Source organism: Cryptomeria japonica, chromosome 5 (genome assembly GCF_030272615.1).
Source record: "Cryptomeria japonica chromosome 5, Sugi_1.0, whole genome shotgun sequence".
NCBI classification, from domain to species: Eukaryota; Viridiplantae; Streptophyta; class Pinopsida; order Cupressales; family Cupressaceae; genus Cryptomeria; species Cryptomeria japonica.
This window is the reverse complement of record NC_081409.1, coordinates 223748185-223820273: the sequence shown is the minus strand read 5'-3', so window position 1 is coordinate 223820273 and position 72089 is coordinate 223748185. Positions and strand designations below refer to the sequence as shown.

Below are 72089 nucleotides of genomic sequence, written 5' to 3'. Positions count from 1 at the left end.
CCAAAAAGAGAGTGACAACTGCAAATGCCACCTAAGATTCAAAGCTACCACCATAAGAAGATGCAAAGAGAATCAACGATAACCCAAACATGACTTATAATTGCTAAAGATAGTATTAGGGTACCACCGCCAATCTTTCTACTAAGGCTCAACAAAGTGAATGCCAATTTTGTGCAACACATTCAGAGGTAGAGCAAATAGCATCATGTCAAAAGTCCCATGATCCAATTGAGAAATTAAAAATTGAGCTTTCATATCTTCCTGAGAATGGAGGTTCATTTTGGATCTGCAAAAGAAATCTTGGGGTGTGCAAATGTCGCATTTATGAAAACGTAGAGCACAAACCCATGGTATCTAGGTAAGGGGAATCCCCTGGATTTGAATAAGCAAAGACAACTAAATGTTGCTCTGATTAAAAGAAAGACCATCTCAAAAGCCAAATTCGGCCCATCTGAGCTAATGATTAACAATTTCCCAAGCACGCCAAATAATTTTGGCCATAAAAGTGCCCTCGATATGAACAACTTCTTTCATAACCAGAAGGGATTGAAAACTAATCCCCTTCCAAATGGGTCGATTAACCGGACAACCAAAAGAGATGCAATTCTCGAGAAGAATTTTCCAGGCCTCATTGTTAGAGGTTGCATAAACAACCCACTTGGCACAAAGGGCCATACATTACTGTTGAGTGGAGAGGAGCCCAAGCCCTCCAAAATCACGGGGGAGACAATAGAACTCCCATACCACTCTATGAAAACCCCTATGGGATTCAACAAAATCCCAAAAAGAGTCTCGCAAGAGATTTTCCAATTTTAAGTATGAGGCTTTAGAAGGAGCCCAACAAGAATAATAGTAAACATGAGTTGCCACAAAAATCTTACAACACAATTGGAATTTACTAGCCAGAGAAAGAGGTCTGATGATCCAGTAAGACAATTTTTTCTTGATTCTTGTAAGGACTACATTCCAAAGATCCATCGAGGAATCTTGGAAGGCAAAAGGTATGCCCAAAAAGTGAAAGATTTCCCGTGCCCAATCCACTTCCACCCATACTAAAAATCCAAGATGGAACTGAGAGAAAGGATTGCCTATAACATTGTGTTTTGTGTCATTGAATGGTTGACCCACAAGACAAACAAAAGGTATCAAGGAACTGAAGGGCCTCTTTGACATTCTACTCATCCTCAAGTAGTGTGAAGGAGCCATTTCTAAAATGGCTATTGATGAGCTGATGAGATTGTTAGGATAACAAATGAATAACTGAGAGATGGGGGGGGGGGGGGGGTGAATCAGTTGTTAACATATTATAACTTTTAATCCACAATATAACCTTAAACAAATCAAGTACCAGTAAAGCACATACAGATGCCGGTAGGAACGGATACCGGTAAACAATACAACTTAATAATTAACCAGATAATCAATGCAAAGCAACCATACCACATAAAACCATGATTTGCACATGGAAAACCCAGAAAGGGAAAAACCACGGTGGGAAGCCTACCCACGGTCAGATGATACTTCTGCAAAAAGTATGTGATATAATGAGGGGCCTGCACTTGCATGAAGGCACACTACCTAAGCGTACTGCTCATTACAAAAGAGTCTCACTGACTACAGAGAGGCTACAAACATCTCAAGATAAATGGACAACAATCCAATAGAGTGAACTACTCGAAATAGCATCTACTATGCCTGATTACAGTCCCGGTTAAGCTCAATGTCAGAGGACTGAAGCCTCTTCTGATTCCAATTCGATCACCAATGATCGACCAACTCCTTTGCCTGAATGATATTACAATATTCACACATTACATTCCTTGACCATCACCTTTCCAATAACCATGATACTTTTGAAAGAGTTTTTACCTCTTATTTATACAAACCCTAAGGCCTAAACCAATTAGGTCAGCCACCTAAAGATATTACAATAATATCATTACATAATTCCATTTACAATTAAATGCCATGTTGGCTTAAGACCAAAACAATAATAACAAATCCATAAAACATCTCGAATCATCTAGGTAACGTGTAGAGTACACGCTAGCATGATATCGGTCCATAACCTAGATAGGTACCGAACCTATTCTGGGTCCACTGCGCCAAAGCAACATCTTCAAGCATTTGAAGCATGATCAACGAACATCTTCAGCATCCCGAAATCCATGAAGAAGCTGCACCAACACCAATTGTGTAGCCTGTTATGATTCCTCAATGAAAGCTCTACCGGTAAAGCCTTAAACTAGTGTCGGTAAGGGTTTACCAAAGTGTATGATAACATCCAATTACCAATCCAATACCAACTGACCAAAACATGCTCATGGAGCATATAGCACATGAAATCCAATATACTTCACTGATCCAAACATGCCGGAAGTGTCAACAGACAATCTCTCCTTCCGGTAATACTAGAGCTTCTACCGGTAATCTGTATGTCGATAACCATCCATAATAGCTAGTGTTGACATCAATGACAAAACATCAATGCAACACATAATCAATTCATCCATAATGCCAACAATCTCCCCCTTTGGCATTGATGGCAACACTAGATATGAAAAACATCTAAGTACCAAGAAATGCCAAATAATTCTCCCCCTGTGGAAGACAACCAATCAATCAATAGCTATCCCTGTGTGAATGATATCTTTGTAAGGTTCTGAATTATTTTTCACATTACTATCACTCCCCCTTTGACATCAATGCTAGAAATTTGATAAAAATATCAAAGCAATGATATAAACCTCTGAATCTCAAAGCTAACTACTCCCCCTGAGTAGTAGCACCACTTATCAATGTCAGAATGAATAATGTCTCTGATAATACATGTCAAACTGATAACAAAATTCATCAATCAAGTCTCTGTCGGAGGGGCAGAAACCCCTAACTTTTCTCTTAAATATTCAAATGATTCCTTAGACAGCGGTTTAGTGAATATGTCTGCAAACTGTTCTTTAGTGTTCACATAAACCAATTTGACTTCCTTTTGCTTCTACCTTGTCCTTCAGAAAGTTATACTTTATTGAAATATACTTATTCTTAGAGTGAAATACCATATTCTTAGATATGCCAATAGCCACAGAGTTATCATAGTAGATAACTACCGATTCACTATAATTTATCCTGAAATCCTTCAACATTTGCTTCATCCACAAAACTTGAGTGCAATTAGTTGCTGCTGCAACATACTCAGCTTCTACAGTAGATAAAGAAATGCATGACTATTTTTTGCTTATCCATGAAACTAGTTTCTTTCTAAGAAAGAAAGATCCACCAGAAGTGCTCTTCCCATCATCAGTATCACCTGCCCAATCTGAGTCAGTATATGCACATAAAGTGAAATCATCATTTCTAGAATACCATAAACCATATTCTATTGTTCCTTGCAAATACCATAATATCCTCTTTACTGCATATTCATGATTTTCTTTAGGATTACTTTGATATCTTGAAATAATACTTATTGCATTCATAATATCAGGTCTAGTCTGAGTTAGATATAACGGACCACCACTCATAGATTTATATCTTGTCAGATTTACCGGTGTAGAAGTATCCTTGATAGCTAATTTTTCACTTGTAGCCATAGGAGTACTTACCGGTTTGGAATTTTCCATACCAAAATTTTTCAACAATTCCCTCAGATACTTAGTTTGACAGATAAAAATGTCTTTATCAGTTTGAGTAATATACAAACCTAAGAAAATTTTCATCTCACCAATCATGGACATTTCAAATTCATTCTTCATGTTGTTAGCAAATTCCATGCACAGTTTATCTTCTCCTCCAAAAATGATATCATCAACAAAAACTTCAATATTTAGAATATCATTATCAGTGATCTTATAATATAGATTACTATCAGCACTACCTTTAGTAAAACCAAGCTTCAAAAGATATTTATCCAACATTGCATACCAAGCTCTAGGAGCCTGTTTTAAGCCATATAAAGCTTTCTTCAATCTGCAAACCATGTCTTTGTCATCTGTCAATGAAAATACATCAGGTTTCTCAATGTAAAATTCTTCCTCAAGCTCACCATTCGAAAATGCACATTTGACATCCATTTGATAAACCTTATAGTTCTTATAAGCTACATAGGCAAGAAATAGTCTAACAACTTCAATTCTAGCTACATGTGCAAATGTCTCACCATAATCAATTCCTTCCATTTGAGAATATCCTTTACAAACCAATCTATCCTTGTTTCTTATAACTTAACCATCCTCATTCAGTTTATTCCTAAAAACCCATTTAGTTCCAATAAAATTCTTATTTTTAAGTTGGGGAACTAAAGACCAAGTTTCATTCTTCTCTATTTGATCTAATTCATCTTCCATAGCCTTTAACCAATGTTTATCTTTACGAGCTTCAATAACAGTTGCCGATTCAACTTGAGAAATAAGACATACCTCTTCATTTTCCAGTTTTATTCTTGTCATAACTCCCTTGTTTCTATCTCCAATAATTTGATCTTCAGAATGATTTAATCTTACATACCTTGGTGTCTTTTGAACTTCAGGTTCACTGCTCTGATCATTAGTCACAGTTGAATTTTCTGATTGTGCTGGTGTAACTGTCTCAGCTTCTTGTACCGGTTGAGGCATTGTCGGTTCAGTTATGATCATTTCCACTGTCGATTCCCTATCATATGATATAGAATGATTTTTGTACTGTTCATCCACTTTCACATTAGCACTCTCCACAATTTTTTGCAATCTTTTGTTATAACATCTATATGTTTTGCTCTGAATTGAATAACCAATAAATATCCCTTCATCACATCTAGGATCAAAATTTCCAATTGAATCATTTCTTTTGATATAGCATTTACTTCCAAAAATTCTGAAATACTTAACAGTAGGTGTATGTCCAAACCATAGTTCATAAGGGGTATTACCGGTTTCACCTTTGATGCAAACTCTATTGAATGTGTAGACTATTGTACTCACTGCTTCTCTCTAGTAGATATGAGGTAATTTGGCTTCCATCATCATAGATCTAGCTGCACCCAAAATGGTTCCGTTCTTCCTTTCAACTACTCCATTTTGCTGAGGAGTCCTAGGTGTAGATAGTTGTTTCCTGATTCCATTTGTCTCACAATAACTGTTAAAAGTGAACTCACCGCCATGATCTGATCCTAGACATTTAATTTTCAATCCAGTTTCTGTTTCAACCTTCACTTTAAAGATCTTGAATTTCTCAAAAGCTTCAGACTTCTCCTTTAGAAAAGTCACCCACATCAATCTAGAATAGTCATCAATAATCAACATGAAATACCTATTACCTTGAAAGCTTCTAGTCCTTGTTGGACCACATAAGTTAGTGTGAATCAAATCAAGTACATCATTAGATTTATCATGTATGCTCTTAAAAGAACTTCTAACTTGCTTACCCAATTGACATTCCTTACATATCAGATTATGAGGCTTCATAATCTTAGGTATATCTCTAACTGCCTTAGTTGAACTGATCTTAACAATACAATCAAAATTAACATGACACAACCTCTTATGCCATAGCCAACTCTCATCAATATGAGCAATCAAACATGTCTTATTACCAATGTTCAAGTGAAAGATATTACTTCTAGCCTAAATACCAGTTGCAATTTCCAAACCAGTCTTGTTAATGATTTTGCATTTTCTATCTTTAAACTGAATTTGAAAACCCTTATCAACTAATTGACCAACACTCAAAATATTATGCCTTAAACCTTCTACATAATAGACATTATCAGTGTTATGCTTTCCATTCAAAGAAATAATACCTCTACCTTTGATCATACATGCCTTGTCATCTCCAAATTTGACTTGATCGCCATTGTATTCTTGCAGGGACATAAATTTCTCTTTATCTCCAATCATATGGTGTGAGCATCCACTATCAATTACCCATTCATCCTTATCTTCAACTTTTGCTGCCAGGGCCTTTTCTTCATTTATGATAGTTGGTTCCGGTTCATCTTCCTTCAAAGCATAGAACACCCATTCCCTACCATTTCCAGATCCACTAGCAGAGTCTTCTGTCGGTTCATCTCCAGAGTCATCAGTTACTCCTTCCTCATCTGCTATGTAGCATTGCTTGTTTTTCTTGAATCTATATCTATTCGAATTAGGTTTAATTTTTTTCTTAACTCTTTCCTCAAACCTTGCATTCCTTTTAGGACATCTAGATGCAAAATGACCAATCTGATTACATGCAAAACATTTAAAAGGTGCTTTTCCTTCATACTTACTTCTAGTTGGACCTTTAGGTACTCTTCTAGTAAATAAGGCTTCAAGTTTCTCAAGCTCTTCATCTTATTTCCTCATGTCTTCCAGTTCTTTTTATATGGGGCTCTCCAATCACTCTTGCCGGTAGATGTTGATGATGATGCATGAAAAGCAAGTTCAGACTTTACAACTCCAGAAGATCCAAATTCTTCAAGCTCAAAAGCAGATAATTTTCCAATCAGAATGTCTCTGTTGAATGAGGTGTTTGCCATTGTTCTTAACTCATTAATAGTGGTTTCCTTCATCTTGTAAGCCAGTGGAAGGGCTCTCAAGACTTTGGAAACTATTTCATCTTCACTTATAAATCCTCCACAACATTGAATTCCCATAACAATCTCATTTACTCTTTCCATAAACACAACAATTCTTTCATTATCTTCCATCTTCAAGTTTTCATATCTTACCCGGTAACCATCAAGTTTAGCAATTTTGACAGTAGGGTCACCTTCATTCAGAGTTTGCAATTTGTCCCATATAACCTTAGCCGATGATTTGTTAGTCAATCCCATAATTTTCTGATTAGTAAGTGCACACAAGAGGGCTTCTCTAGCTCTGCAATCATTTTCAATATTCTTATCCAAGTCTCCAGGAGCGGGATTGCTAGATGTCGGGTCATAAGGTGTATATCCTTTCTCAGTGATCTCCCAAATATCTTTGCCAAGACATCTAAGATGAGTCTCCATTCGAATTTTCCATATCCCATAATTTGCTCCATCAAGCTTAGGGATTTCTCTTCTGAAAATAGTTGTTGGTGGATTAGAAGTGTTAGTTGCCATAAGATCTATCTCAAGCGGTTAAGCTTCCGCAAAAGAGGACCAAAGCTCTGATACCAATTGTAAGGATAATTGGTTAACAACTGAGAGGGGGGGGGGGGGGGGTGAATCAGTTGTTAATAGATTATAACTTTTAATCCACAATATAACCTCAAACAAATCAAGTACCGATAAAGCACATACAAATGCTGGTAGGAACATATACCGGTAAACAATACAATTTAATATTTAACCAAATAATCAATGCAAAGCAACCATACCACATAACACCATGATTTGCACGTGGAAAACCCAAAAAGGGAAAAACCACAGTGGGAAGCCTACCCACAGTCAGATGATACTTCTGCAGAAAGTATGTGATACAATGAGGAGCCTGCACTTGCAGGAAGGCACACTACAACGTACTGCTCATTACAAAAGAGTCTCACTGACTACAGAGAGGCTAAAACCTTCTCAAGATAAATGGACAACAATCCAATAGAGTGAACTGTTGGAAATAACATCTACTATGCCTGATTACAGTCCCGATTAAGCTCAATGTCAGAGGACTAAATCCTCTTTTGAAACCAATTCAATCACCAATGATCGACCAACTCCCCTGCCTGAATGATATTACAATATTCGCATATTACATTCCTTGACCATCACCTTTCCAATAACCATGATACTTTACAAAGAGTTTCTACCTCTTGTTTATACAAACCCTAAGGCCTAAACCAATTAGGTCGGCCACCTAAAGATATTACAATAATATCATTACATAATTCCATTTACAATGATATGCCATGTCAGCTTGAGACCAAAACAATAATAAAAAATCCATAAAACATCTCGAATCATCCAGGTAATGTGTAGAGTACACACTAGCATGATACCGGTCCATAACCTAGATAGGTACCGAACCTATTCTGGGTCCACCACACCAAAGCAACGTCTTCAAGCATTTGAAGCACGATCAACGAACATCTTCAGCATCCTGAAATCCACAAAGAAGTTGCACCAATACCAATTGTGTATCCTGTCATGATTATCCAATGAAAGCTCTGCCGGTAAAGCCTTAAACCAGTGCTGGTAAGGGTTTACCAGAGTGTATGATAACATCCAATTACCAAGCGAATACCAATTGACCAAAACATGCTCATGGAGAATATAGCACATGAAATCCAATATACTTCACTGATCCAAACATGTCGGAAGTGTCAACAGACAATCTCTCTTGTCGGTAACACTAGAGCTTCTACCGGTAACCTGTCTGCCGGCAACCATCCATAGCAGCTAGTGTTGACATTAATGACAAAACATCAATGCAAAACATAATCAATTTATCCATAATGCCAATAGAGATAACTCAGGTATCACAATCCCTCAAACATGCCTTGAAGGAATAAATTAGCCAATAAGTAGCCAAAGACTTTCACAACAAGAACATATAAGGAAGGAGCCAAAGGACACCTCTGGCGAATAGGTTGATGAAGCCCGAATTTGACGGTAGTTGATGGTAATGCAAGAAAAATCATCACCAAATAACTTCCTGACAGACTAAATGATGCAGAACCCAAAACCAAGGGCAACCAACATCGCTAAAATAAAAGGCCATTCAATATGGTCATATGCTTTGGAAAATCCAATTTTAAGGAGCAAAAGTTGTTGTTGAGAATGACGAGCCCATTCCATGCCTTCCTAGACAATAATAATATTGTCCAAGATGTACCAAGATTTGATAACGCCAATTTGCTCAAGATGAATAATTTGAAGAAGTATGCGGTGAATTTTTAGAGCCAATGCTTTTGCAATGATCTTATAGGAGACATTAAGCAAAGTTATCAGTCTCTAGTTGCAGATACCCTCATGGTCGCCAGGCTTAGGTATGAATTTGATATTCCCTTTATAAATTAATTATCCTAGAGATTGATTAATAGACTGTAAATCAGGCCCAACACATGACCATGATTCTTGATAAATAAAATTCAGAGGGGAAATCATCACAACCGAGAGCTTTCTCATCTGCCATGGAGCTAACAACTTCTTTAAGATCTTCAAGAGTAAGCAATTTCTCACATAAGGCATGTTGGGCCTCAAAAAGCCTAGTGGGGGCAACTCACAAACTTTCCTGGAGAGAATTATCATGCTCAAGGGAGGCACCCTGAGTAGTGAATACCTTCTCATAATGGCGAACAAATGCCTGAAGAATTTTCAGGAGCTCATAGAGCACAAATTGGCCTTCTTTAATCTTTTTAATGCCTAGAGAAGAGTGACAAGCTTTCAAAGTAAGGAAAAGTTCCTAGGAAGCTCGATCCCCCACTTTTAGCTAGTGAAGTTTAACTTTGATCTGAGATCCTCTGGCAACATAGCTATCCACAACCTCTTTCTAGAGTTGAAGTTGTGCCGCCCTAGGTTGCAATCTATGAGAGAAGAGATTAGCAGTAATATCCTCCATGACACAATAGAGATTCAAGGTGGTGGCCTCATAGGATCGTTGGTGGGAGAAAGCAAGCTTGTGGCCATAAATACGAAGAAATCGAGAAGTACATTGAATGACACGATTCTGCCAAGCAATCCAATCAGATTGTTGAGTAGGTGTTGGAAGTATGTGTTGTTGTGGTTGTCATTGATGTCAAACTTGTTGTTTTGGATTAGTGTTGGTTCAGAATGTCTATGGTGCAGAGATATCTTGTTGTGTTGGTGATGCAATTGTTCTATTGGTTGTTCCGGAAGTGTTCTGGTCTGGAAAGTGTTGCTAATGTCATTTGTTATTGTTATCTTCTTTGGATATAGTTTATGTATCATAGATATGATAGTTATGTAGTCTAGAAATATCGTCGTATTCTCCAGGTGTTGTGGCATTATTCATAGCCGGTTGTGATATTCTATGTTAGACCTATCCTTAGGTCCATATATGATTTGTGGAAGATTGCTTGATGTGTTACAGGGTCTCACCGTAGCGTGCAGAGATCCAGATTAGAGTTATTTGCATTGAGGATATGTTTTGATCATTAATTGCTTATATGGATGCATAACATGTTGATATGTTATTTGTCATGTTCCAGTGATTGTAGATCTATGAATTGATCTTTAGAAGATGTGTTTTGGTCCCTTCTTTCTCCTAGAGTGGATCATCGTGTGTGTTTTTGGTCTGGAAGGTTTATTTTGGTTCAGGTTGACTTGGTTCAAGCTTTGATGATCTATCTTGTATATAAGGATGAATGTGATTGAGTTGAGTATGAGAAGAGGTGTGTAGTGTAGATGTGTGATGTTAAGATAGTTAGTGAGGTTTGATGATGAGAAAAGAAGAAGAGTTGTGTTCGAATGATATGCAAATTGTGCAGAGACTATGACAAAGATATGAGATAGAGTGTTGACAATTGAGGTTTGAGTTGTGTGTGCTGATGTTGGTCACTTGATGCAAAGTTCAAGGAGAGCTTCATGATCAGGAGATCCTTCTTTTCATATCATTTTTTGTATCTTGTCCTGTTGCAGTTAGCTTAAGGTTTGCAAGCCCTCTTTTTTATCTTGCCCCAAGAATAGTTAGCCTTGGGTTGCAAGTTTGGAGCTGTGAGCTCTTTTTCATTGTAGTCCGATATACATAGTGGATATATTTTGTGGGCAGGTGCTCACCATGGATTTTTCCTTTTTGGGTTTTCCACTTAGAAAATCTTGGTGTTCATGTGTTTGATGTGTGTGATTGTTTAATTGTTTAAGTGTTGCATTAATTTCTGTTTTGGACTGATTCACCCCCCCTCTCAGTCTTGCCTTGGGTTCAATAGTAGGACGACATTCTAGGTTCCAAATCCATAGGATGTGGGCCACCGTGGGTTATGACTCAACAAAGAAGTATTAAAAAAAAAAGAGTTTTGGAGGACTGAGCCAAACCCACTAGACAATTAATACTAAACTTGATGGGGAAGTGGTTTGACAAGGTGACCTTGAGGAGAGGCATCACTAGCAACACTTGAAAAGATGAGAAGGAAAAAAAAGATTGAGTTTTTATCATGGCATGATCCAACCGTTTGAGAACCTTGTTAGTGATGAATAAATGATGAACAATTAGTACCAAACCGGTACTGAGAGGGGGGGTGAATCAGTACAAGAAAAAATCACTTTTCCTAAACCGGTTTGACTACAAACAATGCACTTGACTGACAATCACTAACACTGGTCTAAACCAAATTACTACCGGTTAAACACAGTGAGACGGTGAAGGACCTAAACCGGTAACACTTAGCTTTCCACACAATCTAACATCTTATTTCCACTTCACTCATACGCATACACTGGTACTCTACAATCAAAAATATAATAACCTGCTAGTTCAACATGATTTACCACTTGACAAAAAATAACAAAGCATCACATGAAAAGGCATAACACATGACACACATATTTTTCACGTGGAAACCCAACTGGGAAAAACCATAGTGGGGATGAATACCCACAAGTTGTTCTTTGAACCCTTTTGAGGTCCGCTCTATTAGGAGCCTGATCCGGTTAAAGACTGTTACAATAGGTTCTGTTAGGAACCGATCCTGCTAGGGATCACCCGGTTAAGGGATGGCTAAATACCCGGTTAAGGGTTAAACCCTGTTAAAGGTTACCTTGTTAGAGGATTTTAAGAACTCAATGATTTTGAGTCACCCTGTTAAAGGATTTACAACAAGTTGGTTAAAGCTACCTAGTTAAGGGATTTTTCAACTGTTGAAGTGGTTAGAGATCAACAGGTATTACAGTGATCTAGTAACAACACTCAATGCCAATGCAGATCCACTTCAGTTCTTTCCTTCTGCAATCACACTCTACAGGTATCTATTCTCTTATCTGGTCTGGCAAGAATCACGTATCTTTGCACTTAGATACACACACAACATTTGCCAACAACCTCAACATGAAAAACAACATCGACCTTATAGGGAACCAAAAGGTCGGTAGCATAAACCCTAAACCCTAAACATTTAGGTTAAGCAATTTAGTCGGTTCAATCCTAATCGTTGAACATGTTGCATTGATTACAACAGCCTTGAACAGATCTCAAGACGTTCACCATCGTTCATTCTTCACCACTTCTTCTAGGCTGATAACCCATCACGTGTTTTCCACCATTTACAGAGACTACGCACATTCTCGAGGTAGATAGGATCAATCTCCTTCATGCAAGATCCTTCACGCGCACAAGGCTGACGTGGCAACACAATCTGTTCTTCATTACAATGCTAACTCATCACACGATGTCATCGGTTGAATCACACAGGCTTGGAATACTTCAACCGGAAACCCTGAAGCTAAGACGACCAACCGGTAGTCATACTATATGCAGCCTTGATACAAAAACATTCCATATACCAATTCACATTCCAACATACTGGTTTACTTGGATAGACATACTGCTTCACTTTTTCACATATACCGGTTCTCTTGCAAGTTGCTTACTTCAATATACCGGTTCACTCTTCAGCATATTGACATCAATGACAAAATACAATATCATCATGTCATCATACTCTGCACATATGCCAATAGTTAGTGCCTACCAGAAAATTACTCCACGTATGCCATACATCATGCTGTTGGTGGTGGAAAGTATTGGGATCATAAATAACTAATTTAAGGCGCATGTGGGATCACATCTCTCTTTAACTAGCTATCCAACAAAAAGGCAATAATCCCTCTTTGTTGGATGCCACTTCAACCATATTGAAATCTCTGCATAGGACCCAAGTGGTTGGAGGCATTGAATCTGCAATCCAATGCCAGAGAGCAAATCTCTCAACATCATTGGGAGCATACACATTAATTATCCCAAATGAATGATTCTTGATTGACATGGGGATCTATGCAAGCCACTAAGTAGGATTAGACCCATGACTAATCACACAAGATTGCCAATGTGGTGTAAGAAGAGTGACGACCCCTCCACAACTAGCCTCGCGAGTAGAAGTGAAAAGAGGCTACCTAGCCAAATAGCTCAAAGTGTAGCAAAAAGCATGAAACCAATAATTTTAACTTCACAAAGACAAAAAACATCGATACCAGGATAATTCTGTAGAGTATCTTGCACTAAATACTTCCTAGCAAGGTCAGTGAGACCTCAAACATTCTATGATAGAAAATCCATGAATCAATATCATGCATATCATCCCCATCCCCAAGAGAGGAGAAACGATTATGCAAGAAATTAGCAGCAGCCTAAAGGCTAGGATGGCCATTTCATCACTTTTTTTGGAATGATCTTGCCTTCCTCTGCATGCCTAGAAGGGCTACAAGAGAGGCATAAGCTATGTGGTTGAAATGAAAGCATTGATGCTAGCTGGGGTGTTTGCACAAAAGCAAGATGAACAAAAGCTTTAGTGGCTATGGTAGCTAAACCCTCCATCACCTTCTTAGAAGGGTTTGAAATTGGTACCGAAGGTGGCGATTGCATGGTAGCTAGTTCAACTTGATTAGTGGGCGTAGTTGGTCCATTGTTGGATGGTTTACCCTTATGGGTTACTGTTGTCCATTTTTCCTCTAGTTTGGAAACCTCTAGAGTCTACATAGGATCATAAACCTTAGGAGGAGACTTAACCCCTTGGGACCACCAAAGGGCAGTCCTTGATTTTGTGCTCTAACGACTAACACCTGAAATAAGTGTCGGGTAAATTCAAATAGAGCACACACTACATGTGATAGAGACCACATATTTGAATGTCAATCGTCTATTTGAGGTCCTGAGACAAATCAATTTCAACACAAAACCTTTTTTGCAATCAAGCATGGTAAAACCAATCAATTTCGATGTATACCACCTTGGCAAGACACAGGGCAATGATAGGCAAAAAAGGCCAACATGGTGGGGGCAACCCAGGGAATTATATCCAAACGGGGACCCAAAGATTTTTAATTAAAGACAGTGAAGTCTCAAGGCTAAGGTTGGAAAACCAATAGAGAAGACCTCACAAACCAATGACCATGCTATAAAATGGCTTGAACATGGTTGAATTTAGGAAAACAAAAAAGCAAAAAACCTTTGGTTAGGTTTTGGATACAATTGAGAAAACCTACGAGGGGTCCATGTCTTGGCAACCCAATCCCAGAGCATGCTTTCAAGGGGGAGCCTCCTAGCAAAATATCGTATAAGAGCATGTTGCTCTAACCATTGACATGCATTATTAAATCTTGAATGGATAAAACTACATTGGTAGGATTATCGAAAGTCATACCTCATGAAATACTTTGGGCACGAATTTTCGAGGATGTTTGTTCATAGGAGCCACTACTACTAGTCGTCAAGCATGAATACCAGTAGAAACAACTGATCGAGGCTGATCGAGGCCATCATAAACATAAAGGATTCCCGCAGTAAATATGGTGTGATGCAAGACAGAAAAAACATACAACAAGTAAGGAACGCTAAAAACCCTAACATAACACAAAATCATATATGATATACTTAAAATATAATAAATTTCAACTATGAAACATAATTTTAATTTTAATTATTTTTTCTACTATTTTATAGTAAAAATTATTTCAGTGATTTCTATCTTATAAAATTATTTAATAAACTAAATATTTTGATTTTTTTTAAAGATAATTAAAGTTATGAGGATGGAAAGATTGTTTCCCTCTTAACAAATTCTTTTCGCAATAAAAAGAATCATAGCTTGCCCATTGAATCAAAATGGGTCCAATTGCTACCTCAACTTTTTGGGGTGAGTTGAAACAGCCAGGGAGGATAGAAGCATCCTTATTGTGGGGTATGACTAGTCGTTGCCAGTACAATCGATAACAGAAGCCTTATCTGTTTATTACCAAATGTGGTTCTTAATATGGCGTGGGCAGCAGCAGCAGTTGCTTCTTTCCGTCCGCCTACTCTGTCACTTCCGCATTGCAATCTTAGAAAGAATTGTAGAGTGAGAAATGTGCAAACGCTAAGGTCCAGGGTTAGGGTTGTTGCAGCACAACAATCTGATGTTGTTAAAGGTATGCCTCGTAAAACTTTCGTTGCCAACAATTAAGTGATTGATATTGAAATGCACCATAATTTGATCACATCTCTCCTCTTCAAAGTTGGTTCCATTTATCAACTTCTGTTGTTTTCATCATTCTTATATATATGCACTATTTTCAATTCTATGCATCACCGCTTTAGAAAAGAAGGACAAAGCCACAATAATCACATTTTTTTCGTTGAATTTCATTTGTAACGCTTCTAATCCGTAATCAATAATAGAATTCTGCACGGGAAGCGTTGGATAAAGGTCCATGGTTTTGGTTTTTTGGAGTTATCTAGATTTATCTCTCCTTTCAATTCATAAATAAGTTCTCTGGCATATTGTTCTGACACAATGGAGCACTACAGAGAAACAGACCCCAGTTCAAATCATCAAATTGGGGTAGCAAGCTGAGCAGAGTTGATTGAAGGAAACACCATAGGGGATCCATTTATCAAATACTGTTGTTTTCATTATACTAATTGTTGTTTTCATTATTTTCATATATATGCATTATTTTCAATTCTATGCATCATCACTTCAGAAAAGAAAGACAAAGCCACAATACTCAAACTTTTTTTCATTAAGTTTCATTTATAATGCCTATTATCCATAAACAATTATAGAATTTTGCACGAGAACCATTGGATAAAGGTCCCTGGTCTTGTGTTTTTGACTTATCTATATTTTTCCTTCCTTTCAATTTATAAAAAAGTTATCTGGCCATCTTGGTCTGACACAATGGAGCACTACAGAGAAATAGACCCCAGTTCAAATCATCAAAGCAGAGTAGCAACCTAAGTGGAGTTGATTGAGGGAAACAACATGGTTAAATGTGATATAGCCAAAATGATAAGGGAGGATGGATGTTCTGTTGGAACTCCTGTGTTCTAGGCACAATTCGTAACTGTTCATTGATGCTAGATTGAATTCCCCGCATTAACCCTGCAAGCATTACCTAGGCATGATGCGTGCCAAGTGGACCATCGAAGTTCATGAGAAATGTGTTCTTGTTAGCTACTAACAAAAGATGGGTCATGAACATTTCACCTAGAAGCAATGAGATGGGTTTTTGTATATCTTATGAACGGTGGGTCAAGGAGCTTGAATTGATATTAATAACAACCACTTCGAAAATATACATTGATAGTGTACAAACCTGAACTGTGTACAAATAACATCGAGTTTTTATCTCCATACTTTTAACTTATGTCTCGTTAGTGAGAAGAGAATTTAAAGGTGAGAGCTTGTTATTTACCAGAAGGACAATTTTCTAAATGTATCGAAGCAGTTCAATTACTATGACCATTTTTAATCAATGAAAATTTTATAGTAAGAATATATCTGGTTCAGAAACATCTCGGAAATATAATTTAATGTTGTATGATGTTAAGACGCATTGCCCTTTTGAAAGATGGCTATGAATATCACTTCAATGCCCATGAGATCACTATGCAGGTAAACTAAACAAAATATCAAGCTATGTGATATATAAATTGTATACAAGAGTATAATGATAAACTCATCATCTGTCTGAAAGTAATAACAATGGTTGGAACACTTCGGTGATGTTGTGTACCTTTGTTTTTTCATAGGCTTCGTAAGATAGCAATCCTAATTATTGAACCAGAAAGAGAACTGGAGATCTGAGGAAGAAACATATAGTGTGATGATTGTCACATGTGGAACTAAATCTAGTTTGGGTTTGTTCAAAGGCCTTCTCATAGCTAGCTTAAGTCTAGAAGCTTTCTGAGCAATATGTGCCTATAAGTAGTATTAAAAGCAATGTTAAAGTATAGAAAGACAGCGTACCTGGTTACTGCTTTATCTTTTACATGATAGGCTGAAGAATTAAGAAAGGGTTAACCTCAGTTATTCAACTTAAAGCGTCTTTGTAGAACCTCTGTAATATGTATAATATTGGTTCTAGATGGCATATCTATGATTCTATGTCATACAAGACAGCATATCCGACACAACCATAAATCTAGAAAATTACTGTTAGTTTGTATAGGGAGTGAAAGTTCAAAGTATGCCCCAGAGGCATCATGGATACCAATTGGGACAACCTTACATGGTCTCCAAAAAATGACATTGAAAAATTCACTAGGATGAGTAAGGACATAAACTTGTTCAATTGTATCTGCACTTAATTTTCTTTCAAACAAGTTTGGAAATGTGGTAAAAGGATATTTGGTTAGGGAGAAAAGAGTGTTAGTACTGGAATTTTGCAATTAAATCATGGTAACAGGATAGTATTATTCCCATATAGAGACAAATTTATAAACATTACATGATTTATTATGATCCTATTATTTAAGTCATAACTTAAGTTCTAGCACTAACAACCTCTGTTTTACAAAACCACTCAACAACCAAACTATAATAATTTTAAATTATTATTTAATTACTAACCACTTTATTTTATCTCACCAATATTATGGTGTAATGTAAATTTCCCAACATTGCTCCCTTACTACATCATAATACTGAGACTTGGAGAGAATACATAGCTGTATGTGAATTAGAACATGCATATTTCAACAGGCTTACAAATAATAGTCTGAATGGTATCACTACACCTCCATAGTGGGATGTGGCTTCGTCTCTACCATTCTCTGAGTGGGACTTTACCTCACAGAACAACACCACCGATCTTCAATTGGTCTGGTTCTTACTGAAGAACTGTTTCTTGGGCGGGTCTTACCAAAAACTTTTTGTTGAACATGATTACTACTAAAATGTTGATCCACTCTTTATTTTAGTATCGAGCTCAAGATTGAGAGTTGTTTTCCAACCTTTCTTAGTCCACTGACCTTCTCTAGAACTTGTCTCACTCAGCCAAATTCATCCTGTTGGCCCTGGGGACCACAGGTTGCTGCATGAGGCTTTCCAACAGTTTCAGTTTTGTTTTACCTGGTACTTGAGTTGTTCATGAGAATGGGATTCCTCTCTCAATAAAAGTTATATGTATTATGGGTGTGGGTGCTACCAATGGTGCAACCATTTACAAAAATAAATCTTTTAGGTTCGAAACGACTTGTTTGATTTAAATTTGCATGGAAAAAAACAATTAAATCTTACAAACTGTAACATGTAGAGTGAAATCCTTTTGCTAGATAGTTTATAATATAGCTTTACGTATGCTGGAAAAGCCTCATTAGAAACCACCTCTTGGAGAAAGAGTATGAATTTAATACAAGTTCTCCAGGAAAATTACAGAGTCTGGTACAAAAACATTTCAATCTAAAGAACCATAGGAGCTGCATCAAAATCCTTTGGAAAGACTTTTTATGGTACAATTATGCTCATGTGTGTAAAATTTTCAGCATAAATCAATCACTAGATCAATAGATACACAATTAATAGTATTCCTCTGGGTTAGCTACAAAAACAATTAAATAAGGCAATATTATGCTTCTGGCGTATTTTGTAAATTGTACTTCTATGCTTATGGGAAAATTTTCAGCTGAAAATTCCTCCCTGAAGTGAAGATATCTAATTAATTTGATTCTTGGTTTACTATGCTAAAATATTTCAGCATTTTTTTTAATTTAAACTACAATTTTTTATTTATTTTTCATGGAATATCCTCCCTATAAACATATAATTATAAATATATATCAAGAGATTCAAGACTCATGTCCTTTGTTGCTGTGAAAAAATAGAGAGAAACAAGTGCACGATTTATGCAACATACCCCATGTTCGTGTGGATAAAAAAAATTGTGTACTCTATGCTTGCTGCTGCTGCTTCCACATTTTTGTGCTAAGCACTGCTCCTCATACAAAATGTTCTATGCCCCTCTCCCTTGGCATGATTTTTTTTTGGATGCCCATCTTGCAGATGTTTCTAGCTGAATCTGCTATTTTACCTTGCAGACACATGCTCTCCCAAATACAGTGCACTGCCTCTTTTTTTCATCTTGAGAAGAATTTAAAATTATAACTCTCTTGTTGCATCCGGACATCTGATCTTTCTAAGGACAAAAATCAAATCTATATATTCTTTTTGCTGTTCAGATGTCCCTCAGCTACTATTGATGGTATACTATGATGGAAAACAAAGTCTACACAATGAATGAAATATGGAATGTCAAAGAAAAAACTAGATTATGTGGAACCTGCCCTCGAACCATATTGGAAATTTGCAATCAAATCATGGTAAGAAGATTGTATTCCAACTTAGAGAAAGATTTATATACATTGCATGATTTGTTATGTTCTATTATTTAGGATACATAGCCTATCTTCTAGCACCATCATTCTCTATTTTATGTAGGTGTTAAAAATAACCAACAACTAAATTATAATGGGTTTAAATTATTATTTGGTTAAAGTTTTAATTTGTACCTTTCAATGCAACTGTAAAATATAAACTAACATACTCTGAAGTTCTGAACAATATGTACTTGCTATTCACAATTTTTAGAGTGATTTTTAGGGTTGTTCATGTTCATGCTGAATAAAGTAAATGTATTTCATTTTCGACTTAGCCAAGGCAAAAGATTTACACAACACTTTAACACTAGGAAAAAGATTTTTTATGCTTTTTAACTAAAAGAAAACTCTACAACTACACACATTGTTTAGCTAAAAGTAGGGATTGAACAATGCAAGTCCACAAAAAGATTGTGTTGGCACCCCATTTTACTATGTATGTATTTCCTTGGGTATCTAATTTGGTAATGCTTAGTCCACCAGTTATAACTGGTCTGCAAAACTTTTAAATGGAATCCCCTGGTTAAAATCACCTAGATATTGTTCCTTATTATCCTCCAAGTTCATCTTATTATAGAAGTTGCAAAAATCTGAGAGAATCCTAAGTTTGGGAGTGTGTTGCTCATATTCTGTTGTTTCCACAATGTTGTAGACTTTAGTGGTGGAACTGGATATTTTCATGCTCAAACAAATATCTATATCCGGTATCAAGTTTTGCACAAATGTCTCACAGTATCCTTTCACGTGTTCCTTTCCTCACTTCACTTCTTGTTCATTGTTTGTGGACTTCAATGTTGGCCTGGACATTCCTATTACTTCCGCTCCTCCCCTCCGTTTGTCCATTCTCTATGCATTCCTTGCTTTCACACATTTGCGAGAATTCAAAATGATTGTGGGTATTTCTTCTACCTTTGATCTGCCTCTCCACTTTTGCACCATTCCTCCGCAATCTCCCACTTTGGCCTTTTGTCGACTTTTGATGTTCGTTAGGATTTTTCTCTATCCTTTCCTCATCCCATCCTCCTATTCTTTCCCCCTCCCTATTTGCGCAAGTCCTTTGTTCTTCAGCCCCACTTCTGATATGGATGTGGACATCTGTCTCACATCCGCATCTTATATCTAGTCTTATTGGACTTTCCTGCAGCTTCTTCCCTAGTCATTCTAGCGGGATTCCTCTCTGCATCTAGATATGTGAACCTTGGTCCAACATCCACATCTTAAATCTATTCCTACAAGATTTCTCCACACCATACCCAATTTATCCTTGTGGAATTCCTGCCCACCTCCAAACATCCATGATTTTCGGTTTTCTCCATCCTGTTGTGACATTTTCACACATCGCCGCATTGCAAATGGGGACCCCGACTTTTTGCTTAGATTAGTTGTTTTAGCTTAGTTGTCTAGCTTGGTAGTAGTTCGAGTCTTTAGCCTATGCTGATGAAAGGGTTTGGTTTTGCTAGTCCAAGGTGGAGCGAGTCTTAGGAGTCTTAGGTAGTTTAGCATCGATCCGATCTTCCTTGGGGATAGTTTAGAGCCCACTCAGCTTATTTGCTTAAGTGTTGGATAGGAGCAAAGAGCTTCATTGAAAGGTGATTCACAATGTAACCCATAGGCTAAGTCATGAGTTGAGTTTTATGAATGATGAGCTACTCTCAAGCAAGTAAAGCGCTTCAAGGACTGAATGAGGAAGAAAGAATCGATCAGACTTAAGTGAATGAAGAATGGGTTTCAAAAAAAGACAAGTGTGTATGAAGGTGAATTTTTCCTTTAAGTCAAGAAATCCATGACTTGAGTGCTCAAATTCTTTGACTCCAAGGAATCCACGACTTGGAAGTCTTGAGAGCTATTATCAATTTTATCCATCAAACTAGGTGGGAGCTGAAATGAATAGATCTATCCATGACTTCATGATCAAATGCAAAGACTTATCCATCACTCCCCAAAATCCAGGACTTGAAGGGAGAAGTGCGATTTGTCCTTGAGTGCTCAAATTCCTTGACCTCAAGGAATCCATGACCATAGTGGAGTTATATGATGATCAATCTTCCAAGGGCTGGGCGAAATACACAAGTTTGGCGACGCTTAAAATGATCTCAACAAGGACAGATTACCTCCAATCAATCTTGCAACAACTTCCTTTGCTTGGCGAAATCAATGATTTGGACAAAAGGTGATCTTGAGGGAAGTAGGCTATGAGTCCTCGAATTCCTTGACCTCAAGGAATCCACACCCACGATAACTCCATGACATGGAGGTCATGAGGGTTATGATGAATGGAAATTGCAATGATTAAACTTGTCCTTGAACCTTTTGCAAACAAAGTGCTTTTGATGATGAGAATAGGAAGGAGCTGATGTGATCAATTTACTTCATGAATTAAGGGGATGAAATCAAGCGATTTGTCATGAGTGCTCAAATTCCTTGGCTCCAAGGAATCCACGACTTCATGGACTTAAGAGTGAGGTGAAGTGAAAGTTACACTGTCAAACTCGTCCTTAAAGATTTCCAAATTTGCAAACAAAGTGTTTTTAATGAGGAAGGCAAGAAGAGTTGAAGCGATCAGCAAAATCCACGAGTTAGAGAGGAAGATGAACGATTTATCTATAAGTGCTCAAATTCCTTGACCCCAAGGATTCCATGACTTGGAAGTCTTGAAGAAGGTGAGTGCTCAAATTCCTTGACCCCAAGGAATCCACGACTTGGGAGTCTTGATGGCTATGAGATATGTAAAGTCGCCTTAATTGAATTCATCCTTTGATCTTCAAAATTTACAAACGAAATGCTTTTAATGATGAAAATAAGTGAGAGCTGATGTGATTAATTTTATTTATGATTTGAAGAGGGTGAGTGTTCAAATTCTTTGAGGCCAAGGAATCCACGACTTAAGGGTGGAAGATTGTGAGATTATGCTTGAAGCAACCAAGATCAAAGAGACCAATAGATAGTACAATAACAAGAGAGATAAAATATGTGACAAGAATAAACTGTATTCCTATCAAGATGCAAAAGAGATCAACTGGATCATCAATATTACATACAATGAATGATGAGCTTGCTTATAATGACAAGGCTAAGAGACAAGAGAGCACACAATGATGACATGTGGCTCAATGAGATGCAAGGGTAGTGTTGATGTGTCTTTTGTACACGACCAAACACAGAATAAAATACCTAAAGATACCTTATCCTCTCTTGAATAAAGCTTCCCCGAATGCTGAAGATTTCGCCGAAGGATCAATCGAGGCGACTCCAAGGTTCTTGTATGTAGGTTCTCTACTTGTGGATAAGCTCTTGCGGTATGATGTGATTTTGCTGGAATCACAAGGGGACTTACATTTGATGACCTGAGCGTCTGATTTACTTTGGATATCACTGGAACGTGGGCCTTTACTGATCCTTGATTTTTAAAAAAGTGATAAAAGGATAAGGGTTGGAGAGGAATCTAATTCTAACACTAAGAATGTAGGAGCAATGGATGACCTTTGATGAAACTCTAACTAAGTCTTGCTTTGACATGCTATGATCATCTCCACAAGTTTAGTGCGATCTTCTAAGGATAGCTTTACGATGTTTAGATCACTGCTACAAGCATAGACACCGTTAGGTTGATGCATATCAATGAAGAAGCGATAATTGAAGTTAAGCTTAAGTTGAATGATTCTAGTTGACTACGCAAGGGAAGTTTGCAATCAACAAACCGCTAGTAGTATGGATATACAAATTTCACCATTGATCATACAAATTTCTTCCATTCATCTAATAGCATGAAATTAAACTTGAGAAGTATAGAGACCATGCAAATTGTAGAATTGACACATAGAATTTACCATTCCTTCAATGAAGTTTACATGTCTTTTGCAACAATGTTTTGACAACAATCTTTGCCTTCTCTTTCTACTCTACTCTAAAATGCTATCTACTATTGAGCTACTAATTATTGACTATCTCTCTTTTGCTAACTCCTATCTATTATCTATTCTCTGACTATTAACCTTTACAAATGAAGAGCTAGGGCTTTATATAGAGAGCTCCTTTACAAATTGACGACTCTGATTGACTTAGAATCAATGGCTAGGATTACAAGATAGAAACCCTAATTAGGGTTTGTTATAACAAACTTCCTTAGCCAATGAGAAAATTACATTCCAAGAGTGAGGACCAATAGGAAGCAGGGGTAGGTACACCGAAGTTTGTGCCGTCCCCGATGAGTTAGGTACATTGAATCTGAACATGCTGAGGTGGACCAATCTGGTTAGAGGAACAGTGGCTGGGATGCCACCTTGTTTGATGTTTGTGTTTGGTTGATCTTCCTTTGTCCTTGATGTACTTTGATGAACAACGTACCTCCTTGACTCCCATATACTTGATGAGGCCCCCTTACTGTCAAGTGTTCTTTCTCTGGTAGCATGTCTCGCCTTGAAGTGTTGGTAAGGTCATTCTTCTTTGTCATCATGTGGTTCCCTTGTGTGGCGAAGTGAAGGTTTTAGAGATAGCTGGCAATTCCTTGAACACATGTAGTCTTTCAATGCTTCAAAACACCTTAAGCCTTTATGCCTTTGGAATGTCCTTGATGGTGATGGACTGGAATAGGTTGTCCTTGTCTTGATCTTCTCCCATTTGCAAAACAAACCAAAAGGTGATTAAGGACACATAATAAATTCATTCCAACATAGCATTTCCTACCTTAAATCATCAACAAGAAGGCATTAGAGTGAAATTCGCTCAAGATCCTCTCCAGGGATAGGCCCTATAATAATTTCGCTCTAGACCCTTTGGAAGGGTCAGGAGCAAAATTTGCATTTTAGCTCAAATTTCATCATCTCCTTGCCTTGAACTTCTCTTGACCTTTGAATTGCTTTCTCCTGAAGATATCATTGATTTGACTCCCAAAAAGACGAAAAAAGAGGATTTCGCTTTGGACCTTGGCCAAGGACAGGACCTATAAGGAATTTCGCTTTGGACCCTTTGGAAGGGTTAGGAGTGAAATTTGCATTTTAGGACAAAATCTTCACATTTTGTGACCACAACTTGCTCAAATGCATGTCTAAGGATGCCTTTAATCTCAATCAACACTAGGTTTGATGCAAAATTGGAGCAAAATAGAGGTTTTAAGAATTTCGCTCTGGACCCTTTGGAAGGGTCAGGAGCGAAATTCACATTCTAGGACAAATTCTATCATTTCTCTACTCCAAAATGCCTTCCAAGGCAAGAATACACTAGTCTTCTCTCCACCAAGGCCTGGGAATCCATCTCTCAATCTCAATCATGGGCAAATTAGGTGATTTTGGGAATTTCGCTCTGGACCCTTTGGAAGGGCCAGGAGCGAAATTCATTCTTTAGAGCAAAATCCTTACTTTTTGAACTCAGAACCCATTCAAATACATGCCTATGGCCATCTTTAAGTCCATTTCACCTTCATCAACGTTTGGCTTAACACAAATTTGGAAGAAAAAGGATATTTTGAGAATTTTGCTCTGGACCCTTTGGAAGGGTCAGGAGTGAAATTCAAGTTTTAGACTTGATCCTTCATTTCCTTCACTTCAATTCACCTTGCAAGGCAAAAATACATCACTCCACCTTCAACCACGCCATAAGAACCAATGCTTTGGCTTCACACAAGGAGAAAATAGGTGGTTTGAGGAATTTCCCTCTGGACCCTTTGGAAGGGTCAGGAGCGAAATTCAAGATTTGCTTGTTTTCTCTTACTTAGCTCCATTCTTCTCACTTTGTTCTACCTTGACTCTCACCTTTGGATTCCTCTCTCATAAAAGCAACACTTGTTTGACCTCAAAATGGCTTGAAAGGAGAATTTCGCTAAAAATCATGGCCACGGACAGGACCTATTTAGGATTTCGCTTTGGACCCTTTGGAAGGGTCAGTAGCGAAATTCATGTTCTAGCTCAACATATCCATCATTGGTGGCCACAAGCCTTTCAAAGGCATGCCTAGGGGTATCTCAAAACTCATTTCACCTTGATCCACACTTGGCTTGACACAAAATTGAGAGAAAAAGGAGATTTTGGGTTTTTCGCTCTGGATCCTTTGGAAGGGTCAGGAGCAAAAATCATGTCTTGAGCTCATTTCTTCATTTTTTCAACTCCAATCCACCTCAAAAGGCAAGGACACATCACTTCACTTCCATCCATGCCATAGGAACCAAGGTCCTGACCTCATCTAAGGGGGAAATAGGTGTTTTCAAGAATTTCGCTCTGGACCCTTTGGAAGGGTCAGAAGCGAAATTCATGATTTAGGACAAAATCCTTCATTCCTCCACTTCTAATCACTTCCTAAGGCCAAAACATGCCAATTCACTTCCAAATATGCCCAAGGAACTAAGATGTTGGTCCAAACAAGGAAGAAAATGAGGTTTATGGAGAATTTTGCCTTGGACCCTTTGGAAGGGTCAGGAGCGAAATTTCCATTCTAGGTTGATTTTCACCATTTCATCACCTCAAACCTTCTTTCAAAGGCTAGAACACCTCAAGGTCACTCCAACCATGCCTTAGAAGTCCAAAACTTGGCCATGACAAGGAAGAAAATGAAGGTTATGTGAATTTCGCTCTGGACCCTTTGGAAGGGTCAGGAGCGAAATTTGACATTTTAGCCTCTCTGTCAGGATTCATATATGGAATATAACATTTAAGTATAAGTGAATACTTTAAGTTATATTCCATATATACTGTTAGGATGTTTGAGAGTGGTTTCAGACCTCCAGGAGTTATAATGCAAAATCTAGTTTTTGGAGAATTCTTCAATTTTCCAGACTTAGTCAAATGTCAGGATCAAGATGACATTCCAGACAGCCAAATTTCAGGACATTTGAGGATCAGGATGACATTCCAGACTTCTCAAGGTGAATTCGCTCTGCCCTTGATGTAAGGGATGGTACCTAGGAGGACATTATGCATTCAACCAAGGTTTGATTTAGCAACTTGAAGTGCGACCAGATAGTGCACAAAAAACACCCTAGGAATTATCTAAATTACCCCTAATCACTCAATTGACCTGACCTCTTGAGGAGATCCACCTGACTCAAGCAGAGCCTACTACCCTAATGAGCCCCCTGGCGACCCTTCAAATGCAAAAGGTCAATAGACAAGAACCTAAAAGACCTAAAAAGCAAACCCTAGAAAGCAGAAAGTAGGGGTCCCCATTTGCAATGGGGCGATGTGTGAATACGTCACAACATCTAGCGCCACCTTGAATAAATGTCCTAAACATTTCAGAGATAAAGACTTAGTTGACTCTTAGAACCTCCAGAAAATTCAACCCAACTTATCAAGAGATTAGAAAATGTACTCAAAATGGAAGGAGAATCCTTAACCGGATCAAGACACTCAGTCTTTGATTACCCAGGTGTGTGCAAGTGTATTCATTCCTCGCGACAAGACAATTATGACCTTCAGGTTCTCTTGTGATCGGCTACATAGTATATCTAAACTTCATAAGCATCTTGGATAGAGCCCCACTGCCAGCCAGACGTCCATAGTCCCAACGAGGTTATCGCCGCGATCTCACGAACATTGCTCCATTGCCAGCCGGGTGTCCATAGCCCCGATGGAGTTACTCGCATATTCCCATTAGCCAATTTTGATGTTTCATTTCATTTCATTATTTATTTTTATTTTTTTCTCATTTTTCTCTTTTGATATTGTTTTTTTCATTCCGTCAATTCCTTTGGCTCATAAGCAATGAAGCTTACTAGGGTTTGAGGATTGCGGTGGCGTTGAAGCCAGATTTTAGATTTTTCACTAATCATAGCTTTGCCTGAAAACCATAATGACTCGGAGTTTATTAATGTATAAAGATATAGTAATCAAAAGATGTCGGCATCAAGACACAGAAAGTGGTTCCCTTCTGGATCAAGTACAAGTCCTGATCAGATGTTAAAGCTAGAGAGGAATAACCTCGGATTCCAAGCACTTCATGAATAGATATCTAAGAAATGAGTTCAACATAAGATTCAAGATATTGCCAGTGTGTGAGAAACAACACAGAGACCTTTCTCACAAATGGAGGCTCCTACTCAAGACACCTAAACTAAAGTAAACGACTGACGAACTGACCCAAAGCAAACTAAACTAAAGCAAACAAAAATTCAACGAAAGAAAGCAAGCGGCTAGCTACCTGAGCCACTCAAGATTATGAGTCAAATGACTCGAGGCAAATTAATAACAAGGCTCAAAAACCTCTAACTAAAGACACGAAAAGAAAACCTAATCTAAAACTATATACAAGACTCCAAGACTTTACACAACTCAAAGAGGCGAAGTATATACATGACTTTACATGATTTCTCAGGTTGTGCAATAGGAGCATGTCAAAGGTGATGGTTCTCAGTTGAGCAAATTCATCCTTAAATATAGAAAAACAAACTCTCACCATGCATTTCTCATACTCAAGCAAGTTTTCACTTAAAATGATCAACTAAGGTAATTCGTTAGGACCATGATTAATCCAAATGCAAGTTGTTTTCCCAAAACCCCCATAATCAAAATCATAATAACTTTCAAGGCAAGGATTAAGGAAAGAGACAACCTGGCATATTTCAGGCTCAGATGGAACTGTATTGTCGGAAGCAAGATCACCGGCTGCCTCAGGAGGTCGCCATTGATGATGAACCATTCCACGAGCATTTGCAGTATGTTGATCTTGATTTGGAAGTTCCTCTTGAAACAAGCTTAGCGCCCTTTCAAATAGCTCGACATTTTTTACTTTCATAGTAACATCTTGCATAAACCATGCACCTTCATGAAATTTTGTAAGCATATCTTGAAAAATTAAGCACTCCTTGATAGATTGAGCTTCAAAGATCTCCTCCAATTGATCAAATATAATCTCTGGTGATGTCCCATCCTCAAGTGTAGTCTCGGGAGGTCGAAGCTGATGATGAATCACATTACTCACCATAACCTGTTTGTCTTGAAAAAATTTTGGCAGTGATTCCATTTGTACTTCTTCCATGAGATCTTTCAATGCCCCCTCAAATAATATGGTGGTGATGAGATCTTTAAGCGCCCCCTTGATTTGTTCTTCATACCTGGGCTTACTTATGATGATTTGTAACTCTTTGTTCACCATCTCAACTTGATTGTCCTCTTTAAAGATGCTACTTGAAACCACTTGTATTTCATTTTCAAGGATCTCCCTTTGTAGCATAAATGAAAATTCTTCAAGGAACGAGTCGTCTTCTTGAAAGGTTGTTGAATCATTTTCTTCTTTTGGTACAAGGTGTAGAGAGCTATCATTCATAGCTTCATATTGATCATTAAGGGAGCTTGGATCCTCAACTTGCAACTGGCTCCCCTCACAGTCAGGTGCTGGAGCAGTGTCTTGTTCATAAGTCCTCCTAAATTCAACTGCGAGATGTGCACCCCAAGATTTGTTCACAATACACTCTTCTTCGGATAAGACTGGCATTCCAAACTGATTTCTGACTTGATTGATGGCCATTTCACATACTGAGCAAGAAAATTCAGAGTGAGGTGCATTGTGAATCCTACACCACAATGGTATTAATATGTTCTCTAAACGGATTTCACCATTCAAAATAAGCTGACTCTCGATCATCCATAAGAAGCTTAGAAGAGGATCTTTGGTTTCTGGGACACTGAAATTGCTTTCTTCTGCCTCTGGTCTAGGGACATCCCAAAAGAAGATCTTTCCTTGCGTTGCTGATTCTATCCTTGATAAGTACTTCAAGCAATGCATTTCATCATGTTCCTTTGTCTCATGGACTCGACACTGCCCTGGCCTTGCAAACTCGGACAATCTACGTGGATAAAGCTATATATCTAATCTCCACCAAAGTTGAGGAATATCAACTTGTTGCTCATCGTAAAACTGTTGTCGCTCCATTGAGAAATCTTTTATTTTTTTAATTTTTTTTTGGTTTTTTACTTTTTTTTTGGGATTTTCTGGAATAAGAGAGATCTTGAATATCTCAGATTCAACTTGAGAGCTCAATTGGTTGCAGCTTGCTTCCTTCTTTCACAAGTCCAACTGACGACCCAGCGATCACCTTCCTTCTCTGTATCACTTTCGTCGAGCGTTGAAGGCTTTCCATTGATCTTCCTTGGATTCAAGAGTTTGCGTTCGCCCTCCTTTCTTCTGCTTTTTGTTAAGCGTGAAGAGAGGTTAGAAGTTCTAGATAACTCCTCAAAATATGACTTGATAAAATCTGGATTTCATTTGCTCAAGTGTTTATCGCGATCATGCCCTCCCTCTAGTGCCAATTCTGTGTTCGGTGGTGTACAAAAGACACATCAATAGGTAGGTAGGAGAAATAGTAAAATATTCCACATGAGGTGGATCATCCACCGAAGGTGGAATTATCATCCCACAATAAGTGGATATGATAAAGTAACAACAAGATCACACAATAAAAGGTGGGAATTCTCCTACACACACACTACCAATGTATTCACATCTCCCTAAGTGTCTCATATGCAAACTACAATGTTATTCATGTACCTAAGTAAACTTAAGTAAAGTGTAATTATAACCAAGATGAGTAAATAATTACACCAACACCCCCCCTTAAGTGCAACTTAGGGGAATGCACTTAAGTCTACAATGCAGCTAAGCAATGCAAGATGGGTCCCGACTACAAGGCCATGTTAGGTACCCATGTACAAATGCAAATGCAATCTCCCATAAAGTGGGGAAAGAGAGAAAAACCCAATGGGAAAAAACCCTCCCCCAAAAGAGAGATGAAAACTATACAAAGAACTCTCAAAGAAGCATGTGAAGGACCAAACCCCATGTGAGGAAAATGTTCCCCCCATATGAGAGAAGAAGAAGACAAGGAAGAGAGACTAAGTAGACCCCCGTCAATGTAGAATTTGCACCAATGGTAGAAGCTCGAGATTGAATGAAGAAATTGCTCCACAATCGTCGAACAACGTTCCTCCCCTTGGGAAGAAACAAAACCAAAGGTGTATCCATGAAGTCTCCCCAATCATGAAGGGAAGATGTAGGAAAAAAACTCATGATGTATAAAGTCTTTGAAAACTGTTCAAGTGTCCCCATGTCAATGCTGAAAGTTACCCCCTCCAAAGGTGGTGTACTGATCCACACTGCTGAAAAAAGCACTCCAAGATCTAGTGGAGATGAATGTAGAACAATATCCAAAGACTCACATGTCTCTTCTAAGGATAAAGAGACCTCCTCCAACTGCTATACATAATAATCCACAATCATGTCAACCTTGAAAGAACGATCATGTAGAGAATGAACAAGAGGGTTAGAGTGTTCCCTCGCAACAATCGAAGAAGGATCATCTTCATCAAAGAGAAGATGAATGTCATCAATGATGTCTTCCAAATTTGCAATGTAGGACTCCACAAACAAACCTGCAATGTCTGTCAAGTAGTCATCCCAATGAATCAAAGTTGGAAGACAAGATATACCCTGCTGCATTGAATCACAAGAAGGCAAAACTGTGGCACTATCAACATCATCAGGTGCAATAGGTGATGTGATATCAATAAGAGGAGATGAAATGCAAGGCTCAAGAATGGGGCTACATGTGAGAATCCCCAAGTTCAAGTACCCAAAGTTCTCCTCAAAATCTGAATCATCACAAGAAGTGTGATCATCATATGTAAAATCATCCTCATCAATAGGAACAAAATCTGAAAAGGAATACAACTGAGATGCATGATCCACAACTCCAGTCGCAATGATAGCTCTACTCTCCAAGTCTCTAATGAAAACTGACCCAGGTGTAAACTCCACAGTTTTCTTTGTTGACCCATGTGTGATTTGATAGATAGAAAGAAGATTGTTTGTCAAGCCACACACAACACATCATTGAAGGAGTTATCCCCAATGGCAATAGATCCTTTACCAATCACATCCATGTATGTATGATTGCCCATCAAAATTTGTGGCATGGTACAAGGCTCAAATGAAGAGAACATAGATAGCGAATATGCCATATGATGAGAAGCCGCTGAATCTAGAAGCCATCTCCTTGAATCATGACTTGTAGTAGCACAAAGAGCTTGTCCTTTTCTTGTCCCAAAAGAGTGAATCTTCCCACTTGTTGCTGCCATAAATGCTTGTCCTTTCCCCTTTGATTGTGAGGAAGTGGAAGGTGATGAATCCTCCTTGTAGGCATTAGGCAAATTGATGTTGTGCTTTTTGAGGATATGGAGGAGCTCATCAATCTTCTTAGAATGGCTACGACGCTCCTCATGACCAACCTTTTTACAATAGGCACACGTAGGTCTCTCCTTCTTTGGTGAATTGTCCTTCTTGGAAGAGGATGAATCTCCTTGTTGTGAAGAAGGTGGTGCTCTGTCCTTAGGCTTTGATTGACCTTTCTTCTTGTTTGAGTTGTCCTTTCCTTGATTTCCTTTGTTCCCTTGAGTTGCCACATATGCTTGAGACTTAGAAGTCTTAAGAATGCCCATGCTTATCAACTTAGTTTGTTCCATCATCAACATGTTGGTGAAAGCATCAAATGTAGGCATTGTGTAGCTTGAACCCATTGTCATCCTATGGGTTTGGAAACTAGAAACAAATGCTGCATATTATTGTGAAAGCTTGCTCATCAAATTGAAGATCAATTGAGTATCCTTCTTATCAATGCCACAATCCTTGAGTTGTGCCCTCAACTCTTTTGCCTTAGTGACATAATCTTGTATTGTATCAAATTTCTTGGGATCTAACATAGTGAGATCACTATCAGTTTGATATCCCCTAATCTCATCAACTTGACCATACAAGTCTTGAAACTTTTGCCAAGCATTTTTAGTTAAAGTACATTTCTCAATATGGAAGATGAGATCCTTTGATACATATTTTCTTAAGGTGCCAATTGCCATGATGTTCTTAGTGAGCCAATCCAATTGAGCATTAGGATCAGCCTTAGGATCAGCGGGAGCAATAATAATTCCATCAATGTAATGAGTTAATCCTTTTTCCATTAGTTTACTCCATGCATCAATTTTCCAAGTAGCATAATTATGATGAATTAAGAGAGGAAACTTAGGAGAACCCATAGCAGCAAAATGAAAGAACACAAGAGAACAAGAGCACAAGAGACACCCCCCCAAATTCACTCAATCAAAGTACCCCCCCCAAAATGATGATTTTGGCACTTTATATGTAGTGCGTGTACAATAGGCCGCTTGCAAACAATGGCAAAGTGGACTTTTGATTTTGTTTTACAACTTGCCCCAATAGGCTAAGAACTACAATGCAAAAGACCAAAAGTGTAGATCTATGCAATACAAGTGCCAAATTGGCCAAAAAGGACCATATGCTGAAAGTACAATTTCCACTCAAAATCACTACAGACTGATAGCAGATTATGAAAGTAAACAAAAAATCACGCACTTTAAAAAAAAAACGGCACCTGAAAAGGAGTTCGTATGAGCCCAAATGGAGTCTCGAAAGTTGCAAAAATGGGGATTGGACATGTACAGTCACCAAAAACTGAATTTTCTGAAAAATCTGCCTACCCAAATCATAAAATAACACCACCACGTGAAAGTACACGAAAAATTAGCCCATTTCAAAAAAAATTGCACTAAAATAGGAGCCAAAATGACAAGATATGGCCTTCCAAAGTTGAGCTGCAAAACTGAAAAGCTCAATGAGAGGGGCTTGAATTTTTTTTGAAAAAAGATGACGTCAGCAAAACACGAGGTTAAATTTGACGACCGTATGACTGTCAGGAAAACTTCACCACCCTGCCAGATGGTGTCCGTACCGTATTGTTGGTGTACGTTTTATCATATACCGAACATTAGAATAAGATACCCAAAGGTATTCTATCCTCTCCTGAAAAATCACCACTTATCATATGGCGATTCCAAGGTCTATATGTGTGAACAAGCAAATTTAGTGGGATAGCTGCTTGGGTGGTGTATGCTGAAAATCTCAAGAGGGACTTACGTTTACAAATGTCTTTCAAGCTTCTGGACTTAGATAAATTTGTCTATTTCAAGCTCTCTTTTGTTTTGGATTTTTCGAGATTTAGGATTTCAAAAAGGGGAAAAGGGGATGGGGTTAAGAAAGCTGATCTAAACCTACGAATTCTGGAGGCGGTATTAACTAGGTGTTCTCGGGAAACCACATTTTGCTTCGTCACACTAAGGACAACTACACAAAGCGGGTGCAATCTTCAATGGGTTGTGCTTATGATCGAATTTTTGGCATACACAGGGGATAGGCTCCAACTAACTTTGCACAGTGAAATGGAAATCATCCATTCACCAAAAGTATGAGTGGAGATACACCGTTAATTAATCCTTATCAAATCCTTCATTCAACTCTAACAACTTGGAAAGCAAATCTAAATTAACTTCTAACTGATGTGTTGAGGAAATTGAAACCATGCTAATCACTCAAATAACAGAGATTACAAAGCCTTAAGAGAAAGCGCACATGCAATGTATTATTTGAAAAATGACCTTCACGCAACAATATATCAAAAACCTCACTCTCCAAATGAGAGGAGGCAACCTTATATAGGCATACAAAAGTTTTGAACGACCGAGATCGAACAGTGATCAAGGGCCCAGATTGAAAGATAAAAACCCTAATTAGGGTTTCCCAAAACTACCTCTCAACCAATAAGAAAATTACATTTGGGGACACTTGTCCTTGCTAAATATGAACCAACAATGAAAATACAAGGTTGTTTGTTGCACTGTGAATTGTGCCATTCTAGAAGCTTCTGGATAAGTCAGGTTCATTGAACTTGGGCATGCTGACTCAGAACAATCTGATTGGTTGGGGGATGATGAGGCACCACCTTAGCGTGTTGGATGTCTTCCTTGAATTCTCCAATTTGTGTGAAGAAATTGCCTAAGTATGGAAATTTGTCTCTTCTTGTCACCATCTAATTTTGATTGGGAGCTTGTTTTTTTAATTTCTTCAGGAGATGAAATCCTTCAAGAAGTTGTATGGGTGAAATTCTTCAAGAAGTCTGAAATTCTTCTTATCAAGTCTGAGGACTTTTCTTTCTTGATGCCTTGAGATTCTTTCAAGTGCCTTGAATTAAGAGAAGAATTCCTCTAGGCCTTTGTCATAATAGCTCTTCCCATACTTAGCCAAATTTTGGCCATCTTTATGCTCGGACGAATCTCGCTTGTGGACCTATCTTCAACTCTGAATTTGGCTCGAAACTCCATTCGTGTTTTCTGCAATGATCCCGCTTTCAGCTGCCAATTTATGTTGCGCGAGAGGAGGGTGAAAAGCTCTGGATAACTCCTTACAAATATGAATTGATATGATCTAAAGTTCAGCTTTTCAGACATTCATCGCGTTCAGCCATCATCCAAAACCTGCAAAACCAAAAGAAAATAAATTAGAATCCTCATTTCGAGCGTAAACTTGGAAGGTTTTATGGCAAAGTGTGCTCTGATTCTCCACTTCCTCAACACTTTTAGCTTTTAACAAGCTGCGAGCACTTGGAAATTTTAGAAACCCTTGAGAACTCAATCTGACTTGAAGGTTTGGGAGTGAAATGTGTCTTTGATTGCTCTGAAAATGAACAACTTAGTCCCAAAATTCGTGAAATGAATGTCAAAATCTAAGTTGTGAAAACCAGCTCCATTTTCCATGAAAACTTCATCAAAATTTGAAAATTAGATTGAAAAACTTAACCAATCTGCCTTGAATACCCCTGTCACCTTCAAAATTTCAGAAAATATGAGTAGAAAGGATGCTTGGTGTGAAAATCTTCACTTCTTCCTCTTGTAAATGCCTTAGAAAAATCCTTGAACTATTCCTGAAGCTTTGAAATAATCTTCACTTCAAGTATCTTGCTCTCCAGACTTGAATTGTTGAAATGAAAGAAATGAATGAAGTATTTGTATAGAGTTTGAATTCTTCATTTAGAAACAAAGAAGATCCTCTTGAATTTTGTTTCTACTTAGTCTTTAGTCCTTCAAAGTGCAAGAGAAAGTTTCTAAATTAAATCTCAGTTGAACTAAATTATAAATCTCAGTCTGAATAGAAGTTTCTATTTTGGTTTTCAGTCTGCAAATCGAATTTGATCTTCCAATTTATTCTTTCAAAAACTTTCCAAATCTGCACTTAGTTCGAACTTGATCAAGAGATTGTGCTGATATCACATAGGAATATTCCTTCTCTCTAAATTTAACATGTTCTCATGAGGGCGGACTTGACTGACTTTGTTTCCCTTTGCAAAATGTTGCTGGGCGGACTTTACTTGAAGTGTTTCTTCTTGCACTTGAGGTAGGGCAGACTTAGAGGGATGTGTGCACCATTCCTTATGAGTTGGGCGGACTTTGTCTATTTCATGCACCACTCCATATTGCTAGGTGGACTTCCATGAGTTTGTGCACTTCATGTTATACTCTTGGGCGGAGTTCAATTCACTTAAGAACCTTTCATCTGCAGCAGAGGGAGGACTTTGCTCTCTTCATGACTCATGGCAGACTTTACCTTGCATTGGACCCTTCAACTTTCTTCCTAAGGTGGACTTTGTTTGACTTGTGCACTTTGCAACCATTCCCTAGGGCGGACTTGACAAATTTCATGCACCACATTACCTTGCAAATCAGGCGGACTTCACTGATTTGATGCACCATTGAATGTGTTCTAGGTGGACTTGATGAGGGATGTGCACCTTGATTATTCTCTTGGGCGGACTTCACCAAGGTTGTGCACCATTTTACTCTTGCTAGGGCGGACTTTCTCATCTTTATGGCTCATTGCTTGAGGGCGGAGTTTGTCATCTTTGAGAACCTTTCATTTGCAGGTGGGTGGACTTTAGGGGAGTTAGGCACCTTCCACATGCTACTTTCATTCCTCTTTGGCGGACTTTATCACTTCTCTCCTTCTTGCACATGGCGGACTTTGCTTCACCTTCCTTCATGATAGGGTGGACTTTACTCATCTTGGGAACCTTGGAGGGCGGACTTTGCTGAAGTTAGGCACCATCACTCATCACCTTGGACGGACTTTGCTTCACCTTTCTTCATGATAGGGCAGACTTTACTCATCTTGGGAACCTTGGAGGGTGGACTTTGCTGAAGTTAGGCACCATCACTCATCACCTTGGATGGACTTTGCTTCACCTTTCTTCATGATAGGGTGAACTTCAACCCTAGCTCGCACTTCAACTCATGATAGGGCAGACCTTTTGAAGGTCACGACTCACCTCACCTTTCCCAAGGCAGACTTGAACAAACTTGTGCATCAACATCAAGGCAGACTTCATGAAGATCCGAAACCTCATGACCAAAACTTGAAATCTCCACTACTTGTGTAACTTTTACCGGATTATCTTGAAATTTGAAAACCATGCCTTAATCACTCACTGAATTCTTCGAGGTTCCTAAAATTTAGGAGATTAGCTTTTTGAGGCAAAACTTGGATTTTAGGAGGAATTTGTTGATCATTTCAATGTATTTCAGCGTGAACAGTGCAAACCCTAGATCCACTTTCTAAAAATAGAAAAAAAACAAGGTTCCCTAAAAAATAGGAAAAACTTTCTAAAAATAGTCAATCCAGGGATCGTGCTCAAAATGCCAAAAACAAAACTTCCTAAAAAATAGGAAAAAGCAGAAAGCAAAACTTTCCAAAAAATAGAAAGTTGTCCAAATTAGCTCAAATCAATTGTGATCTTCGTCCTTCGGGCTTTCTAGACACAATGATGATGTCTAGACTTTGTTCTAACCATGGCTCGCACACACTGACTCATGATGTTCAAAACTCAGGTTGCTCAAAACTGACAAACTTGACAATAATGATGTCGGAAGGTCACAAGGCTCTAACAAAAACCCTAGAAAGCAGGAAAAAGGGAGGGTCCCCATTTGCAATGGGGCGATGTGTGAAAAAGGTCAAACATGTATGGATTGCTGACGTGGTCGAATCAGAAGACGACACGTGGCGTACGACAGGATGACGTGTCGTTGACTGGGATGACACGTGGCAAGATCTCAATGGTTTTGTATAGTATGGAATGATGATGTGGTAGATTCTGATAGGTTTCGTACAGTACGAAAAAGATGACGCGGCGCTGAGTGTGCAGGGTGCCGTGGCAGATGACGTGTGGTGCTAGGCTGTTGACTGTATAGTACGGGAAGATGATATGGCGCAACACGTGGCAGGCGACTTGGCAATGTGTACAATTGACTGGGCAAAGTGTGGCGTGCTAACTTGGAGTTGCCACCTGGGCGGATGACGTGGTGCAATCGATACCCTCCGTGTGGCAAAAGCTGTGCAGCGGGCCCGACAAATATATAGCCGCCACCTAGTGGCTGCTCTCCGAAGGTCCGGGAGGTCTAAGCATAGCCTGGCGGCAAGGAGGCCCGTTGACGGAAAAAAGACGGCGACCGGGAGATCGCGAAGTGGTGGTCACAGAGAGTGCAGGGGCAGAACGATTGACAGGAGATTGCGAAGTGGTGGTCGCTAGAGAAGTTGATGTCGGCGAAGGATGATGCCGGAGTGGGGACTAGTGGAGCCAGAGGTGAATCACCGGCGATTGGAGCGGGGCCGGGAAACAAAATTGTGCTGGTGTGGATGGTGCAGCCGATAGGAAGTCTGCTGGAGGATAGGTGGCCAGTAGTGGCGTGAACAGTGGTGGGGACCGCCAAAATAACAGATCCTGCAACTAATAAAATGCAGTACGGGTACGATGGGGCAGGGGTGACACAACCACCCCCACAAATATAAAATTTTTGATTTTTAAAAAAATTTTAAATGAAACTTTTCAATACAATTTTCAAAAAATTGCAAATAAAATAAAATGTAAAATTAAAATAATTCGCAGAAAATAATAATTTTTTTTATTTTTTGAAAAATCGTACCGTACAGCGTAATAGGCTGAATTTTTCTTCCAATGGCCAAAATCTGATTTTCACCCAATATAGGCAAATTTATAGTCAAAATTCATGGAAACGGCCACCCGGATGCAATGGTGAGGTCGGATCTGGTCTAGGACGCCTCTATAAGATGCTGCTTAGATATGCCTCTTGACCTCCTTCAAAGATGCAATAAAATCTCTCCAAAGGCTATGCAAAGGTGCTCCAACTGCTCTGATACCATGTGAGATTATGCTTGAAGCAACCAAGATCAAAGAGACCAATAGATAGCACAATAACAAGAAAGATAAAATATGTGACAACAATAAACTGTATTCCTATCAAGATGCAAAAGAGATCAACTGGATCATCAATATTACATACAATGATTGATGAGCTTGCTTATAAAGGCAAGGCTAAGAGACAAGAGAGCACACAATGATGACATGTGGCTCAATGAGATGCAAAGGTAGGTAGGGGTAGGTAGGAGAAATAGTAAAATATTCCACACGAGGTGGATCACCCACCGAAGGTGGAATTATCATCCCACAATAAGTGGATATGATAAAGTAACAACAAGATCACACCATAAAAGGTGGAAATTCTCTTACATACACACTCCCAATGTATGCACATCTCCCTAAGTGTCTCATATGCAAACTACAATGTTATACACGTACCTAAGTAAACTTAAGTAAAGTGTAATTATATCAAAGATGAATAAATAATTACACCAACAAAGATCAACATTTGTCCTTGACTTGCTCAAATCCACAACCTTGTGAGGATGAGTGAAATATCCTATGTTTTAGCAAATGAATGCCTACTTGAAGTAAGAACGAAGAACAATAAGTGATGTGAGAGTGAAAGAAATGGAGTCAAGATTGAATGATGAAAGGAGAAAACACAAGAAAATTCCATAAGTCAAGTTGCAGGTGGGATTCCATGACCTCAAGGAATCCACAACCTTGAGGGCTTGAGTGAGGACCTCAAATGAGATGAAGATCAGACCTCTAAAGGACCTAATCAGACCTAAAGATACCTCAGATCAGACCTATATTCATGAAATCAGATATTAAGAGGTAAATGGCAAACTCAGAAATCAGACCTAAGCATCACAAGAAACTCGGACTTAAGGCAATGATATCTAACCCTAATTCACAGGCAGATCTAATTAGCAGAGTAGAGCGGATTTAATTTTGATTGATTTGGATTGCATGGTGATGGTGAGATTCCACCCTATACTTATACATTCTGCGCAAGAAGGGTATAAGATGACAAGGAGACCGACTTGGAGGAAATCTATCCAAATATAATTCTTAAGCTAGCCGACCTGATTGAAGAACAAACAATTTAAAGGGCTGGCCGACCTTGGAGAGGGGTTGACCATAAGGTAATTTGAATTCGGAATTAGAGCAAAATATGGCCTAGCTGACCTATCCCATGGGGTGTAATGAGCAATTTGCCCATAGTGCATATAAATATAAGATGGAGAAATCATTCTACAATAAAATATTTCATTTTCAGCACAGATAAAATTCAAAATCAGGGCAAGATTTATGTAGACCTAAGTGTGAATTGAAAGTAAATTAAGGGCTGTTTCAGCATTGTTTGAGGCGATTTATCCAGGCAGACCTGCAGCGAACTTCAGGAGAGTTTGGAGACAATTTTGTCCAGCAAATGTGGTGCGAATAGCAGACATCATTAAGGCAAATTTTATCAGTGTTTTGAAGTAAATACCAGCAGTCCCTTGGGCAATCAGACATTTTAATGAATCAATAGAACCTGTTTTGGAGCGAAATATGGACCTAACCTGATTGAAAGTGAATTTCCTGTCCAAAACAGAGCTGAGAAAATCCTAGTTTGGAGCAAATCATGTTTGCAGGATTGATCAGATTTCAAGTCAGCATAATTATTTCCAGACCTAAGGGGGTTACTTCCAGATTTGAAAGGCATTAATGTTTGATTGCTTAAGGATTGATGTTTTTTTTTGTTTATGGAATAAGGGTGTGTGGGATTGAGTTTTTATTGATTAAATGTTTTCCTCTTTCAGGTTTGATACAAGGGCAAGATGGATGAAGGACCCAACATCAAGGTTGAAAGCTTCACCACATAAGAAGGAGATCAACACATTCAAGTAAAGGATGGATTCACACGAATTCAAAAGGCATTCGAGGTTCAAAAGAGTGAAACGTATGGAAGGAAGCAAAATGAAGATGCTACAACAATGAAGAGGTCGCGGTTCAAGTCACACAAGAGGGTGGATAGATAATTCATCAACAACATGCAGAAGGGGGACATCAAGGAATTCGACATGTGCAAAACAAGGAAGCAAGTGCACAAGGACTCGACTAAGGCAAAGACCCTCAATGATAGCACGAAGAGGATTTCACAATGATGCAATGGAGGATTCACAACATCAAGATAGAGCAATGAAGAGGAGGAAATTTCACAATTATCTTGAATTTCGTCCGGAAATCCAAGGTTGAAGACTAGTACACCATGGAGATATCTCTACATCAACACAAGGATCAAGGTCAAGAGCGGACAAGGGGAAGGATTCCAAGGTTGGAAAGGTGAAACACATCATAAAGTGAATTCCCAAGTATGAAGAAGGATAGGTGAAAACGATCAAATCATATAAGATGATGCAATTTGGGAATATCTCTCATCATCGTCACATTCATCAAGGAGCAATTGGAAATGTTGAATATCAAGAGATATTGTCTCAATCTCAAAACACTTTGTGATGATTTGCAAGATAAGCAAGTTGAGGTGGTGCCTAGTCATCTTCAACCCAATCACATCATTCCAAGTCAAATCGTCCAGATTCAATGTACTTGTCTCATCCAACAAGGAGGATAACTACCATATGTGGAGGCACAAAGTTCAATGTACCTAACCTCATCACTCATTTGTCGGCATTCAAAGAAGGATGTGTCCTATTTATTGTAATTATCTCATTGGTCAAGGAGTTCGTTGTAACAAACCCTAATTAGGGTTTTATTGTAAAATCTTGGCCATTGATTTGAGAATCAATTTGAGCCATTGAAATGTAATGAGCTCTCTATATAAGGCTTAGTCTCCTCATTTGTAAAGGTTAATAATGGCTAGTCAATAGTTAGAAGTTCATTTAGCTTTGCAAGACACTCAAAGGCAACATTATTTGGTTCATAGTCAAATTTTCATACCATCATTGGAATGAGGCTTATCTACTCCTTGCATGATTTAGAATTCCATTAAAGGACTCAAGATGAATGCAACCAAAACCTTACACATTTCTTTGTACATGGCCATGTGATGATGATGCAAGTAGGTATGAGTAATATCTGTAGTTGCAAGTGACTATAGATCTTCTCCCTGGGTTCCTCTTTAGTGCTGAATGGTATATTTTTTCATGATTTTCTTTGTGAAAAGGATGGCAAAAAGGCTATAGAGTTGTGAGTAGAGAGAAAGGAACTTCTAGGCTATCAGTGTCCATGTCTAGCACAAGGGTAAAGGCATTTTTGCATTGTAATAACTTGCGTTTTGTCCCAAATTGTAATGTATTGTTTTGATCCAATAAGATTGAGTACAACATGCAAATCCAACATTTGGTGAATGTCTCTATGTGTGTTGCATATGTTTTTGAAGATTTCATTGATCTTCTCAATCACACTTTGTGATTTAGGTGTTACTTCTAGTTTGTTTGTGATTCAGACAATTGTCAATTTCTTTTAAAGCTTTTGCAAGATATCTTTTGAGATTAATAAAGAAATAGATGGATTTACTCATGGATAACTAAGTATGTTCATTTGTGTGTTATGTGAACTTCATTCATCTATTTACTTGCATGTGTAGAGCGTAGCTTATGTATGTAATTGAAAATATATAGTTTTCTTACAAGACTTGGATGCAACCATAGTTGAACTACTGGCCAAAAGCAAAATCTCGCCAAGGCCTGAAAAAAAAAACTCGAGAAAAACTCGGCCAGGTTTCGGCAAAAAACTTGGCAACTTAAAAAATTACTTAAATTTAATGAGAAATGCATTTTTTTGAAAAATTTAGTGAGGAGATGCATCCAATGAGTCAATAAATGAGAACACAAAAGAAACAAGCTGAGTCTAGATATATTTGATTGATTTAAATGCAAACTGGGTACAAAATGGCATCTTCTTATGGAATGCTGGTGGCTGATAGACTAAAACAAAATGAAACAGCAAATTGTTTTTCTAAAACTAAAAGTAAATACTACATCAAAACATTTTACATCTTTCTCTTCTTAGCTCTAGTGAAAAATAGGGGAGAGATAAAACCAGAGGGTCTAGTCCTAGGAGTCCGATGTGCCGCCTCCACCTCGCCAAAATGAGGTTGAGCGTAGCATCCCTTGCAGGGGTCTCAGGGTGAGAGAGAGAGAGGTAGAGAGATAGGTCTAGATCTTGGCGGAGAGAGTCGAGAGTGAGATAGAGAGTGGTAGAGAGAGATGGAGGAAGAGTGATAGGAAGATAGATAGGTCTAGAATTCGGGGTGGATAAAGTGAGTGAGGTAGAGAGAGCGAGAGAATGCTGATAGGAGCCTACTGATTACTGAAATTTGAGTGTCTGAAAATTAAAAGGTCTTCTAAAACCTATAATTTGCATTATAACTCCTACAGATTTGAAACCACTCTCAAACATCCTACCAATATATACATGAAATATAACTTAAAGTATAAGAAAGGAAAAAGACATATTGAAATGTGACTTATGCTGATAGGAGCCTACTGGTTGCTGAAATTTGACTAAGTCTGAAAATTTAAAAGATCTTCCAAAACTTAGAATTTGCATTATAACTCCTACAGATTTGAAACCACTCTCAAACATCTTGCCAATATATACATGAAATATAACAGTGTAAGAAAGGAAAAAGATATATTGAAAGGTGACTTATGCTGATAGGAGCCTACTGGTTGCTGAAATTTGACTAAGTCTGAAAATTTAAAAGATCTTCTAAAACTTAGAATTTGCATTATAACTCCTACACATTGAAACCACTCTCAAACATCCTGCCAATATATACATGAAATATAACAGTATAAGAAAGGAAAAAGACATATTGAAAGGTGACTTATGCTAATAGGAGCCTACTGGTTATTGAAATTTGACTGTCTGAAAATTTCAAAGATCTTCTAAAACCTAGAATTTGCATTAGAACTCCTATAGATCTGAAACCACTCTCAAACATCTTGCCAATATATACATGAAATATAACTAGTCTTTTTCCTTATATTTAAATGTTATATTTCATGTATATATTCTATAATGAAAAGAATGAGACTTGAAAAAACAACTTAGATATTTTTTTGACATGTTTGGGCCTTTTTTTTTTTGGAGCCGAATTTTTTCCGAAGACTTGCTGAGTTTTTGTGAAAAACTCACAAAAAACTCGGCGAGTTTTTCCCAAAAACTCTGCGAGTTAAAGTCGCAAATACTGTCAGAGCAAAAAAACTCGCCGAGTACTTTGCAAGTATTCCATCTATGGATGCAACAACTTAATTTTGACTCGAATTTGGACTTGGCCAAGACTTGGTAGATTGAAAAAACTATGAAATGTAGAGATTTTAAAGGATCTAAATCTTTTATCATGCACCCTTCAATAAATAAACTTTAAAGACATTATAAACTAATCAAATAGAAGCTACTTTGGTTATGTACACAAGTGTCCTCAGTTACATGACTATAAAAGTAGATTTTAGTAGAGGGAAACTATTTTTTTAAATATATAAATATTGTCAAGTGTATACAAAACTCATGGATTGCGAAATCCATAATCCATAGCATTAAAGCAAATATCAAACTAAAAGTATAAATATGGTTTAGAGGGGCTTGCATCACTTGTCTCAGCATTCAATGGGATCACTTGTGCTCTATCCTCCTTTGCCATGGCTACTATTGCCTTTAGATCTGTTTGATCAACCCATGTAGTTCTCCTTGTTGAAGATGAGATCCTCAGCCTTGGTGATCCAATTTAACCTCCTCAAATTGGATCACAAGTGGTTGACGATCCAAAGAATGGAGGAATTGAAGAAGAAGAGTCTCCATGAATGGATCTCATTTCCTCTGTTTGCCTCTTTTTAAAATTTTTTGTAGGTCAAATGTCTCTAATTGATTTTGTACCTTATGCACAACATCAAGAGGTGCAACTAGGCACAAAACAAACATCGTTCATGGTATTTGTGTGAGGTAATATTTCAATTGACTAATGCCTCTCCCTCTAATTTTCATCTTGCAATGCTTGCAAACCAACTCCCCTTTCTTTGCCTCTAGGATAACATGTTTTTCGACAAAGGTCCTTTCTAATTGGGATTGATATGATAACAATCTATACATGTGAATTATGCTGCTATAACAAATAAATGGAAATTAAATTAATATTTAGGGTTTCTAGATAACTTACAATAAAAACCTCACAATAGAGTAAAAATAGTCTCGAGTCTCTAGGCCTTAGTTTACTCTTCCCAACGATATAGTTTGTAGGTCTTAGTTCACTTAGAAATGATGGGTAGGCCAAAGCTCCTTGCAATCAATTATGACATATTGTTAGATAATGGTATGTTGATGGGATTAAATAAAAGGTATATTTTGAAGTTATTTGCTATAAATGAGAATCAAGTCACATCTAATTTTATTGAATTTGGAGTGGTTTATAGATTGTTGGATTCTAGGAATGAAAAAATCACCTTAGAGGGGAATGATGTGATAGCACATTTGTTGTTAGATATGTGTTTGGCACTAGCATGGTTTGAAAACGTTTGAGATGATGATAGCAAGAAATTTGATTTTGAGAATATTAGAAGTGTGTATGCTATTGATAAGATAGCATTAGCAAATCAAGATTTAGATGCAAGAGAAGATGGACAAATTAGCTTGGAGAGAGAATCCATGGAAGTAGATTAAGTGGCAAAAATAGAAGCTTGGGCATAAGCCGAACTCAACACAAGGTTGGGAAAGATACAGAGTTTTATAACAAAAATAAAAACTAATTCTATAGATACTTTGAAACATTAATTGTTATAAGATTAAAGAGAATAGAAAGGGGAGTGTCAAATGTGAAACTTCCAAATTACAATGGCGTGCTGAACCTGGAGGATTACCTTAGGGAAATGCAAAGGATATTTCTAGATTAAAAAGAAAGGATTTGAACTCTTAATGATATTGTTAAGATAATGATAGCTAAATAGTTGGGTACTTATGAAGAAACCATTGCAACATGAAAGGAGGTAGAAATACTACTGGAAATCGGATTTGAGCAGAAATGTGGAGAATTCCATCTAATTATGAAATTTATAGGGATGTTCCAATTCCAAACAAGAACTAAAGACTTATGGAACATTTTGAAAAGGGTTAGTGAGACATATTGAATGGCTTTATTATGATGTTTTTATTGTACATTGGGTCCTATGTTGAGAGCTTGGTAGATATAGTAGGATTTGCAAAAAGGAAAGAGGGTGGATAGAATCGATGAGGGATTTTTGTCAATCTTTAGCTTTTAGACTCAAACAAAAGAGCACATGGAATGTTAAGTAGAATAAGAGCATTCCTGACTGTGTTGGATGCATTGGAAAATGGAGAAATTTTAGCAAAAGAAAAGGTGTTAGATCTTGGATGCACAAATAAGTGGGAAGCTATAGGCTTCAACACAAGACAAAGAAAGCTTGAAAAGGTAACATGGTGTAATAATGTCACTGTTTTCACAAAAGCTCGCACCCTTGTTGAGTTATCAACTTAGCAACCTTGTGAAACATGGAAACAACCCCGAAGTGTGGGACCTTGCGCAAGGGGGTTGAATCTCCGGAGAAGGCCGACTTCCTTCTCAATCCAAATGTGGGTGTTGAACCAACTCAATACTTCGAAACTTACTCCTAAGCCTATTCTAACAACTTGCAGAGGTAAAGGGAAGAGAGAAATGCTTAAAACAAAAGGAGGTGATGCACCAAGAAGAGATTGTTCTTCTCCCTACCCGAAATGACACAAAGAATCAACTGAAATACCTAGGAGATGCACAAACTTCAGTTGTATGAGTGACCCCAACGCATGTATGGAGGTTAGAATTTGCTGAATGTCAAAGGGGAGAAGATTTCCCACAAGTCACACTCAGAAAACAAGTAAACACATCATATATGAGAGAAGAGTCGCAAAACATACACCTATGATGAAGGTAAGGAAACATAGACAACATACATAAGTTGAAGGAAGGCAAGAATGGTGATTTCAATTCATTATAAGGCCAATGGCCAAACTTACAGTTGCATAAATGCAAGATAAATACAAGAGAAGTGAAAGAGCATAGAATAGCTCAAGCTAGCAACGAGAGAACTCTTTACAATGAGGCTTAACAACCTTTATATAGAAAAATGGTTACAAGAGTGATCATGACCCCTGTGTGTGCAGGGAAATGTCAGTTTGGGAGTGCATGGAAGTGCATGGAAGTGCATGCACTTGACTTCTGTACATGCAAGCAACCTAGACATACCCTGAAAAGGCAACACTGAGAAGGGTGGATTGATTGACCTTCCAAAGTTAGAGCATGCAGACATGACATAGTCACCACAACAAGCATGGCCATGTACCTCTCTTGATGGAAATCCTGCCAAAAACATTAAATGCACCCTTGTGGCTCCACAAAAGAAGGTGCACAAGTCACAAAAGTCATCGGAGCATTTAAAGCTTTGAGTGTTGATCACGCCATCCGAAAATGTTGCTAGCCGGAAAGAAGTCCGAGGACTTCGGAAACTCAGGTTCCCGAAGTGGGGAAGACAAGGAAAGAACTTCGTGTTGTTGTGTAGCTACGTCAGATCCCTTCTAGGGCTGACCTAGTGCACAAAATGCCAAGTGGCCTGTTGGCCTTGGCATTTGGATATCTCAGTTGTATGAGTCTAATTTGGGGTAGGTCCTATTTGGGCGAACCACTTATGTGTAACTTGTGATTAAGTTAAAAGTAACTTGCAACTAAGGGAGACTCATATGTTACTTGTAATATATAGGTCTGACCCTATCCTTGGCACCAAAAGTATATAGCTGACTTGAGGTCTATTAGGAGGTATTGATTCATATATATGCAAGGTCATGATTGCATCAATGACCTTGCATCGATAGATATGAATTCAATAACATGAAGATCATGTAGTGTGCTCGGGGGTGATGATAAGAGCTTATCGTCTATGGTTGGGAAGGTAACAGATCTGATGTTTGCCTATGGTTAACGAGCACTACCATAAATTCAACATGGTATCAGAGCGGGTTCCTTCTATAGAGCCTAACCACTTGAAGGTAGATCTTGTGCTTTTGAGGGAGTTCAATCAAAGTAGTTTGCAGACTGAGAAATCTAAGTGCAGGCAAAAGTCGATTATCGAGCCTCTCAACTCAGTCGTGAGTATCACATATGCTCTGCGGCGAGTAATGACCATTGAGGTGTCGATGATCGCCATAGATCTATCGTCAATGCTCAATGACAGATTCAGTTTGATGCCTTGGCGTTGAAAGTTGCCGAGCTTGGTATCGAAATGCTAATGGTAAGTGGAGTTGCTATGGAGATCTTTGTCCGTTTTAACATTGTATATTCGAATTCTTCATTCGGGGAGGAGAACATGTTGTGGAGGATTCTCTCCGGCGATCGTAACATTTTACTAACCAATGAAAGTGACGGAGTTCGCTCACTTCACGACGCTCATGGCTAGAGACATCAGCAAGGTGGCAGTAAGCATTCTGAGGATTCAACGAAGCGACGCGAGTCGGTACATGTGCTATCAACTGCTCAGTATAATGGAAGGTTGAGATTGAGCAACAACTTAGTGGCGAGTTTTGTGATGATCACATTAAGCCGTACACAAATGTGAAATGTGTGCGTATGGGGACGAAAGCGAATGGAGGCACCTAACGATCAGGAATGGTGGAGAAGGCCTCCGCGCAATAACGTCTTGCAACAACTCTCACATCATCCTAGAAGCTTCGAGAGTCACATGAAGCATTCGTTTCGCTGAAGCTTGCATAGGCATTGGATGATATTGCAACTGAAGGTCCAGTTATTCGAGTTCTTACTTATGTCGCTCTTGAAGATCATCTGAAGTTTGTCCTAGGATGGGCATTGCAGCTTAGCATTCTGGCACACCCTGCTACAAGTGGATTTCTGTCGCATTTATGTGGCTGGTCCATCACTTTGTTGTGGATGGTATTAAAGGCAGTTCTTCAGATGATGCTTAAGCTATGCTTGGAGCAGATATTGTGGACAGATGATGAGTGATGGCAAAGGCCAAAGGCCATGCAGCCATTAGATCATCACTAGGTGCTTCGGTGTGATCAATCCAAGTGAATGGAAATTCCATTGCTGAGCAAAATTATAAAAGATGAGTACTCTTTATGTTTGTAATGCTACATCATTGAATAGTGAATCATGTATAGACATTTCCCTTGACTATCATTATATCTCTCTAAAATGCTTCCAGGACGAATCAAAGATTGCATTCAAGGAAGGAAGATTGCTTGCATTTCTTCACAGAGGAAGAATCAGCATTCAGAGGGAGTCTAACATATCGTCAGAAGTAACCTTGGACGAAGAGATCAGAAGGTTGATATCTGCTTCTGAGGGAGCTTGACATATCAGCTTTAGAGGAAGCCTGACATTCCAGCTTCAGAGGGAGCCACGTCATCATGAAGATTTGGTTAATGCATTTTTCTCTGTGATGGAGAAATTTGAGGTGAAAGCCCTTGTTAATAAGTTCTCTGTGAGGGAGAAGAATGAGGTGCAATCCCTTGTTAATGAGTTCTTCTCTGTGAGGGAGAAGTTCGAGGTGCAATCCCTTGTTGATGCATTCTTCTCTGGGAGAAGTGTGAGGTTAAAGCCCTCGTTCCACCCTCTGCGAGTAGGCATGGTGGAGATGCATTCTTCTCTGGGAGAAGTGTGAGGTTAAAGCCCTCGTTCCACCCTCTGTGAGTAGGTATGGTGGATCCACCCTCTGCGAGTAGGCATGGTGGAGATGCATTCTTCTCTGGGAGAAGTCTGAGGTTAAAGCCCTTGTTCCACCCTCTGCGAGTAGGCATGGTGGAGATGCATTCTTCTCTAGGAGAAGTCTGAGGTTAGAGCCCTCGTTCCACCCTCTGCGAGTAGGCATGGTGGGGCCACCCTCTGCGAGCAAGCATGGTGGTAATGCATCCTTCTCTGGGAGAAGGTTGAGGTGAAAGCCCTCTTCCACCCTCTGCGAGTAGGCATGGTGAGCCCACGCTATGCGAGTAGGTATGGTGCGTATCATAGAAGAAATTCCATGATGTGCTTGTTCACCCTCTGGGAGTAGCTATGGTGAACGTATTATTCTTGGGAGTAGCCATGGTGGTAGTCACTATGTGACTTGGTTATTTAGAAGGAATCCTCCCTAGCTAAGAGGGAGTGTTGTTGTGTAGCTACGTTGGATCCCTTCTAGGGCCGACCTAGTGCACAAAATGCCAAGTGCCCTGTCGGCCTTGGCATTTGGATATCTCAATCGTATGAGTCTAATTTGGGGTAGGTTCTATTTGGGCGAACCACTTATGTGTAACTTGTGATTAAGTTAAATGTAACTTGCAACTAAGGGAGACTCATATGTAACTTGTAATATATAGGTCTGACCCTATCCTTAGCGCCAAAAGTATATAGCCGACTTGAGGTCTATTAGGAGGTATTGATTCATATATATGCAAGGTCATGATTGCATCAATAGATATGAATTCAATAACATGAAGATCATGTAGTGTGCTTGGGGGTGATGATAAGAGCTTATCGTCTATGGTTGGGAAGGCAACAAATCTGATGTTTGCCTATGGTTAACGAGCACTACCATAAAATCAACACTTCGGAACCTCGGGGTTTCGGGAAGGAGAAAAGAGAGTAGCAGGGAACTTCGGGACCTCAGGGCTCCGGAGTTCTGGGGAACTGAAAAAAGGGCTAAGGAAGGAACTTCGGAACCTCAGGGTTCTGGAGTTCCGAGAAAGAAGGGGAGCAAAGGAAGAGAACTTCGGAATCACACATCACCCCATTCCAAAGGGGACACCATACATTTTTGTCCACTTGGTCTTTTGGTTGTGAGTTTTTTGGGTAGTCTGGCAGCAATTTCCTTAATCTCCTCAAGTTGCCAAGCGTTTTGATGAATTTTGGCTAAGTCTAGAAGTGTTTTGATGAAATTTGGCTATTTGGAAGCAAGTATTGTCTATTTTAGGGTTTTTCTCCTTCAGACTTAGAAAAAAAGCTAGTAATCTAGGACATAGTGAAATTTGAGCTAAGTGTTGAAAAGGAAATCTTTCAAGGAAGCTACTAGTGAAATTTGAGCATTTTTTGAGAACTTACTATTTTTAGTAAGTTTCATTGTAGCCCCGATTGGCCTAATTTTGAGTTTAAACAAACTTACTATTTTTAGCAGTGTCTATTTTTAGTAAGTTTCATTGTGTCTCTGTTTGCCCTAATTTTGTGTTTGGAAGAACTTACTATGTTTAGAAGGTCTACCCCTAGCAACAACCGATGCACTGATTGCAAAAAGATCCCGAGCATCTAAATCCGGAAATGTAGATGAGCAAGCTGGTGATCAAATTTTGACTTGTCTAGAAATCCTCCTCAAAAGGACCAAGTATGAAGAAACTTGGGTGCAATTCCCAAGAAGAGGAGGAATTATGCTCCATTTCAAAAATCCTCCTCCAGGCTCCAGATGCACCCAGATTGACTCCTTGGGCACAATTCCGAAGAAGAGGAATTTTCCAAAATTCCTAAAATCCTTCTTTGCCTCCAAAGTGCACCTAGGATGACTTGGTGGGCGCAATTCCCTAGGCAAGTAGGAATTTTCCTTGCACATGAAAATCTTTCTTTGGGTCCTGAATGCACCCAAGCATGCCAGAAGTCTTGGAAAGTGAAAAAATGGCAAAGTATAGAGAAAATCCTCCTCCAAGCTGGATGTGTGCCCAAGCATTTCTCAAGTAATGGAGATTTGAAATTTTAGTAAGGCATGGTGCCTTAGGTCACCCACAATGCGCCCAAGCTGGGAGAAAGAATCTTCCACCCAAAAATGGAATTGGCACCAAAATGCAAAAGAAAATCCTCTTTCCTATCTAGGATGCACCCAAGATAGAAAGAAATGTGTGGAAGGCAAGTTTGAAGCATGCAAAATGGAATACTCCTCATTAATGAGGCATAACTCAAGACATAATGGAAGTTCCTATTTTTGAAGTCAAGTATGATGAGTGGGGTCCACTGGAATGATAAGTCATCTCCCTCTCACAATGGAAATACGAGATATGTTTGGGAAAAAATTAATGCGGTTGCCAAATTTGTCTTAGTGCCAACTTGGCAACTTGGTGGGCGAATTTCCTAAACAAGGCATGAGAGTTCATTCTTCACAATGCATTTTGGAGAATTTAATGAAGAAGCAAGGCGTGAAAATAGTCGAGGCATGGTTTTTCTTCATCCAGAAGTTCTTATCTTCAGAGGTTTATATTTATTCCAAGTCTGGAATATGCCACATGGAATTCTTCCATTGGTGGATTTTTTAAATTTCCTTAGCATGAATTTAATGTTAGTTATTTTATTTTGCAGGAAATGAAATGGCAGAGTCAAGCAAGGTGGCAAACACTTCTAGGTAAACGCAGATAAAAAATGAACAAAAAGGATTCCTCTTTGAGTTAAAGATCATTTCAAAGTGGAGGGAAGTTAGTGACACCAACTTAGGAACAATCAAGTTGGAAGAATTTAGGAAAAGAATATTTGGTCTTGATAGACATCCTTTGTCAGCTGTCGCCAAGAAGATAGTTAGAAGTGGAATTGTGGCAGTTGCTAGTTTCCCTCCTGCCATCCAATGCCCAAAGCTGATCATTGAATGCGCAAAACAATACGACGTCGAGAGAAGAGTAGTTTTGGCACTTGATGGCAACCTCTTGGCAAATGTCACCGTTGAGGCAATTGGTGAGGCTTTTGGAATCACCACGTTTTAATTCGTGATGTTCAAGACTAAGGAAGGGGCGGCCATGCTCTATGACTCTGGAATAGAAGGGTGCGTTAGAATCATCAACAAAAAATGGATGCAAAAGCCAAAGCCTCACCATTCCAAAATGCCCAAGCAGCTCATCAGCATGGACTTCAAGCAAGAGTACAATGATCTCGTGTTGATGATGAGTCGGATTATGGGATATCCACAGACGTTCATCTTTGAGCCATGGATGTTTTACTTCATTGAGGAAGTGATGGATGCCTTAAAGGTGGTGGATTGGGCGAGGATGATCAGTAACAACCTAGACGAACAACTGAAGAATTTGAATCAGTCCCAATCCTTCTACATGAGCTCATACATTGTTTATACGTTTGCAAGAATGGGCAAGTTCAGTGGACTATCAAGCAAAGGACCCATGGGATGCGGTCCAGGACAATTAAAAGTCCATGGATGCTATCCACAGTTGCACCTGTACAACACTACTTATTTCAGGAAAGCAAACAACACCTTCACTATGCACATTGTCCGGTCCTTACAGGGAGGTGTTCACAAAAGGTTGTCACAGGTTGCGAGGAAATTGGTGAAGAAGTACGAGGCTTGGTTCATCTAGTTCTCGAAACTCACATCCGGGTTTAGGGATTCTTTTCCCAGCACTATAGGCTCCCAAGATACCCAATAGATAAAATCGTGCTGCTTGAAGTAACAAGACAACTGATTGCCTATGACGAAATTTAGAAAAACAACGGTGGGCTCGAATTTTCGATTATCATGGGAGATTATGATGAATTGTGCCCATAATTGGCAGCAACGGAGAAGTCCGCGGAGGAACTGCAATTCTTCCACCTCACACCCCACATTACAAGATCAAATTTTGACCGTACGATAAGATAAGAATGGTGGTTGGCATGAGGCACAGGCATAGGATACAACTGGAAGATTATTGGGCTAACGCCAAGGATGATTATGCGATTAGGAAAATAATGTTTTCCATGTTGTCTCTAAAGATGATAAGGATATGCAAAATCATCCAAGTTCCAGATCAGGTAGAAGAGGATGTGAACACTGTTCACCCTGATTATGAAAAGGAAAAAGATAATCCAATTTAAGCACCTAACTAGTCAAAACTAGAAATTGTTGATTTGGATTTACAAAATTCACAAGGCACTGAGTTGAGCGTCACATTAGTAAGTTGAAGGTAAAGAACACCCACCTGACTTAGAATTTGATGGGAGACTTGGAATCCAAGATGATGCCATTGAGGGGTCATCGGGAGCTCAAGCCAAAGAAGAAACAATTCCACAAGGAAGAGCAAAATGTGGAAAGGAGAAAAGCATTCCTGAGGATTCATAGTCGAAGAAAAGGCAAGAGGTTCAAAGAGAAGAACCATAGTAGAAGAGACAAAGGTTGGAAGAAGTGCAGTCACCTTACAGCTCCTCAAGTGTGCAAGAAGTTGATATCTTCACAGGAGAAGTAGCAGGAAATCAGCCATAGGAAGAAGGCAGGCACAGGATATACTCAGTGTCAACACTTCCAGAAGGCAGGCACAGGATATACTCAGTGTCAACACTTCCAGAAGGCTTGTTAAGCGAAGAAATGAGGAAAAAGAACTTCCTTTGGATACAGAACAAAATATCCTAGATTGTTTCAAAGAAACAACAATGGGAGACTTAGGACTCCTTGAGGAAGTAACACAGGGACAAGAGCAGGTACACATGATCAGCAGACAACCACTCCAGATTGGCTAAAAGAAAGAATGAGAAATGAGCCAGAGGAAGAAATTGATCCTACACCAGGATTAAAGAATTTTTGAGCCGGATAAACAAGCCAATGGAAAAGAAGGCAACAAATAAATTTTCCAAAGTCACCAGAAATAAGTCAAGATCCAGGACTTTGCATGTGGCAATGCCCAGGGTTGACAAGGACAAAAATGAGATCACTCCAGATGAGTATGATGTTACAACAATTGATCTGGGACGTGCTACCAGGGCACAAGTGATAGAGGATTTTGATGATTCCTCTCAGGCACTAAAGGAACAAATGAAGGAAATGGAAGAGAAAAATAAGAAATTGAAAAATGAGAGCAAAGCTCTATTTGAATATGTGTGACGCTTAATGCATTCGTTCAGACAAGAAGACTAGACTTTTGTTCATCCACTACTCTTCTGAAGGAATCAATGGGTAAGCTTGAAGAGATAAGGAAAATCGCCCAAGGTTCTAAAATATGGGTAGAGAACATTTTCATTGCAGCATGTAAATTCTTTGAAGGCTTGGCTCAGTTTTATTGGAGAATCTTGGCTATCCTTGGCAGATTGGAGAATGTGGATCAGTCATGGGAGGACACGCACATCTATTAGGACACGACTATTCTGATGGACTTGAAAAGCACTGGGAGGGGGGGGGGGTAATCAGTGACACCAAAAATAAAACTACTTCAAACACTAACCGGTAGATGAACTTAACAAAGCTTTTAAACACAATGCATGCAATCCAAAATGATATAACAACATCCACAAAAAGTAAAGCATCCACCATAACACAAGTGTTTGTACGTGGAAAACCCAAATAGGTAAATACCACGGTGAGATGGAACTCACAAGTTAACTATCTGCAGTAATAGATAACTGACCGGTTAAGGTCTACAAAGTGCTCTGCTAGGAGCGAATCTTGTTAGAGATCCCAAAGCTTGATTAGAAGCTTATACCGTGTTAAAGGTAGTACCCTGTTAGGAGTAACCTCGGTGGAGGATTTCTGAATCCAAACTAATGGATCACCTTGTTAAAGGATTTTTACAGTGAAGCTTGTTAGAGCTTACCCGGTTAGGGGATTTGATTCTGTTGTAATGGTTAGAAAACAACAAGAATGGTTTGCTCTATTCTGAGTAGCACAATACTTGCTTAATCAGATCCTTCTAAACATATTCAACACTGCTCTTCTGCATACTCTGCAACTTAACTCTTTTTCCTTTTGCACATAACGTAACACTTTTCACTATATCAAATAATTCATTGCGATGTCAATATATAGACCTTATGATTTCATGTCGGCCTTAAGAAATCATAACACAATTTCCTAGGTGTAGTGTATCTGGACAAGTGATCATAACTCATCACAAAAATTGCTGCCAAGCAGTCGGTGCAAGTAACTCATCACAAAATTACCAAATACCAGTTGGAACAATCTAATACCGGTTTGAATAAAACATATGAACCGTTGTCCTTAAATCTCCGCTCGATCTCCATCTTGATCTTCATCTTGATGCCGACTTAGTATAATCACAGACTGTCTCTTATGCACATACCGGTTGACACAAAGTACCGGTTAGAGATAAACCTCTAACATACCAGTTGACAGAGTAAACAATTGAAGTTACACCGGTAGTCAATATAATCATATGTGTGTGTGAGAGTGTTTCATCAATGACAACAAATGATGAATAGATTACAATCATCATCAAGCCAACATATTCCACGTCTTCAGGCACTGATGGAAGTCCCTAGGCAAGCATTAATAGATGGAGAAGTCATCAAAGAAAATGAAGCATATGACTTCCCTCGGTGGTACTATGCGGTAAATACTAGGAAGGAATTCTTCGAAAGATCAAATATGGAGTCAGCTCGATTAAGGATAGCGATCAAGAAAATTTAGGAAGAAATCCACAATACTATCGAGGCATTGTTTGCAAAAAGACTAATTGACGAGGAGTTGATAGTGGATAATCTGAAAAACAGACTGCATGAATTCTTCTTCGTGGATTCCTTCTTAGAGGGTCATCTAGAGAATGTTTACTTGTTCTCAAGCATCATGTATAGGACCCAGGAGACAATGTCAGGATGGGAGAAGGTTTTCTCCAAGTGTGAAAAGGATATTGATATTTTGGAGTATAAGTTGGAGACTGCGCCAAGTGTCTCCGTAGGGGAGCTCGAGGCTGTCATGACTAGGTTCTTTGCATTCGCCATCAGGGAGAGAGAGTGGTCGTCCTATTTTGGGTGAGAATTTATTTAATGCATAGTGGGCGCCTTATTTAGAGTGGTGGGTTATTTAATCCATAGTGTGCATGATGCCTTATTTATTACCATGCCCACTACTTGGTGCCACCCAGGTTATTTTGGGTTAAACCCTAATTAGGGTTTTGCTTGGGGAGATCTTAGCCCTTGATTTCAATGTAATCTTAGCCGTCCATTTTCATTCTTGGGGCCTATAAAAGGGGTTCACCCCTTCATTTGTAAAATAGGGAGAATTTGTATGAGATTGTTGCTATAAGCTATCGAGATAATAAGAGTAATATATTGGATTTTGGTGTTTACTTGTGTTATTTGAAGTTTGTTTGGTTTCTCTTCCTCAAGTTGTTAGATTTGTTTCCAAGCAATTAGATGAATGAGATAGATAACTTTGTTTCGTGGTGAGATGATTCGCTCGTACCTTTTGCAAATAGATGATTTCTATTTGCAGTGCAAGGTTGGACTGAGCCTCTTAAATGTGTATGTTTAACTTCGATTATCGAATGAGCATTGTTCTTTGAAGGTGTTCATTGATGATATGAAAATCTTTTGCACAATTCTTGAAGATTGCACCTCCCTTTGCGCAGTTGTCTAGAGTTGGTGAAACAAAGAGTGATTGATTTCACCCGAGCCTTTGTTGTCTTTCAAATTCTTTAGATTTAGATTAGAACCTCTCTAAACCCTTTCCTATTTACTTTTCGCATATTTCATTAAGAAAATGTTCCAAAAACACGTATTATTGCTAAATCATTCGCTATACTTCCTTGAAGTCTGAATTTGTTAAGTCTCCTTAAGGATTGTTCCATTTTACGAAAGGTCCCCCTTGGATTACCAACAAACATCAAGCCAAACAAGCTCATATCCATCACAAAGTCACAAGTTCATAGTAGAAACCTTGGAATTGCTTGTATGATCTTCTGCAATCTTATCATACACGGGATTTTTCTCAAGAGAGGATAGAGTTTCTGTTGGAAAATTTATTCTGTGTTGGTGTAGTCTAGTCGTAAAACACTCATCAACAGTACCCATTGAGAAAGGGTAACTAGAATTGATTGAAATAATTGATGAAAATAGAGTGCAATATATCCACTACAAGTTTAAAATAAGATAGAGAATTTTGGAAATAAGGAAACCCCAAAGTCACAAAAATAGGAGAGTATTAGGATGCAGTGGAGGTAAGAAAGTAGTAGAGTCGCAGAAGGAGTACGAGGATTTCTTTCTAGAGAGTTTTATAGACCTGAAGGGAATCAAAGAGGAGGTTAGTACCATGCAAATCCAAATATGAGATGGCACCAAGTTAGTAGTCAAAACAAGAACTTATTGATCATATCCAAATGTTAAGATCAAAGTTAACAAGTTGGATAGAATGTTAGTTGGCAGGCTCATCTCACCAATCAATTATATGATTGATAAACCCGATGGTGATATAAGATAAGAAAACCAGTGATATAGAGTTTGTGTTGACTTCTATGAGTTGAAGCATGCATCCATGAGCACTTCCCTATACCATTTACAAAGGAGATTTTGGAAATGTTATCTGATTGGGAGGCATTTTCATTTATAGATGGTTTTTCCATATACCATCTGTTGAGACATGGACCAGCTAGGACTTGAACCTAGGACCTTCCATACGCTACTGGAGTGCTCTACCACTGAGCTACTGGCCCCTCTTGGACCAGTCCATCATCGGTCCGGGTGTGGCTTATTTCCAACACCAACAACCCCCTTAAGCCACATTTCTCGTGTGCTTGGGGCTCCTAGCCTGGACCTGGCTCTGATACCATGTTGAGACATGGACCAGCTAGGATTCGAACCTAGGACCTTCCATACGCTTCTGGAGTGCTCTACCATTGAGCTACTGGCCCCTCTTGGACCAGTCCATCGTCGGTCTGGGTGTGGCTTATTTCCAACACCAACACCAACACCATCAAGTCAAGATTTAGAAAGAGAATAATCCCAAAACCATCTTTGCCACATATTAGGGGTCATACATGTAAAATGTCATGCCATTGGGATTTAAAGTGCCCCAATAAATGGTGAATGCATTTAGGGAATTTATACTATTTTGTAAAAGCATGCTGAGATGATTGGACTTTTATGGGTTCTTGAAAGACCATGCATAGGTATTGAGACTGATATTTGAAAGGTGTAGGCAGTCAGGGTTAACGTTGAATTTTGCAAAATTTCTTGTTTGCTTCATTTACTATGTTGTTAGGGCATATTATGTGCCAGAAGTTTGATGTTTGATCAACTCAAAATTGTTTTTATTTTACTCCTTCCTACAAAGACTTAAAAGGACTTGTGCTTGGTTACACAGGATCGTATAGAAAATCCAGAACTATCCAAAATTACATCTCCAACTGAGTATATTAAGGAATAAAATACACTGAGTGGAGCAAAGAATGCCAAGCTATGTTTGAATGTCTTAGAACAAATTGGCTAAGAGGTTAATTCTAGTATTCCAAATTAGTCTTAAGCCTTTCCATGTACATGTGAAGGCATCAAGGATAGCAGTTGGTACATTGTTGGCATTGTCAGTTGGATCATCTCATCTCATTTACAAGTTGCTAATTGATATAAAAGGTAGTTTTGATAAAGGTATGCATTGTGTGTAGAGCACAAGATAAGATACTAGCAATATTTGGATAAACTGCATCACTTATAAAAGATTGACAAAATAATTTTTGTTTTAGTTAGCATATGGGTTGGAGGCATAGGTACTTATGGACCGTGCTTCACCAAATTTGAGGCTATGGGTGATTAATGAAGATGAATCATTGAAACAAAGTATAGTAGACTTGATGAGGTTAGATGAAAAGAGATTCATTGCAGATTACAATCAAATGTAGGAGAGGAGTCACCAAAAAGTAAGGCAAACAAAAATTGTAAGACTAAGGAATTTCAACTAGGGGATTCAATGCTGCTGTGCAATAGTAAGTTCAAGTACCTATTAAAACTTAAGATTAGATGGCTAGGGCTATATATAGATTGTGTATCATCATCAGAGACAATGAAACTTAAATCATTATCAAACATCATGCAGAATGTATAAGTTTTCCACCATAGTAAAAACCAATTTTTTGAAACTAATAGAAAAAATGAAGAATGCAGTGAGCTAGGGTTAGGGCATGTTGAATTGATGATTTGCCAAGAAGGAATGCTCATAAACTATCCATGATGGCAAAGTTAATTAGCTTAAGTTAAAAAAGAGGACATTGAAGTACTATTTCTTGGATTTGTCAGGGATGTACTTGATGGTACCCTACAAAGTTGTGCACCATGAGGATATGAACTATGATATCCACATTCAACTTTGAGAGATTAATCCTACAGTGGTGGAGGATGATATATGTGCATTGGTGTAGCTTGATGCTAATTCCAATCAATTTGTTTGGAAGAGAGAAAATCGGGATTGTCTTTGGATAAAGTCGGATGCATGGTTGGTGTTTAATTCTTCACCATGCATGAGAAGGCCCTGAAGGTGGTATGCAGTCAAGTTCATGGGAATATCATGCACATAGATCAACTGTTAGAATTGCCCCAAAAGTGATGAGAAGAATCGCAGGAATTTTAGATGTAGGGGAGGATGTAAACAAATAGAATTGAGGGTAGTGTTATGACAAAAGGAGTTATAGAGTTTGCAAGAATCTTGGGATCTCAAGGAAAAGTTGCACATCTGAGTAGCCCTCTATGAACAGCTAATGTAGATCCCAGCAAAGACCAAGTTTTACAACAGCTATGCACTCTTAGCATTTCTCTTACCATGTATTTTGTGAGGACATAGTCGGCACATGATGGAAGAAAGGTATGTCAAGAAGGAAAGTCCATATAAAGACAGATAACAAGCATGTTAGTATGGGAAAACATGGTTAGGTGAATGGCCACAGGAAGATAACTGTATCTTAGATATGTTAGTTCATATATATTAAGACCGATTTCTTTTTTGCGATGGACATTGACAATTTTATTTGTACATCCTTACAATCTGAAGAGGAAGGAGTCCCCACCTTCCTTATGAGGTCACAGATGATCAGGTACATGAGATTTGTGCCACAATGCAGACATTTCCACAAAATCTTATGGGTATATCTTGCCTATATGGGATGATGACACTCCGCAAGAAGGTCAGATTAGATTTGTGGATTTGGCAGAAGAGAAAGATATTGTAAGTACACATACTTCTCTAGATGGCTAGAAGCCTGAAGGTGCAGATGAAGCTTGAGGACTACAAATAATATATGTAATAAGTGCAACCCTACTACAAAGAAAACTAAGAGACTAGCAGCACCAATATGGCATCCAATGAGTTCCTCTTGACTAAAAATTTGAAGTGACACACTAGGCAGGAGATGAGGAGAATGGAGGAAGGAGGATCATCCAAAATCCAAAAAAGTCTAAGTGCAAGAGAAGGGTAGTATTTCTACTAGTTTCTATATGGAGGTAGTTACATGAATACAAATGAATGGTGGGAAGAGAATAGTTGAGCATGCACCAAATCTGCCACAGCCTAAGAAATAGAAGGGGAAAGCTGATATCTAGATAATGCATTAAGAGGCAAGGAGATCCTAACATGGATTGGTGGGTTAGTTCAATACTTTGCAAGTGGATCAGAAGAAGAATCAATGACAACATAGCTAAGTGTGCCTCCAGAAGAAGGGAAGGAAATACTGAAAGGACAACAAAACAATGACAAGGGAGAGGACAGCCCTGAGACAGAAGATCAAGTGGAGGAAGTAAAAGATGAAAAATTCTTGGAGCAAATGAACTGTATTGTCCATTATGCTATAAGTGCAGACTAGGTCATAAAATTTATAACATGCAATAGGAGTCAATATATTTATTTATAATTTTTCAATGCATTGTATTCATTTTTTGAGACTATGATTTCTTTTGTTTTTATTTTCTGCTTGATGCATTGTACCTTCTTATATTCTTTCTTATGCAGTTGGATTCCCTTCTCAGCAATTCAATTCTCAAGACCTTCAGTCAACACATCTTTGGTATATTATTTTGGGTAATCATTAACCATATTTTGTTTGCTTATGACACAGCGCTTGGAACTTTTTTGAAAATTAGCAAAGATGTATTGGATACAGGAAGTAAACTTGTTCCTGTAAGTATTAGTTTGTGGACGTCTTTAATTTTTATACTTTGGTACATGAATTTCTATATGGATTCACCATATCTATAGTCTATTTGATTTTTTTTTGCATTTTTAGTGTATCTTGGATTTAATACATTCATCTCAATGGTACCTTGATTCTTAATAGATATGACATGTTTATAACTTTTGATGTAGGAATCTGTGCCAAGACCTGTGGCTCGAGTAGGTGTGGCAATTGGTGGCTTTGTGGTGTTTTCATTTGTATTAAAGTCAGTCTTATCAACAGCATTTTTTATTCTGGTATGCCACTTCCTGCTTAGTGCATTGTTGTTAGAGTACTATGAAACTAATAAACTTGCCAATTTTGTGGTTTGTGATATTAAATGCTTTAAATTGTGTTAATTTTTTATTTTCTAGTATAAACTCTTCTGTTTGTTAAATAAATGTACTACATTGAAATACTATATAACATTAACTCAAACAGAACATGTTCTAACCATAATCTTCATGCAAGTTGCCCTACTCTAAAGATAAGAAATCTGAAAGTAAGCAATCATAAAAGTACCATTTTCTTGCAAGTAAACATTTTCTAATCATAATCTTCATGCAAGTTGCCCTACTCTAAAGATCAGAGATCTGAAAGTGCTTTTTTGTGCACGATCAATTTGAACTCTCAGATATATTTTATTTCTGAGTGGAAGTACAGATTAAGCTGTTTCCTTTGAGAGGTAACAGTCCTACTTAGAGCAAAAATATTATTTAGGAATCATGACTGTTCAGGTTAGTGAGGTTTCAGATTTAAATCACCTGACCGCAACCTTTATCTTTGATTCACTTGTGATCTCTCTTATCCTTGTTAGGGCGAGTTTGTATTAATAGACTCTTGCATGGTTAACCACCTCTTTATCTCTCTAACTGGCTTGTTTTTGCTCGATTCATGTTGTCAACTTGTCATGTACTACTTTGGAGTTTAAATGGGCTACTTGTTGGCTTATTTTATACCTGAATATAATATTTGTAGCTTTAATGCTATATGCAACACCATAAGTTAGTCAAGCAAGATATCATCCTTATGGATTTCTGAGGAAATTGGTTGAGAAATACTACTAATCAACTATTTTATGGAATCTTGCTAAAAAATTCTTTGTAGCATTTTGGAACAACTCATGAAATTCATTTTTCGGTAGAGCATTGTCAAAGTTCCCACTTAATTGTATTACATAAGTTCAAACTTATTTGTGATAAGCTGTGTCAGTTGATTGACCTTTTGAGCTCATGCTATCTGTATGCTGTTTGCCACATACGGGTAAACGATTAAATGCAGAAAGTAAATGCACAGAACATAATGGACATATATTAAAGAACCAGTTTCTGTATAAATTCAACAGTCCATGTACATCAAGTGCTTATAACATTACACCCAGATACGACTATGATGATGCCACTACGAAGGGAAGGTATGCAATATATAATACCCGAAGGGGTGTGACCAACCGTCGCGTCCAACTGCCCTTCGGGACGACTAACTAATTGACTGCCGTAACTCATTATTACCGACGACAACATAAACATAATATGACAACATAACATAATGATTATTCCCGGCAACATATGCATTAGGATATGGTCTCTTCTAAATCAACTATGAATAGGGACAGGAAGAAGGCCTCTATCAGTGAGCACTTAAAAATGAAATTGGGTAGGGTAGCGTTAAGTAGCTAAATCACTACTAATAAGGCTATGAGTATGACAAGATAAGACACTAAGTGTAAGTGGGTGATAAGTATAGACAATGGGGCATGCAATAAAATAAACAAAAGATGATGTGTAAGATAACAAGTATGGCAATTAGAGAAAGGACTAATGTATTAAATAATGTAAAGAAAGGCAATATGTCAACCAATTAAAAGACAAACATTAAAAAAGGTGGACGGAGGCAAGGATATACTGGGGAACCTGTGTCCATAATTATCTCTTCCCTCGACTAGAGCTCCCACATTGCAAGGTTTACTGCTACGATTAGAGCCATGAAAGGGAAGAGGTAGCTTAGCAAGTCAAATAGGTCCATATACCAATACCTTTTATCTTGATCTGCAGCACACCCTCAACTCTAAGTCTTCAACGTCTGTGCTATTGAATTCCTTTAAGTGATGTCCTCTTTTTCCTCCTAAGAAGGGATTTAGAATGCCATAAACGGATCTGCTGTAATCCACAAGGGAAAAGATGATTTCATGATTATTGTTTGAGATATTGCCAAAGTATTAAGGTATTAATAGGAAAACTGAGCCTCAGGTCCTAACTATAAAATGTTGTTGTCAATAGCCAGGATAGTGAGAAAGAGCTTAAACAACCAACACGTTGTGGCTGTTTAGGTGGGGCGAGGGTCCCACACAAAACACAAAGTAGCAGCTGTTTACTTTCAGCTGGCTAGTGAAGTCAGCCTTGTCCATAACCTAATTGTGGATCACCACCCATGGCTGGTGACATCAACCAAAGATAGACAATGAAATACTAGGGGCCTTAAGGTTACAAATTGGTTATATTTATAAATGAATATTTAACTATAAGTTTTTGTTTATATCCTACACTTCATTTATAAATATTTGTCCACAAGTTTGTGAGTGGTTCAGACCTCTAGGAGTTATAACAAAGAAGATAGTTCTGGAGGACCTCTTAAATTCAGACTGCCAAATTTTAGGATTTCAACCTTTTATGGTTTTAGGGTGACATGATGTTCATAGGTGTCTAAGTGTAAGATGTAGGAATGAAGGAATGTGAGTCATTCTAAAGACACCAAAATTATGACAATTGTGACAACAGTGGCTCTATTCGAGCCCACCCAAGTACCTATTGTGCGTATTGCACACCCATCCCCATCTTGGATAGGGACCCCTAGTTTGTGCCTGTCTGTCCTTGCGGAAGAGGAAGGGGATATGAAGGGTCAAGTGTTGCTAAAACCGAATTCGGCCTCTAGGGCCATATTGCGAACTTCAAACTCCCAAATTCATCTTAAACGCTAAGAATGTCATTGGCTTGCAAAACGATTTGAGGGGCCGAAACTTCAAAATCTCTCAAAAATACCTTTCAGGCCGAAGTTTGCAAAGTGGCCTATTTGGCCAAAAAATGCCCAAACTCACAAAATAGGGTTTCAGGCCGAAAATCGTTGACAATTAAAATCGCGCAATAGGGGGGGAAATCGCCGAAACTCAAAGTCTTCCATCTCGCGAAAAAAGCTCTCCCAACCCTGAAAATCGCAAGGTGAAAAGAAAGGCGTCATCTTTAAAAAACTTTGCAAAATGGACGAAATGGCCGAAAATGGATATCGCGGTGGAGGGAAGGCGTTTTAACTTTCAAGCATTTTCAAAACCCCTTCCAGCCCGAAAATGCGAGAATAAGAAACGTTAAATTTTAAAAAACTTTCAAAATCGCCCTTTCCAAGCCGAAAGAATTAAAATTCGGGCGTTAGGCTAAGTCGCATTTTAATCATTTGGTCCGAAAATCGCCAAATATAGTCAAACATTAAAATCTTAAAGAACTTTTCAAAAGGCCATATAGCTCGAATTTCAAGCATAAGATGAAAGGGCGTTAAACTTGAAACATTTGTGAAACGCCCCTCTTGCTCGAAAATCTCCAGGATGAGGTAAAAAGTTAAACTTTAACGTTTGCAATAAGTTTCTTCACCCCGAAATTGGGCAAGAAGGGTAAAATCACACATAACGTCCAAGTTTGCATTTTATGCAACGCCCAAGTTCGCATTTTATGCATTTAGGCCGAAATTCGGCGAACAAAGGCGAAATGTTAAAAAATTGAAAGTTTGAAAACTCGAAAGAAGGGCTGAATTTCGGGAAAGGTAAACAAAATGCAAAACTTAAACCCTTGCAAAAGTGCCCTTTGGGCCGATTTTTTGGGGGCCTAGGTGAAAACGCAATAGTCATTTTAGCTCGAAATTGGGCAAGCAGGTAAAATCGTTAAAACCAAGTTTGCGAAAGGTGCCTTTAGCCCGAAATGAAAATAGAGGCAAGACTTTTTAATTTTGTAACATTTCAAAGTAGCTTCCCAGCCCGAAAATTAAGTGGGCAAACATTGTGATTTTAAATAAAACTTGAATTTCCCCTGTTGAACCCGAAATTGCCAGGAATAACTAAATTCGCGGAAGGAGTAAAAGCGTTAAAACTTTGGAAATTTTCAAAATGACCCTCCAAGCCAAAATTGGCAAAATCACCATTTAGGCCGAATTTCAATACTTTAAAATGGCATTCCAAGCCGAAAATTACTAATGAATGGAGGGGCATTTTTCATTAAGTTTGCAAAATGGCTTTTAGCTCGAAAATGCCAATGCAGAAAGGGGCGTTAAAACTTAGATATTTTCAAAACCAACTTGTAGGCCGAAATTGAACAATAGGGCAAAATCACTATTTCGCCAGTAAGCCAAGAAGCTTTAATGGATTTAGATCGCCCAAACATCATTAAGACAGATCGAACTTCATATAAGAAGTGGGAGATTCAAAAGATACATCTCACAAAGAGCTTCTCAAGGCCCGAACCCCACAAGACGAAGCCGGACGTTAAAATTTAATGTTTGTTAAGTTAATTTTAGTTTTTCAAATTAATTTATTAAAGTGAAATCAGTTGTTTGCAGGTCGCACGACGTCATCAGAAGAACCAAGAGAAAGTTTGAAACAACAAAGCCAGGCGTTGAGCTGAAGAGCAAGATGCAAGAATGTGCTCCAAAAGTGCGAGATCTGAACCAAACATTGGGAACCGTGCCACTGAACAAAGATGAAGTCCACCACCGGGACCAAAGACCAAAGAACACTCCGAATGCTGCAAGTTTTTGCATTCTCGAGGAAAGTGCACAACTGGATTTAATTCCAAGAATTCAGTTTTAAATTGAAACTGCTTTATTGTAAAACTGCCTATGGGTCCCGCGCAAGATATTTTTGTCGACAGTTATGTCCAACTACTGGATAGACTCAAAATAATGCCAAAACAGTTGTAGGTAGTTGGAATTATGGTTGGTTGGATAACTGAAAATTGAATGGGCATGGGTTAAGGCTGCCAGCTTTTGGAAGGTAGATCAGGACCCTTGGATGCAGTCCATCCTAGCCTTCAATTCAAAATTGTAAATTCTATAAAAGGCAGAGGCCTTTCTTTTGTAAAGGGTTAGACAGTTAGAGTTAGAGGGTTAGATTTTAGAGTTAGAATAGATTAGATTTTAAGTAGAGCATAGAGATGTTGTAGAAATTGTTGTAATGGCAGCTAAAGCAAATATATGAACATTGAAGTATGGTGTTTGTTGTCTTTGTTTTAGTCTGTTTGCATGGTTTCTTTCAGCTGGTTAAATTTTAGAATGCAGAGATTTTAATGGTGAAGTGTAGAGGGGTATCTGATGCATTTCTGGTTCATACCATTGGGGGTCTGTTGATTGTAGGTCACCGTGCATGGTTAGTCTGAACCCAAACCGTGCTTAGTTCAACTGCAGGTGTTCGTCTTAGGCTGCGCCAGAATTGGGTGCCTAAAATGAGTGTCTCCGGTTTGAAAATCCTTCATCCCTTGGAGCTTGCACTGTTTTTGTCTAGTTGTGAGGGTATCTCTGGCGAAACAAGAACTGGTTTATCGAAATCTGTCTACCTGCTGCATCAGCTGTTATCATCCTTGTCCTTAGGCTTCCTGAACCCTTCCCTTTTGATTTTATTTCGTAGTCTGAAAATCACAGCAAACCACCTTGTTGCAAAACGTAAGACACCTTGTGCTCCCAGCAAATCACATCAACCACTAAGTAAATCCTGCAGTCAAGACCTGACAACCGAAACATTGAGGTAATCCCCATTGATCAATTAAAAACAGCACTAGGGATTTCCTTATTTCAAGAGAGGATAGGATTCTTAGTATTCTATTTTGCATTGGCCGGATAAAGTCATAGCAATGCGATTTCAGACACGTCAATAGTACCTTAATAACTATTATATCAATAATAGGAGATGCAAAGTGCCAACAAGTGAGGTGTATGCACTCAAATATTATCCAACATAATTTTAGTTTATGTTGAAGCTTCAGAAAATCTTCCTTACTAGAATGTTAACACTGTTTCTGTTGTATTATTGCTTTACTTAAGAAGCCGTCCCATGATATAGATAGGCCAATTTCACAGGGAAGGCTTAGAAATATTTCTAAACATGCAATATGCAGTGTGGGGGGCTGACAAACATTTCACAATTAAGATGTTCATTTCATTGAATTCCTATGTAATGTTTGTATCATAATAGGAAGATAATGAAATGCAAGTAATAAAACGTTATAATTCAATTTTTTTGTTTATTTTGCTGAAAAATGTGACAAGTAATCTGTGATATTTCTTGTTATTCTTGACAAATATGTTTTTAGCCCATACTACATTTGTTGCTTAAAACGGGCAAGTAGGTTGTGATTTGAAAAAAAAAACTTGACAAACATGTTTTAACTTGTTGGCTATATCAATTGCACTTCATCTGTTGCTTAATACAGGCTGTCATTGGAGTTATCTATTTAGCATTTATATATTTGAATAAGGATGAAGGCCCAAGGCGCAGCATTGAAGAGGAAGATGGTACAATTGATGAATCACTAGAGGAGGCAAGACGAATCATGGATAAATACAAGTAGTTTGTTATCGAGTATTTATGGAATATATGTTTATGCTGATTAAGTAATCTAAAAAGTAATAAAGAGTTGGAGAAGCACCCACAAGATGATCTCAGTATTTTGTTATATGATTGTATATAACTCGAACAACAATCCACCGGATTTCCATGTTTCTATTTATCTATTATTAGCCAAAACTGGAAATTCTCAAGGAGGTCAGTAGGAGTTTGAGAAGCCACAATAATATTCATTTATTTGAACTCAAATTTGGTATTAGTTCCATAGTTGAAGGAGATTGCTCATGAATAAACTGAAGCTCTTTTTTATTTACTTTGTTAAATTTACATGATTTTTTATGTGTTATGTACACATACAGACATACACATGCTCTCTGGCAAATGATCACTATTTACCTTTTAAGTATAGCTGTAGATTTTTAAAGTTGTTTCAAACGCTTGTAAAGATTTAGCACCAGAGGCATTGGCATCTCTAAGTCCTCTATATAAAGGAATGCCGATATGATTGGCTTCACTATAAATATTCATGGAAATTGTGGATGCTAAATGTGTACCTTTTGAATTAGGAAATTATGTTCATAAAATGGAATCAATATTGTGGGTAAGTTTTCTTTTCATATTTTCATTGTAATAATTAAAGTTCAGTTGATCTTAATGTGGATAGTTTGGGAGGGCTTGAGGTATTGTATCTATTTTCTAAGTCACTATTTAGTTAAGGCCAAGGATGTGAAGAATACACTAAATTTCGTTTGAACTTAGGAAAACTACTTCAGAGATAACCAAATTATAAATCACAAGAAATATTTGGAGGAGGTTAGTTGAATGCGAGAAAATTCCCTTCAAATGTAAGGTGGTCATACGTATTAACATCTTAAAATGAGAAAAGCAACACCAATGCAGAACACACCCATACAATAGTTGACATTAGTTTTCCACAGTCCGTATAGTATTCAAAAGATTGCTTGTGGAATCAGCTGTGTATGTTTTTGAATCAATAACATACACAATTGATTCATGAAGCAATATTTGGAATACTCTCATACAAACAAAGAACATTGGATCATAGAATGCAGTGCCAATTCAAGCTCTCCAACAGACAATCATCTTGCTCAAGCAACTTCTGAGCAAAAAGAAACAGAATAAATGACAAGCAATGTAAGACAAAAGACTCATGTTAAAAAACAAACTTCCCTTTCAAACCAATTTCAACTTCTCATTCAGCAAGTACAAGAGCTGTAATTACGTCTACAGGATATTGATGGTCAACATAAAACATGAGAAGCAAGCGCACCTGAATGACTAACTGTGCACTGTCAGTCTGTGCAGCGACCCTTTGATCACCAAATTAATTCATCCCATAGTGTCTTACAACGGGGTTGACCCTGAATGGGAAGTACCATATGATTTCCAAGACAGAAAATTGAAGAAACATCAGATGACAAGTAGTCCCCAACACTTAGCCTGAACACAAAGAATGTATGGAGAATAGAAAAATGCAAGAAATAACAAGCACTCAATGCGGGAAATTCGGCTATCAAGAAGGGCAAATTAAATTGTCAAAGTAAAATTATTGCAGTACAATTTTTTTTTCAAAGATAACTGAATCATTTCATTAAAGGAACTTTCAATAGCCGGCAAGCATCTAAGATAAAATATGAGGAATTGCATTTGAAGCAAAAGAAACAATAGAGCTTCCTTAAACTCAAAGCCAATTTCTATGCATAATCCATAAAATAATGACGATTCAGATGATTCCAACTAAACTTGAAGACCGGTTATCTTATAAAGTCTGCGCCTTTATGAAACCCGTGTCATCTAATATAATGGGATTTTAAGGCTGCTGGGCTAATATTTCAGGTCTTCATATGCAGCAAAACAAGATAAAGTTGTGTTTTCTTCAGGAGTTTAAATTGATCTGATCAGCTTGCAATGCTTTTAAATAATTTGGATCAGTAAGACATATATAACCGAGTGTGCAAAGCAAAATAGGGATTGATTGCATGGAGCAGCTACGTTTATCCCTGCACCTAACTTCAAAAAGTGTAGAATTAGAATATAATGCAAATGGGAAAACAGCTTGCAGTCATCCTTAATATTTCACAGGTGATTTTTAATGAAACCTTTTGCAGAGGAATAGACGCTCTCTCATATAAACAGCACTATTTCAAAATATTTTGCCTAGCATTTGTTCTCCACTCTGTCATTCACGCTTTAACACATGTCATAATCACTTTTAACACCCTTGTGCAGGTTTCCTTTTACCTTGCCCCCTTAGATATCTGTGACTCATTTTTAACTGAGCTTGAATTAGGTTGACTAATTTGACATTGGTCAAAAATGGCCATTTAGCATTTTTCTCAAAATCAAGTCAGCTCTTTCAACCTCGGTCAAATGCATCAGCATGGTTGGAAAATTGGCATTAGAATGGCATGCATATAAAAAGAAAATCTAGGGCCTCAGTTCGATAACAACATGAATAATTTGTGTTCCTTTCACATTTAGAGAAGACTTCACTATGGACACTTAATGACATGGTGGGTAAAAAGATCCTTCCGAGAGGAAAATTGTTCCCAAGAACATGTCCAAATCCAATGATTAAGGAGTTGCAGCGGCATATGCGACGGTCTTAAGCATCCTCTACTTGGTTTGATCATTTGGCTAGGACATCTGGTCCCATAATATGACTACTTCAGTGAAAGGACCAAATCAGATAAGTTTCCCAAAGTAAAAATCCTCAAGTCCTGAGCTTTTTGATTCGGATCTTGTGATTGTGCATTTTGGTTATTTTATTTACTTTATTATTTAACCTTACATAGTGCCATCGTCTTACTTCTCTACACATTATTACACATTGTCTGTTTGAATGTATAGTAACAAAAGTCACTCCCGACTAGACATTAGTGTCTTACCTAAGAGTTTCTCTTCTAAGAGTTTAGAATTTTGACTAACCCAATATGAATGAATGAGGGAATTTTAATGATTTCTATGAGACTGAGCAGTCCAAGGGACCAAGAGACAAAGTCAACACATATTCAAATATCTTTTGATGTCAATTCATCTGTTATGAATCTTGACCAAGAAACCCGTCGTTTTGTGAAGTCTTGTCTCCTCAATTAGCTTGTTCAGATTGTCCACCTTCAAGTTGCTTTCAAACTGAATGCAAATATCCTCGTACGCTACATACTCTATGATGAAGTGCCATTTAGTTTCAACCACACCTTTGTTGTAAAAGATGCAAGTTCTTTCTTCCCAATCTTCCTCAAGGACTATCCATCTACCCATTTTACATCTAAGATGATGACAGTTGGTCTTCAATTACACGATTAAAATTTTAGCTTTTCCCTTAATTGCAGCCCTCAAACAGGTTTTTTCATCATTCTTCCCTATGGGGTTGAATTCATTGACATCATGCATTTTTTTTTTGCCAATTTGTTTTGTCCACATGAGAGTTACGAATTTTTTAACACCAACTATTTTATCTCCTCATTAATGTTAAGACATTCATGCAAACTGATGTCCCTTTTGTGCATTCATTTCCTATTTGCTTCCTCCAAGCCTTCTTCCTACGGTCTAATTCCTCAACTACCATTTTGGGCCAGCGATGTTTATCCATCTTTTAACCTTTTTAAGTAGCTTAACAAATGAATTATCATTGATGCCTCCATAAAGAACATACTAGCCTTGCTAAAAGAATCTCATAAGGGATAGTTGATTTGACTTTGAGACTACTAGTGATTAAATGTTTTTGAATTCTTTCTAATTGTCTCCACTTGTGGTTTGAGATGCTACTCCCCCAAACGTTACAACCATAGAGGACAATTGATACAACCAACAAATCAAAACGGGTTTTCTTGGTCTTTCAATCCCATAGCTTTGTTTTCCTACACTTGTTTTCACGAAGGTAAGCTCTCCATAATCCTTGAATCTTCTTTGCTCTACATGTCTCCCGACTAAGCCTACTGTGAAAATAAATTCTTAGGTACTTGTATTTTTCTACTATCTCCAAAGAACTTCCTTCAAAGATAATGTTAACTTGTTTCATCCTTTTCAATCAAAAGATCATGACTTTGGTCTTGCTATTGTTCATTTGCATCCCGACCTCTTCACAAAAGAGTTCTAAAGCCTTCAAATGTTCTCTCAATCCATGGACAAATTTTGCAATTAGAATAAGATTATCTACATGCAAAAGCAACTTCATGTAGCCCACCAATTGGATACCCTCTCTAATGGTATTGTTTAACCATTTTTCAAATTTATCAATATATAAGTTGTTGATACATGATAACTTCGATAAGATAAATGATTGAATGAGAGATAAATGAAGTCTCTCATTCAATCATCTATCTCATCGATAGACTATGATAAG

The 72089-nt window shown here is 38.2% G+C and overlaps 1 protein-coding gene across 2 annotated transcripts; it reads left to right on the top strand.

The window, feature by feature from the left end:
• The first annotated feature begins 14703 nt into the window (after positions 1–14703).
• On the top strand, positions 14704–68032 carry LOC131031070 (uncharacterized). Of its 2 annotated transcripts, XM_057962095.1 has the most exons (5): positions 14866–15004; positions 19038–19178; positions 61033–61094; positions 61281–61385; positions 67590–68032. In XM_057962095.1, exons 2-5 carry the CDS (start codon positions 19130–19132, stop codon positions 67725–67727), a joined length of 354 nt encoding a protein of 117 aa, XP_057818078.1. In that variant the 5' UTR covers positions 14866–15004; positions 19038–19129; the 3' UTR covers positions 67728–68032. The 2 variants fall into 2 exon arrangements, with proteins under 2 accessions (XP_057818077.1, XP_057818078.1); XM_057962094.2 differs by lacking the exon at positions 19038–19178 and having other exon boundaries at positions 14704–15004.
• The last annotated feature ends 4057 nt before the right edge of the window (positions 68033–72089 follow it).

Excerpts from the sequence above, each read along its gene's own strand:
- LOC131031070 (XM_057962094.2), top strand. The coding sequence starts at position 14,851 with ATGGCGTGGGCAGCAGCAGCAGTTGCTTCTTTCCGTCCGCCTACTCTG. Across the intron at positions 15,005-61,032 it reads ACAATCTGATGTTGTTAAAG|CGCTTGGAACTTTTTTGAAA; the intron begins GTATGCCTCGTA and ends CTTATGACACAG. Across the intron at positions 61,095-61,280 it reads CAGGAAGTAAACTTGTTCCT|GAATCTGTGCCAAGACCTGT; the intron begins GTAAGTATTAGT and ends CTTTTGATGTAG.